This window comes from Rhinopithecus roxellana, chromosome 7 (genome assembly GCF_007565055.1).
Source record: "Rhinopithecus roxellana isolate Shanxi Qingling chromosome 7, ASM756505v1, whole genome shotgun sequence".
Lineage (NCBI taxonomy): Eukaryota > Metazoa > Chordata > Mammalia > Primates > Cercopithecidae > Rhinopithecus > Rhinopithecus roxellana.
Window position 1 is genome coordinate 97,505,288 of NC_044555.1, and position 60,948 is coordinate 97,566,235.

At 39.2% G+C, this 60,948-nt stretch overlaps 1 pseudogene across 1 annotated transcript; it reads right to left on the bottom strand.

Moving 5' to 3' along the window:
* Positions 1-42,974: 42,974 nt before the first annotated feature.
* Positions 42,975-44,530, bottom strand: LOC104664849 (annotated as a pseudogene). The gene has a single exon (XR_748326.2). The product of XR_748326.2 is annotated as an RNA-binding protein 4 pseudogene (transcript).
* Between the last annotated feature and the right edge of the window lie 16,418 nt (positions 44,531-60,948).

The following is a 60,948-nucleotide window of genomic DNA, read 5'->3' on the forward strand; positions in this document are numbered from 1 at the left end:
TACATTTAAGGTTAATATTGTTATGTGTGAACTTGATCCTGCCATTATGATATTAGCTGGTTATTTTGCTCATTAGTTGATGCAGTTTCTTCCTAGCCTTGATGGTCTTTACATTTTGGCATGTTTTTGCAATGGCTGGTACCGGTTGTTCCTTTCCATGTTTAGTGCTTCCTTCAGGGTCTCTTGTAAGGCAGGCCTGGTGGTGACAAAATCTCTAAGCATTTGCTTATCTGTAAAGGATTTTATTTCTCCTTCACTGATGAAACTTAGTTTGGCTGGATATGAAATTCTGGGTTGAAAATTCTTTCCTTTAAGAATGTTGAATATTGGCCCCCCTCTCTTCTAGCTTGGAGAGTTTCTGCTGAGAGATCTTCTGTTAGTCTGATGGGCTTCCCTTTGTGGGTAACCTGACCTTTCTCTCTGGCTGCCCTTAACATTTTTTCCTTAATTTCAACTTTGCTGAATCTGACAATTATGTGTCTTGGAGCTGCTCTTCTCGAGGGGTATCTTTGTGGCGTTCTCTGCATTTCCTGAATTTGAATGTTGGCCTGCCTTACTAAGTTGGGGAAGTTCTCCTGGATGATATTCTGCAGAGTGTTTTCCAACTTGGTTCCATTTTCCCCATCACTTTCAGGCACACCAATCAGATGTAGATTTGGTCTTTTCACATAATCCCATATTTCTTGGAGGCTTTGTTCATTTCTTTTTACTCTTTTTTCTCTACATTGCTCTTCTCACTTCATTTCTTTCATTTGATCTTCAATCACTGATAATCTTTCTTCCAGTTGATTGAGTCAATTACTGAAGGTTGTGCTTTTGTCACGCAGTTCTCATGTCATGGTTTTCATCTCTATCAGTTCTTTTAAGGTCTTCTCTGCATTGATTATTCTAGTTATCCATTCATCCATTCTTTTTTCAAGATTTTTAGTTTCTTTGCACTGTTTGTATAGTTCCTCCTTTAGCTCTGAAAGGTTTGATCAAGTGAAGCCTTCTTCTCTCAACTCATCAAAGTCATTCTCTGTCCAGCTTTGTTCCATTGCTGGCAATGAGCTGCATTCCTTTGGAGGGGGTGATCCACTCTGATTTTTTGAATTTCCAGCTTTTCTGCACTACTTTTTCCCCATCTTTGTGGTTTTGTCTGCCTTTGGTCTTTGATGCTGGTGACATACTGATGGAGTTTTGGTGTGGGTGCCCTTTCTGTTTGTTAGTTTTCCTTCCAACAGTCAGGACCCTCAGCTGTAGGTCTGTTGGAGTTTGCTTCAGGTCCACTCCAGACCCTGTTTGCCTGGGTATCAGGAGCGGAGGCTGCAGAAGATAGAATGTTGCTGAACAGCAAGTGTTGCTGTCTGATTCTTGCTCTGAAAGCTTCATCTCAGGGTGCACCTAGCCGTGTGAGGTGTGATGTGCCGGTCTGCACCTAGTGGGGGATATCTCCCAGTTAGGCTACTCAGGGGTCAGGGACCCACTTGAGTAGGCAGTCTGTCCATTCTCAGATCTCAACCTCTGTGGTGGGAGAACCACTGCTCTCTTCAAAAATATCAGACAGGGACTTTTACATCTGCAGAGGTTTCTGCTGCTTTTTGTTTAGCTATGCCCTGTCCCCAGAGGTGGAGTCTACAGAGGCAGGCAGGCCTCCTTGAGCTGCGGTGGGTTCCACCCAATTCGAGCTTCCTGGTGGCTTTGTTTATCTACTTAAGCCTCATCAATGGTGGGCGCTCCTCCCCCAGCCTTGCTGCCTCCTTGCAGTTAGATCTCTGACTGCTGTGCTAGCAATGAGGAAGGCTCCATGGGCATGGGACTCTCCAGGCCAGGTGTGGGATATAATCTCCTGGTGTGCCGTTTGCTACGACCCTTGGTAAAGCGCAGTATTAGGGTGGGAGTTACCCAATTTTCCAGGTGTTGTGTGTCTCAATTTCCCTTGGCTAGGAAAAGGAATTCCCTTCCCCCTTGTGCTTCCCAGGTGAGGTGATGCCTCGCCCTGTTTCAGCTCTCACTTATTGGGCTGCACCTGCGGACCAGTATCAACTGTCCGACCCACCCCCAGTGAGATGAACCTGGTACCTCAGTTGAAAATGCAGAAATTACCCGTCTTCTGTGTTGTTCACGTTGGGAGTTGGAGGCTGGAGCTGTTCCTATTCAGCCATCTTGGGCCCACTCGATATTCCCAAACTTCTTTGAGGTTTCATTCATTTTTAAAAATTCTTTTTTCTTCATCTGATGGATTGGGTTAATTCAAAAGCCTTGTCTTTGAGCTCTGAAGTTTTTCTTCTGCTTGTTCCATTCTATTGCTGAGACTTTCCAGTACATTTTGCATTTCTCTAAGTGTGTCCTTGATTTCCAGAAGTTGTGATTGTGTTTTATTTATGCCATCTACTTCACTGAAGAATTTTCCTTTCATATTCTGTATCATATTTTTTATTTCTATTGGTTGGACTTCACCTTTCTCTGGTGCCTCCCAGATTAGCTTAATAATCAACCTTCTGATTTCTTTTTCTGGCAATTCAGAGATTTTGTCTTGGGTCCATTGCTGGTGAGCTGATATGATCTTTTGGGTGGGTGGAGGTGGTTAAAGAATCTCATTTGATTATATTACCAGAATTGCTTTTCTGTTTCCTTTTCATTTGAGTAGACTATGTCAGAGGGAAGATCTAGGATTCAAGCAGTGCTATTCAGACTCTTTTGTCCCACGGGGTGCTCCACTGATGTAGTGCTAGCCCCCTTCCCCCAGGGATGTGGCTTCCTGAGAGCTGAACTGTAGTGATTGTTTTGCTCTTCTGGGTCTAGCCACCCAGCAGAGCTCCTGGGCTCCAGGCTGGTACTGGGAGTATCTGCAAAGAGTCCTGTGATGTGATCCATCTTCAGGTCTTGCAGCCATGGATACCAGCACCTACTCCAGTAGAGGTAGCAGGGGAGTGAAGTAGACTCTGTGAGGGTCCTTGCTTGTGTTTTTGTTTAGTGGGCTGGTTTTGTGTTGGTTGGCCTCCAGCCAGGACCTAGGTACTTTCAAGAGTACATCAGTTGTGGTCCTATAGGGAGGAGGCAAACTTGTCCTAGGGATACCTGGTTAAGCATTCAGGTTTCTCAGGTGGTGGGCAGGGTCATAGAGCTCCCAAGAGATTTACCAGGGCAGGTATAGAAAGACCACCAGGTGGGGGCAGGGATAGGCATGTCTGAGCTCAGCCTTTCTTTGGGCTGGGCTTCCTGCAGCTGCTGTGGGGAATGGGGCTGTGTTTCCTAATCCAATAGAGTTATGTTCCCAGGGGGATTATGGCTGCCTCTGCCGAGTCATATGGGTTGCCAGGGAAATGGGGGAAAGCCGGCAGTCACAGTCCTCATCCCACTCCCATGCAGCTCACAGTCCTAAAGTCCAGTTTCACTCCCACTATGCCCCCTCAACAGCATTGAGTCTATTTCCAGGCAGCTGGTGACCAGGGCTGAGAACTTGCCCCAGACCACCAGCCTCCCCGCTGAGAAAGCAAGCAGATTTACAGGTTTTTGGCATCTCAGGGAACCTGCAGCAGTGATCCTGTCCTTAAAAGGGTCTGTGGATTATCTCGGCTTTTCTGGTACGTTCCTGTGGTAGTTCTTGGAGCAAAAGTTAATGATGTAAGTCTGCACATACTGCTTTCTCTGTCCAGGTGGGGGCTGCAAGCTAGTCCTGCCTCCTATCCGCCATCTTAATCCCCTCTGATATCTTAACGATATTGAGTCTTCCAATTGTGAACATGGGATGGGATGTCTTTCCGATTTTGGGGGTTTTAAAAATTATTTTTCAGCAATATTTTGCAGTTTTCAGTGAAAAATTCTTTCACCTCTTTGGTTAAGTTTATTCCTAAGCATTTTATTCTTTTTGATGCAATTATGAATGAAATTGTTTTCTTAATTTTCTTTTCTAATCATTCATTGTTAAAGCAACTAATTTTTCTGTGTTGATTTTGTGTCCTGCAATTTTGTTGAATTAGTTTATTAGTTCTAACAGTTTCCTTGGGGAATCTTTAGTATTTTCTGCACATAAGATCATGTTATTTTTGAAAAAAAAAATTTATTTTTTTCTTTTCAATTTGGGTAGCATTTATTTCTCTTTTCTTCTTTCTTTCTTGCTTTCTCTCTCTTTCTTTCTCTCTCTCTTTCTTTCTTGCTCTTTCTTTCTTTCTTTCTTTTTCTCCTTCCTTCCTTCCTTCCTTCCTTCCTTCCTTCCTTCCTTCCTTCCTTCCTTCCTTCCTTCCTTCTTTCCTTCCTTGCCGAATTGCTCTGGCTGGGGCTTCCAATACTATGTTAAATAAAAGTGATGAGAAAGGGCACCACTGTCTTGTTGCTGATCTTAGAAGAAAAGCTTTGTCTCTCACCGTTGAGCATGATTTTAGCTGTGGGTTTTGCATATATGGCCTTTCATATGTTGAGGTAGTTTTATTTTATTCCTAGTTAGTCCAGAGTTTTCTTTTTATTATGAAAAAATATTGAATATTTGTGAAATGCTTCTACTGTATCAATTGAGATGATCATATACCTTCTTGCCCTTCATTCTGTTTATGTCATATATTGCTTTGATTTTAATATGCTGAACCATCCTTGTATTGCAGGCATAAATCCCATGTGGTCATGGTCTAAAATCCTTTTTATATGTTGTTGAATTCTGTTTGCTAGTATTTTATTGAGGATTTCTGTGTCAATATCCATGAAGTATATTGGTTCGTAGTTTCCTTTTCTTGCAGTCTTTCTCTAGCTTTGGTATCAGGGTAATAATGCTGGCCTCATAGAATGAATTAGAAAGCATCTTCTCATCTTGAAGTTTTCGGAAGAGTTTGAGAAAAATTGGTGTTAATTACTCTTTCATGTTGGTAGAATTCATCTGTGAAGCCATCTGGTCTTGAGTTTTTCTTCATTTGGAGGTTTTTGATTACTGATTCAATCTGCTTACCAGTTATAGGTCTATTCAGATTATCTATTTCTTCATGATGCAATCTTTGTTGGTTGTGCGTTTCTAAGAATTTGTCCATTATATCTTTGTTATCTACTTGGGTTGTTCTAGCAGAATTTTTCATACAATTATTCACAATACTCTTTTATAACCCTTTTTTGAAAAACAATTTTCATTTAATTATTTTTATTTATATATGTATTTTAGTTGGAACCTGTGTCCTGAGGGGGTTGTCCTGGAACTTCAGTCTGCAGGGATCTGCCTGGCACCAGAGTCTACTGAGGTGACTCTTGACCCTGTATCTGCTGTATCAAGCCTGAACTTTAAGACCATTGATTACATAGCAGTACTTTTTTCTTTTGCCCTTAGTTTTGATACTCTTTGATTTATTTCATTATAGTTATAAAGTCCATTAACTTTTTATGATTTGTCATTGTTAACTTATATGCATCATTCTTTCATGCATATAATACTGTAGATGTGGTATTGCTCTGTGGTTTTTTAGTATTTTGTTATGACACTTAAGACTAAACATCACTACACTAATTGAATAGTTATTCTGCTCATCTCTGAGATTAAACAGGCAAAGTATCACATTTAGAGAGGACACAAGAGTCTCCCCAAAGTGACCATATTGTCTTAAGTGATGAAATCCTAAACTATGATGTTGGTGTGATGAATAGAAAGTATGAGTAAGGAGTGTATATCAGAGGTATCAACAAAATTAACCCATGGGGCTAAATACGATCATATTGATGAATTTACTTACATGGGACATGGAGGTTGAAGGGGCCATTCACTAAATCATATGGTCAGTAGTAAGAACTAAGACTAGAGGACTTGAATGCTGCTTGACTATGACACAAGAAGATGAAGAAAGAGTCAAAAATGATTCACTCCAAGATTTCAAGCTTTGATGACTGGGGAGACAAAAAAAAAAGGAACAATTTTTTGAGAAAATCATGGGTTTATATTGAAATAAGCTTGATTTTGAGGTGACCAAGGACCACTGACACGGGCCATATAGAGCTGGAGAAATAGGACTGTAGTCCCAGGGAGAGATTTCTGCTAGAGCCAGAGTTGGGAGTCATGTATATGGGCGAATATGAAGAGAAGAAAAGCTGATGGCTGGGAGAACCATGATGAAGGATTAGATACTTGGGAGAAGAGCTTCTCGAAGAAGAATAATACAGATACCAAGAGTGGGCAGATTGGGGAAAAGAATATATGTAGTGAGACACCATGGTGTAGACAAGAAATCTAACACAGAATGAAAACCACATGAAAACACAAAGATTATACTATTCTCTTCAAAAGTGTTATTGCCCTCCAACTATTCCTTTGTGGATGACTGGGACTGAAGCAAGCCAAAGAAAATCAAGATTCTGCTGGAAGAATCTATGGAAGACAAATTACTACGAGTATCTCAGAAGAAGAGAAGACTCAAATGGTAGAAGGTCAATGAAATGTTCATGCTTCATGAAAGGAATGCTAAAGAACAAGGCTTTTTTCCTCATTTCCTAGAAGAATGCAGTAATTAGGATGTAGTCTGACCTTTCAGTATGTATGTACACTTAACGTTGGTGAAGAGTAGCTGAATTGGCCAAGGCCAGGATTCAATATCTAGGTCAATTTCTTTCTTTCCTCCACCAACTTTTAAAAAATCCTTTTGAAAAGCATTTAAGCAGTGTGGCAAATACATAAAAAAATTATGGAAATGCAGGACTCAAATTGCATTAATTTGGGATTATGCATTTTCTCAGTGTGAAGAATGTGTCAATATTTCTGTTCTGTACTTCTATCTTAATGGGTTTATTATTTGGCTTAAAAACTAGACGTTAGGGCCAGGCGCGGTGGCTCACGCCTGTAATCCCAGCACTTCGGGAGGCCGAGGAGGGCGGATCATGAGATCTAGGAGTTAGAGACCAGCCTGGCCAATATGGTGACACCCTGTCTCTACTAAAAATACAAAAATTAGAGTGGTGGCTCGCACCTGTATTTCCAGCTACTAGGGAGGCTGAGGCAGAAGAATCGCTTGAACTCAGGAGGCAGAGGTTGCAGTGAGCCGAGATGGTGCCACTGCACTCCAGTCTGGGTGACAGAGTGAGGATCCATCTAAAACAAAACAAAACAAACAAACAAACAAACAAACAAAAAACTAGACTTTAGGCTGTAATGTAAAATATTAGGTGTTGACTCTAAAACAAATTTGTTTTCATTGAACTTCAAAACATATTTGTTTATATGTTTGAAATTAAGCTATGTCTCTTGTTATCTCAAACACATATTTTTGATGCATTTTCCACCCACAAATAATTGTCAGCAAAACAGAAAAGTTATATTCAAGTTAAATAGGCAATGCATCTTTATTGATTCAGAATACCTCCGGCATTAAGTCATATGCTGAAATGGCACTCACTTCCAGCTTTGCTGAAGGCTTGCTCTTCTCCCTAAAGAGAATCTGTTCATATTAGTAAATAGCTATTGAAGCAACATTCTCAGTTGCAGCAGTTTGTTATTGTAATTCCCCCAGCTGCCTTATTGATTTGTTTTTCTGCAATTTTTGGCCACTGCCACATACAGTTGAACATGAAAAATAACTATTTTAAAATCCTCTTTCAACATGGAACCACATTTGAACTAATTTTCCTGGTGGAGGCTGAAAAATCAAGTGTTTAGAAGTGGATGTTAGGTGGGTCATTTCTGGTCTTTACATGAATTGTGTCAAACATCATCTTCTCAGTGAGGTTTACGTTACCCACTCTATTAAAAATTGCAACCCTCACCTTTACAAAACACCCCCTACTATGTTTCCCTCTTTATTCTTCTCCTTAGTACTCACTGCTATCTAACATACTATGACATTGACCTATTTATTTGGTTCATTGTCTCCCCAACCAGGATGTAAGCCCACCAAGGCAAGAATTGCTCACTGTGGTATCCTCAAAGCCTAAAATTATGTCTCACATATAGTATAGGCTCCTAGTAAATATTTTTTTGAGTAAATGAAGTCAGAGTTGTTCTTAACCTAGAGGCCAAGGGCAGGGCAGGACAGCTCTTTGAATAGCATTGTGAACTGGTTGGTGATGTTTTAATGCTCCTACATTTCTTAATAGATTTTCTAGGCTAAATAGTAGAGATGGAGTTGATTAATGTAAGCCTTCCTAGAGGTGTGTTTGGAAGTGTGCTTTGAAAAGGAAGAAGGCCAGAGAACAGGGGAAAATAAAAGAAAGACCTCCCAAATTGAAGAAATACCATTCTCCAGAGTGGGGATAATTAGCTTAGCTAAAGGGAAGAGTCCTTATTCAGCAGTACTCAGAAATTAGAATAAGAGGACTGTTGTTAGTCAAGGGCCCTGAAAGCCAGAGAAAGGGGTTTGAAGTTGACATCCCAGGGAGCAATGACTATAGGAACACAATCAGCAGATGTCAAGGTTACTGCTACTTTGTAGCTGTGTGACATTTTACAAGTTACTATTATCTCTGTGTGCTTCAGTTCTCTCATCTGTAAAATGGAGACAAAAATAGTATAGTGGCTACCTCCTAGCATTGTAAGAATTGAGATAATACAGGCAAAGTACTTGGCACAGTGCCTGGCATATACTGAAGACTTAATGGATTTTACCTATTATTATCATCATCATTATAATGTTGTGAGTCTTCTCATAATTTATTATATTATGAGTATTTTATATTTTCTAGTCAAAACTATTGTTGTTTTAGAGAGTCACCAAACAAAGGGCTTTGGTTGAAAATATTTTTTGGGGGAATTGGGGTGAGTGTTAGTTCATAAGCAACAATCATGAATCACTTTTATGGGGCTGCCCATATGAATGCTGACACCAGTAACTATAGGATGCAGTGGATCCTGAATAGCTTTCTGGATTCTGGACAGCCTGGACAATGGGCAAAATGGGGAGGGGAAGGCAGATTATCTGAAATTTTTAAATTTTGGCACTGAAGGTGAGCTCTGCATATAGACTACTATACTATTACCTGTTTATAGAGAGAATTACCTGAGTGTAATTCCTCACACTTAATGATTTTAGCAAGTAGCCAATGAAGGAAAAGTCATGGAGTTGGTAGACGAAGTGAAACCATCATTGTCATTTGAGGTCTTGGTCACAAGATATGAAGTTTCTTAGTACTACATGTCTTAATCCATTTGAACTGCTACAACAAAATATCTTAGACTGAGTAAATTATAAACAACAGAAATTATTTTTTACAGTTTTGAGTCTGGGGAGTCCAAGATCAAGGTGCCGGTGGTGTCTGTGGAGGGCCCACTTTCTCATAGATGACACCTTGCTGTGTCCCCACATGGTGGAAGTGGTGAGGGGTTGCCTCTCAGGTCTCTTTTACAAAAGCACTCATCCCATTTGTGAAGGTTCCACTCTGATGGGGTCCCAAAGACCCCACCACCTGCTAATAACATCATCTTGGAGGCTAAGAGTTCAACAGATGAATTTCAAGGGGACACAAACATTCAGAACGTAGTGCCACATGTGGCAGACAAGGAAGAGGGAGCCAGGACCCAGGACAAGTCTGTTCACCAGGACAGTGCAGGATACCTAGGGCAGGCGGCACTTAATTACATTACTCAACTCAATCAGTTAGGTCATCATGGAGTAGTTCTGTCCACATGCTGTAAGGTCCCCAGCTCCTGGACTAGGATTTGATTCTTGGGAGAAAGCTGGGAAAAAGCAAGCTGAGAAAATCACTGTATGGATGAGGAGGTCATATGGATGAGAAGGAGATCACATATACAGACTGTCGGTGATTATCCACTTTAAGCTACCAGATAGACTGTGAAGGACAAGTATGATTTGGACATGTGGGATTGTTTGTGGGGAGAACAGAATTCAAGTGAAAGGGAATAAGGTAGGGAAATAAATGAAGCTGAGAAGGTACAGAATAGCTGAAATGTAGGGGTAGGTCAGTGGTGTGATATAAGGCTGGGAAGGTAGTTTGGGGCCATTTTGTGAATGGCCCCAAATGCCATATTAAAGAGTTTTAGGATTAATTCAAAATAATGGGAAACTATTGAAGGTTCTGGAGCAGGAGAGTAATATACTTAAAGATGTGCTTTGGAAGAATTAATTTGTTGGCAATTAGGTGGGTGGGTTTCAGGGATGTTAACTTGGAGATTAGGAAACTAGTTAGGAGGTGATCGTTAATTGGACAGGAGGAAATTTAGGACAAAACTGGGGTTGTGGTAGTGGGAATGGAGATGAAAGGACAAAGTCAAAGCATTTGGATGCTCAATTTGGCAGGAAGTGACATCTTAATGGCATTAGAATACAAGTTCTAGTACAGCAGGGATTTTTGTCTGTCATATTCACTGCTGTATCCCAAGCACCTAGAATAGTCCTTGGTACATAGTTGTTGCTCAATAAATAGTTTTTGAATGGTGCCTAGACATTGTGCAACTTCTATATACTAACCTGTGGTATGTGTTTGCGCACCTGACTCCTGAAACCCAGCTCATCTTTCACACTAGCTCCAAGCCCTACCTCCCATGGTAATGTACCCAATTCCTGCTCCTCTATTCATATTCATGACCCACCAATACTTACAGTCTTAATGATGATAACATTTTGAGTTCAGTTTTTCTCCATTCTTCACTTTCCAGTGTTTTAGCTATATAGTTTAGATAAGAAAAATATTTGTTTAGGACCCAGAGAAGACACTGTGCAAGGGCTGCCAAAGAAAGAGTTGTGTTGTTTCCGAGGATCAAGTTGAAAAGAGAACAAGAGTATATTTGGAGGGTCTGCACTATAGGAAGGAAATGGGTAAGGTTTTCCCTGTGCAATGAGTTGGACAACAGCTAACAATTTGGTATTCAACACTAATTTAATAAAAATTCCCTCTAATAGGCAGATTCAATTTTAAAAATTCATTTTTAAAAGTCTACTTTTGCTTATTTGGATACTCTGTAAACTTGAATTAAGTTCAGTTATTTACACAGCTTTTGAAAATATTACCACATTCTGGTTTCATAACAGTAGAATAGAGGAACAGTTTTAGATCTTAGTTTTGAAAAATACCTGATTTTCCAGGCAGCCAAATGCAATCAAAGAAAGAGATACCAGTAAGTTCAATTACATTGTATGTTTGAAACCACTGAGAAACTCAGAGCAACCAAAGTGAATTAAAAGAAACCAAGAGAGCCAAACAAAATGCTTACCAGTTGGGCATCAAGAAAAGCTTTAAAATCATGCTTGTAATTCTGGCTTTTAGAGTCAGAAGGAATTACAGGCAAAATTGCAGGTAGCTTTGAGAGTTTTAGAAATAGCTTATGCTATTTTAAAGACCATACTGATACAATGTCCTTGTATAAGACCTTTCATCTTGAGGAAGCTTAAGAAATGCTGGGCTCCAATTTCCCTTAGTGCCTTTTTAGTAGTAAGTTAGATACATCAGAAAGCAAAGATGTACAGTCAGCCCGCTAGTGACAATTTATTGCATAAGTGTAGAGAAATATGATTCATCTAATTCACTAAAAATCTTCTTCCAGGTAGATAGATATTGCCAATTTGGTTGAGTACATTTTTGAACTTCTCAAGTGTCACTTTTGGTCCTATTCCTTAAACCCAAACACTCTCCTTGGGATTTTAGGGGCTGAGGGCCTGACAGAGTTATGAGAAAGGCCATTTAGCTTGGGCTTACTCAACATTAAAAGAAGATTTGCAGTTAGCTAGCTGAGATTGTGTCTAATGTGAAGACAAGTAAAGCAAATAACTCTAGCCTCTTAAAGTCCACTTGAATGCACCAATCTATGTGGGTTGATTGCCTACACTGATCAAATATACCAGAAAATTGCCAGTACCCTATTGTCACTTCTAAATTGAAGAGGCCATTTGACATAGTCTAATCTAGTTAGTAGGTTCCAATTAGGTAGGATGTCAAAGGAATATGGTAAACAGCGTTAATTGCAGTGAACTTCAAGAATGACAGGGTGATGGAAAAACTTGGGCCTGTGTCTTCACTTATGGTGGCATTTTTTTTTTTCCTCAAATATATCTGTGAGGCACAGTAAATAATCCTGCCATGTTCTTGTGATTGTTCCACCTTTTAGATGAACCAGAGTTGATAGTTTCACTGAAAGGTAATTAGATTGGTCTCAGGTATCACCATAGTAAGTGAATTCTGAATTTATTGTTACCAGTCATTTCTTGGAAGGCAAAAACCATATAGGCTGTGACTAGTAGATTACTGTCAGACAAACAAAGGTGACCAATTATCCAGGTACTCAGGACTCAGGGGTTTCCTAGGATGTAGAACTTACAGTGCTAAAACCAGGACAGTTCTGGGCATAGTTGGTCACCCTAAAAGTTCAATCTTGAGAGTTCACTAGTTAAGACCATATAGCATAGTTGTTGTAGGCACATACTTAAATCTGGTTCTACCATTTAATATCTGTATAAGGGTCACAACATCTTTGATGTTTAAATTCCTCATGTGTATAAAATTTGCATAGTATTAGAACCTACCTCAAGGAGTAGCTGTGATGATTAACTGAACTAATAATATTGCATCAAGCTCAATGCTTGGCATACAATAGGTGCTTAATACTTGTTAGAAATTATTTAAATTAGGCTGGGTGTGGTGGCTGAGGTCTGTAATCTCAGCAGTTTGGGAGGCTGAGGTGGGCCGATCATGAGGTCAGGAGTTCGAGACCAGCCTGACCAACATGGTGAAACGCTGTCTCTACTAAAAATACTAAAATTAGCCAGGCGTGGTGGCGTGCACCTGTAATCCCAGCTACTCAGGAGGCTGAGGCAGGAGAATCGCGTGAACCTGGGAGGTGGAGGTTGCAGTGAGCCCAGATTACACCACTGCACTACAGTCTGGGTGACAGAGCTAGACTCTGTCTCAAAAAAAAAAAAAAAAAAAGGAGAGAGAGAAGAAGAAGAAGGAGAAGAAATTATTTAAATTAGCTATTATTAGGCTTGCAGGCAAGATGTTGCAATTGCGAAGGCAGACGTAGGGGCCAGACAAGGTTCTGCGTATAGGCAGCTCAAGTAAAGAACTAAAACTGATGGTCTGCCACTTCTATTCTAAGCATATAGAATTACGGCAATAAATATTAAAAATACATAGTTAAGTTTAAAAACAACAAAGTGATCTTCTAAGTATCGTAAAGAAAGAGAAATCATGGAGCCATAAGGGAGGCTGTGAGGGCAAAAGGAATGAACATAGGCCTAAAGGACTGAGATTTTAAATATTCACATGGGAGTATAGGGTGTGCAGTACACGCCAGAGAGCTAAAACTGGCCTTCCTGCTTAGAACTTGGTGCTGAAAAAGCTTTGCATCATCCATGAATGGTATTTGGGCCTACGTGGGTGTGAGATCCTAATTGGCACTGCACACATGATGGGGAATCACTGAATCAAAAGTTAACCTAAAATCTAGTTTGAAACTATGAATTTCATATGTTCTTGGCAGAGGCAAACAAAATGGTCCCACTGGGAACCTAGCACAGAGGCACATGAAGGACTTCTAAAAATATAACTTCTACTAAAGATGACCTTGCAAACAAAAATTATAAAACATATGAAAATATCTGAGGCCAAACACTCCAGACACTGATCAAAGGGAAATTCATACTTGAATAAATAGATATAGTAGGATATTCTGAATGAGGATGTAAAATAAGAACGTTTATAATGTTAAAATTGGTGAAGGAATAGAGTCCATTAAATAGGAACAGGATACTATGAATGAATATTGGTAAGATTTTTTTGTTAAGGATCAAGTAGAAATATTGGAAATGAAGACAAGTCATTGAGGATTTTTGCTTCTAGGCATTGTAGAGAAACTAGTACCAGACTTGTGCATCTACTGTACACAGCTGGGAAAGTGGACAAATGTATGAGGTAATTGTTTCCAGGTATCAGCTAATAAGGAGTGTAAGAGAGTGATCTCCAAGAAAACGGAAACTTATAATAGGACGAGTCCCATGGTCACTCTGGTTACTTATCTGGGGACAATTTCCTGAACACAGCACAGGAAAGTGGATCCCAAATGGAATATAACAATACTCTTGAGCTGATGAGGCAGAGATTAAATTTTGGGGTTATTGAGGCAGATGAAAATTGCAGAGTAGAGTACCAAAGAGGAATGAGCTGCACAGAAAGAGTTCCCATAAATTTATTGAGAGGTGTTTCCATGTGTGTCTTTGGCAAAAGTTTTGTTTTTACATGTATAGAGTAAGACTCCATAAGACTAAGCTACAGCAAGTTTGAGAGTTGAATGAAGATAGTAGAGGTAGCACAGTCCTGGGGAGTGTTGAAGAATTGGACCAGTCAGAGTGGAGAGACCTCATTGATATCCTGGGCATTTAGCTGGGGCTCAAGAAAAAACACAACTTAGGAGTAAGGACCACCTTTTAGAGTAATCACCAATCTAGCTTCACCTTAATAAAGCCTAAAACCAATCCTTGACAGCGTCAAGAATAGCTGGCAATGAATTAACTGCTTGCTAGAGCAAAACCCAAGAAGAGCCAATTAAACTTGAAGTAAGTAAAATTTAAAAAATAATAAAGGTTAGAGCAGAAACCAATGATGTAAAAATTAGATAAATAATAAAAAATTAATAAAGCAAAATGTTTGCTCTTTGAAATGATTAATAAAATTATAAACCCATAGCAAGACCAGTTAGGAAAAGAGAAAATACAAATTGGAGCAATCTTTGTCACTAAATAATCTACAAACATTAAAATGATAATAAGGGAAATTGTAAACAAGTTTAGGCCAATAAATTTGACAACATAGATGAAATGGGCAAATTCCTTAAAATAAGCAACTTGCTAAAAACTAATCCAAGGATAAATAGAAAAATTCAAATAGATATCTATTAAATACATTGAATTCATAATGAAAAACCTTTCTTCAAAGAGAACGCCAAGCCCAGATAGTGAATTTTATTAAGTATTTATAGAAGAAATCATAACACTCTCATACAAATACTGTCAGAAAACAGAGACCATCATAACCCTGACATCAAAATTAGATTAATATGTGAAGAAAATTACAGACCAATATACTTCATAATCATAGGCATAAAAATCCTTAAGACAATATTAGCAAATCAAATGCAGTAATATATAAAATGGATAATACATCATCACCAAGTGGGGTTTACCCCAGAAATGCGAAATTGCTTTAACATTAAAATATCAATGTGACTCGGTACATTAAAGACCAAAGGATAAAAAACTTACAATAAACTCAATGAAGAACAATCATTTGGTAAAAACCAATGTTTGCTTATGAATATATATATTTATATATACACACACACAAATTATGAAAAGGAAGTAAATTCCTCAATTTGATAAAGGCCTTCTACACAAAAAAGACAGTTAATGTCCTACAAAATGGTGATATAGTGAATGCTTTCTCACTAAATTTATGAATAAAGTAAGATTTTATTATAGGTTATAGGCAGTGCAATGAAGCAAAATAGAAATAAAAGCAATAAATATTAAGGAGAAAGATATGAAAATATCTTTATTCCTAGGCAACATGATTATGTTCATAGGGAATCCTAAAGAATCTACAGAAAGACTACTAAAATTAATGGATACATTTTACACGGATGCAAGATACAAAGTCAATATATGAAAATCAATTGTATGCCATGAACAAAATTTGTAAATTGTAATTAAATAAAACAGTACCATTTATTATAGTATAAAAATTATGAAATACTTAAGGATAAATTTAACAAAATACATGTAAGATCTGGACAATGAAAAGTAGAAAACATAGCTGAGACAAACCAAAGAGGACTTAAATAAACAGAGGGACACATTATTTGAATGTGTCAGAAGACTCAATATTGCTAAGATGTTCATTTTCCCTAATGGAACCATAGATTCAATGTAATCTCAAGAAAAAATTCAGCAGTGTTTTGGAGAAAATGACAAAGTGATTTTGAAATTCATATGGAAATGCAAAGAACCTAGAATATCCAAAATAATTTTGAATAAGAACAAAGTTGGGTAATTGATACTGTTTCAAGACTGTATATAATGTTATAGTAGTCAAGTAAACATGCTATCAGTATAAACATAGGCACACATATTAATGAAACAGACTAGAGTCCAGAAATGGAGCCACACAATAAATGTTGCTGAGACAAATGAATATCCAATGATGAAAGAAAAAGAAAATTAACCTCAACTCATACCTCGTTCCTTTTCTTTTCTTTCTCATTTCCTTTCCCCTTTCCTCTTCTTTCTTCTTTCCTTTCCCCTTTCCTTTTCTTTCTCCTTTCCTTTCCCCTTTCTTTCCTTTGCCCTTCCCTTCCCTTCCCCTCCCTTCTCCTTCTCTTCCCTTCCCTTCCCTTCTCTTCCCTTCTCTTCCCTCCTCCTCTTCCCTTCTCTTCCCTTCCCTTCCCTTCTCTTCCCTTCTCTTCCCTCCTCCTCTTCCCTTCTCTTCCCTTCCCCCTTCCTCCTTTACTTTCTTCCCTTCCCTTCCCTTCCCTTCCCTTCCCCTTTCCCTTTCCCTTTCCCTTTCCCTTTCCCTTTCCCTTTCCCTTTCCCTTCCCTTTCCTTTCTGTACAGAGTCTTACTCCATCGCCTTCAGGATAGAGTGCAGTGGTAGGATCTTGGCTCACTGCAACCTCTGCCTCAAAGGTTCAAGCAGTTCTACTGCCTCAGCCTCCCGAGTATCTGGGATTACAGGCATGCATCACCAGTCCTGGCAAATTTTTGTATTTTTGGTAGAGATGGAGTTTCGCCATGTTGGCCAAACTGCTCTTGAACTCCTGACTTCTTGAACACCTGCTTTGGCCTCCCAAAGTGCTGGGATTATAGGCGTTAGCGACTGCACCCGGCCTCATACCTCATTTCATACAAAAAGAAAAATAAATAACTTAAAGTGAATCGTGGACCCAAATATAAAATATAAATGCTAAATATAAAAATTCTAGCAGGAAATATAAAAGAAAGTCTTTATTATCTTGGGATAGGCGAAGAAGGTAGAAGCAGAAGGAATATTTCTAACTCATTCTATAAGGCTAGCATTACCCTAGAACCAATGGCAGACAAAAACATTGCAAGAAATGAAAACTGCAGACTAATACTTTTCATGGATATAGTTTCAAACATCCTTAACAAAATATTAGCAAATAGAATACAACAATATATAAAAAGAATTATATACCATGACTAACAGGGGTTGATTCCAATTATGAAAGGCTAGTTCAACATTCAAAAAGAAATTAAAGTAATTCATCACATCAACAAGCTAAAGAAGAAAAATCCCATGATCATATCAATAGATACAGAAAATGCATTTGATAATCTAACTTCAATTCATGATAAAAACTCTCAGAAAACTAGGAAGAAAAGGAAACTTCCCCAATTTGATAAAGATCATCTATAAAAAACCTGCAGCTGACATCATACTTAGTCATGAGAAACTGGATGCTTTCCCTCTAAGATCAGGATCAAGGCAAAAATGTCCCATCTCACCACTCCTATTCAACACTGTATTGAAACTCCTAACTAATGCAATAAGAAAAGAAATGATATACAGATTGAGAAGGAAGAAATAAAACTGTCAGTATTCACAGATGACATGATTGTCTATGTAGAAAATCTCAAAGAATTGACAAAAACAAACAAATAAACCTCCCAGAAATAATAAATGATTACAGCAAGGTCGCAGGATACAAGGTTAATATAGAAAAATCAGTTGCTTTCCTATATACTAGCAATGAACAATTGAGATTTGAAATTAGAAACACTTAGACTATTTAATTAACATGAGAAAAATGAAATACTTAGGAATAAATCTAACAAAAATATGTACAAGATCTATGAAAAAATTAGAAAACTCTGATGAAAGAAATAAAAGAAGATACAAATAACTGGAAAGGTATTTCACATTCATAAAAAGGAATACTCAATATTGGTTAGATGTCAACTTTCCCAAACTTGGCTATAGAGTCAATGCAATCCCAGTCAAATCCCAGTGTTATTTTGTGCATATTGATGAACTGATTCTAATGTTTCTATGGAAAGGCAAAAAGATCTATATCGGCTAACACAATATTGAAGGAGAAGAGCAAAGTTGGAGGGCTGGCACTACCCAACTTCAAGACTTACTGTAAAGCTACAGCAATAAGACAGTGGGTTTTGGTGAGAGAATAGACAAATGGATCAATGGAACATAATAAAAAGCCCACACAGAGACTTACACAAATATAGTCAACAAATCTTTGACAAAGGAGTGAAGACAATCTAATGGGGGAAAGGATAGTCCAAAGAGACTAAATGGTTTGGGAACAACTGGATATCAAACATGCACACGAAAAAATCCAGATATAGACCTTACACCTTTCAGAAAAATTAACTCAAAATGAATCATAGGTTTTTACACAAAACTGTAAAACTCCTAGAAGATAACATAGATAACCTTGATAACCTCGATAACCTTGGATAACCTTGGATCTGGTGATGACTCTCATTGATTGTGCCTTTGATAAAATATCTTTGAAAAAAGTTGATGTTAGATTTTCATTAAAATTAAAAAGTTCTGCTCTGTGAAAGACGCTAGGAAGAGAGTGAGAAGATAAGGCACAGACTGAAAAAAAATTGCAAATACATATTTGATAGAAGATTGTTACTTTAAATGTACAAAGAACCCATAAAACTAAACAATAAGAAAATGAAAAATCCAATTAAGAAATGGTCAAAAGGTCTAAACAGACACCTCATCAAAGAAGATATACTGATGGCAAATTAAACTTATGAAAAGGTGCTCAAAATCAAATTTCACTAGGAAATTGCAAATTAAAACAAAGTGAGATACCACTACATGCATATTAGAGTGGTCAAAATCCAAAACACTGACACCACCAAATGCTTGTGAACATGTGGGGTAACAGTAATTCTCATTCACTGCTGGTGGGCGTGCAAAATGGTACCCTCATTTTGGAAGGCAGTTTGGAAATTTCATACAAAGTTAAATACAAAAGTTGAAAATGTATGTGCATGTGACAACCCGCAAACAAATATTTGTAACAGTTTTATTCATAATTACCAAAACTTCAGTAGGTGAATGGATTAAGTAAACTGTGATACTTCCAGACAATAGAATATTATTTAACACTTAAAATAAATGAGCTGCCCAGCCAAGAAAAGACATGGAAAAAACTTGAATGTATATTACTAAGTGAAAGAAGCCAATCTGAAAAGGCTACATACATATTCTATGAGTCTAACTATATGACATTCTGGAAAAGTCAGAACTATAAGGACAGTAAAAAGATTGGTGGTTGCCAGTGACTTGAGAGGATGAAGGGATAAAAAGTGGGGCACAAAGAAGTTTTAGGGCAATGAAACTATTCTGTATGATGCCATAATTATAAATATATGTCAATATACATTTGTCAAAACTCATACACTACAACACAAAGAGTGAAACAATGCAAACTATGGATTTGTGTTGATAATGATGTTCTCAGTGTAGGTTCATTGGTTGTAGCAAACGATATTGATGCTGGGGAGGTTAGAGGAGGGAGTGAGATATCTGTGTACTTTCCACACAATTTTCTTCGTTTCTATTTTATTATATTTTATTTTTGAGACAGAATCTCACTCTGTCGCCCAGGTTGGAGAGCAGTGGTGTGATCTTGGCTCACTGCAACCTCTGCCTCCCGGATTCAAATGATTCTCCTGCCTCAGCCTCCCGAGTAGCTGGGATTACAGGCACGCACCACCACGCCCAGCTAATTTTTGTATTTTTAGTAGAGACAGGGTTTTGCCATGTTGGCCAGGCTGGTCTTGAACTCCTGACCTAAGGTGATCCACCCACCTCGGCCTCCTAGTATTTCCATGTGAACCTAAAATTGCTCTAAAAAATGAAGTTAATTATTTTTTGAAAAAGGATTTGAGGCACAACTACTTTAAAGAGAGAAAGAGAACTTCAGTTCATACCTCACTTCATACACAAAATTAACTTAAAGTGGATCATGGACCTAAATGTAAAAGTCAAATGTAGAAATTATAGAATAAAATATACAAGAAAGTCTTCAAGATCTTGCAGTTGATAAAGGTTTCTTTAGATACACAAAAAGTAATAACCATAAATTTTTTGAAATGATAAGTTGCATTTGTTGAATTAGTCAGGGTTATCCAGAGAAATAGACCAATAGGATGGGTAGGATGGGTAGATTACACACACATACACACACACAGACACACACACACACATTGAATTAATTCACACAATTATGGAGGCTGACAAGTCCCAAGATCTGTAGTTGGCAAGCTGGAGATACAGTCATTCCAGTCCAAAGTCTGGCAGGCTTGGGATCCAGGAAGAACCCATGTTTCAATTTTTAGTCTGAAGGCAGGGAAAAACCTGATGTCGCAACTCAAGAAGTCAGTCAGAGGAGTTCCCTCTTGCTCAGCCTTTTTGTTCTATTCAGGCCCACAAATGATTGGATGAATTCACCCACATTAAGGAGGGCAATCTGCTTTACTGAATTCGTCTATTCTAATATTAACCTCATCTGGAAACACCTGGAACAATGTTTGGCCAAATGTTTGGGCAAGCATCAGAGCCCCAGGCACCCTGATAAGATTAATATTTTCATTTTATTTCAATTTGTGAAAGAAAGAGCTTTGGTTTTCTTGAAAGGAATTTAGGCACAGAAGTGAGGAAGAATAGCTATTTTGGGCAGGAAGATCTTTCTGGAACACCAAAACAACAGTTCATAATGGCCACTTGTTCTGTCTAAGCACAAGACTGGCTGTTGGACTGGTTCCTCTCCAGTGTACAATATCTTAAGGCCCTTTTTCATTTACATTGAAATGGTGAAAAGGCTGTGCTAGAGGAAGTGTAGCCAGTCAGCAGAGCCCCATATTCAGTGAATTCTGTCAGATAGTTTATTTTAATTTCTTCTGATCTGCGTTGTATGGTAGCAATGGTAATCTCTCCATGATGTAGGGCTTTTACTAGACTTTGAGCTCCTCTTCCTTCTATCATAGATCTACAACCCTTTCACTGCTAATTAATATCTCTTAAGGAAAGACCAGGAAAAGCAGCTGCAATTTGCAGGAGCTGGTCTTGCTTCTTGTGAGCAACTCTTGGGTGGTACATGGGGAGGCTGAAAGTTTGGCAGGCTAATTTTAAATTTAAAGTAACTGCAAACTTCAATTATCCAAGCTCTGAATGGAGCCTCCATAGATTTTGTGCCATGTCCTCAGTGGCAGCCCGCAGTAGCTGCTGGTTTATTTATTTTAAAACTTACTATGGCCTTTTATTGATCTAAAGAAGAAAAACAAGCATCACATATTCACATCATTAGAAGTGTAATATTTCCTCCAACAAAACATGAGACTGGCATGCCAGGAATGCAGATGTTTGTCTGTATCTGTGGATTCCAGTCTTTCTCACAGTCTCCTTACTAATTGTTCTGCCAGGCAGCTTTTGACTTTTACAAACCAAACCTGATCTGTGTGTCACTGCTCTTTTTCACAAAATTCAAGCTCCAAGAATAAAATAACTAAGGTGCCCTTAGAGGATCTATGGAAGGAAAAAAGAAAAACCCTAAATCAATAAAAATTGAATTAGAGGTTGAAAACTTGGGGGTAAAATTACATTTAAATGATTGGAATTCTTTTCTTTTTATGAGATAATAAAATTAGGCTCCTTAGTAACTATTTCTTGGGATTAAATGAATGGCCTTAAAATACTAAGGGGGCTAATCTGTAGTGATTATGGGACCCAACTCTGTTGCTACAGCTACAGACAAAATGCTTGACTATATTTTCTGAGTAAACAAATAAGTTACTGGTAGCTTAACAAAACTGATGGATCAATGTTAATCAGAAAGAGAATTATTTGAGTTTGTGTAGAAAGCCTGCAAACACCTAAATGAAAAAAAAAAAAAACAATTAGTTGAATCAACCATTCGTATGTTTATATTTCCATGGTACCCAAGCATCAGGAACTGGAAAACAACTGAATAACTGATTCAATTTTAGATATTTTACCTGCAAACATTGTAAATCTTTTAATGATAGTTACTACGCTTGGACACTTCCTTTCTCTTCCACACAATGTCTACCATTATAGCGTCCTGCAATAACTGCTTGATTAAATGGTTGGTAGGATGTTGTTAGTCTGTATAAATAATTTACATTTATATCAGTCTGAAAAGCTACCTGTGACAAAGATGCCTTACTGACCCCCAAAGATTCCTGCTGCCATTTCACATTGGAGGGTTGCTGTTGAATAGCAGCTATCTAGCCAGGAACTGCATATCCCAGCCCCCTTCACATTTAGATGGGGCCATATCACTAATTTTTTTTTTTTTTTATTATACTTTAAGTTCTAGGGTACATGTGCATAACGTGCAGGTTTGTTACATATGTATACTTATGCCATGTTGCTGTGCTGCACCCATCAACTCGTCAGCACCCATCAATTCATCATTTATATCATGTATAACTCCCCAATGCAATCCCTCCCTCCTCCCCCCTCCCCCCTCCCCATGATAGGCCCCAGTGCGTGATGTTCCCCTTCCCGAGTCCCAGTGATCTCATTGTTCAGTTCCCACCTATGAGTGAGAACATGCGGTGTTTGGTTTTCTCTTCTTGTGATAGTTTGCTAAGAATGATGGTTTCCAGCTGCATCCATGTCCCTACAAAGGACGCAAACTCATCCTTTTTTATGGCTGCATAGTATTCCATGGTGTATATGTGCCACATTTTCTTAATCCAGTCTGTCACAGATGGACATTTGGGTTGATTCCAAGTCTTTGCTATTGTGAATAGTGCCGCAATAAACATACGTGTGCATGTGTCTTTGTAGTAGAATAATTTATAATCCTTTGGGTATATACCCAGTAGTGGGATGGCTGGGTCATATGGTACATCTAGTTCTAGATCCTTGAGGAATTGCCATACTGTTTTCCATAATGGTTGAACTAGTTTACAATCCCACCAACAGTGTAAAAGTGTTCCTATTTCTCCACATCCTCTCCAACACCTGTTGTTTCCTGACTTCTTAATGATTGCCATTCTAACTGGTGTGAGATGGTATCTCATTGTGGTTTTGATTTGCATTTCTCTGATGGCGAGTGACGATGAGCATTTTTTCATGTGTCTGCTGGCTGTATGAATATCTTCTTTTGAGAAATCTCTGTTCATATCCTTTCCCCACTTTTTGATGGGGTTGTTTGTTTTTTTCTCGTATATTTGTTTGAGTTCTTTGTAGATTCTGGATATTAGCCCTTTGTCAGATGAGTAGGTTGCAAAAAATTCTCAATAAAATACTGGCAAACCGGATTCAGCAGCACATCAAAAAGCTTATCCACCATGATCAAGTGGGCTTCATCCCTGGGATGCAAGGCTGGTTCAACATTCGCAAATCAATAAACGTAATCCAGGATATAAACAGAACCAAAGACAAGAACCACATGATTGTCTCAATAGATGCAGAAAAGGCTTTTGACAAAATTCAACAGCCCTTCATGCTAAAAACGCTCAATAAATTCGGTATTGATGAAACGTATCTCAAAATAATAAGAGCCATTTATGACAAACCCACAGCTAATATCATACTGAATGGGCAAAAACTGGAAAAATTCCCTTTGAAAACTGGCACAAGACAGGGATGCCCTCTCTCACCACTCCTATTCAACATAGTGTTGGAAGTTCTGGCTAGGGCAATCAGGCAAGAGAAAGAAATCAAGGGTATCCAGTTAGGAAAAGAAGAAGTCAAATTGTCCCTGTTTGCAGATGACATGATTGTATATTTAGAAAACCCCATCGTCTCAGCCCAAAATCTCCTTAAGCTGATAAGCAACTTCAGCAAAGTCTCAGGATACAAAATTAATGTGCAAAAATCACAAGCATTCTTATACACCAGTAACAGACAAGCAGAGAGCCAAATCAGGAATGAACTTCCATTCACAATTGCTTCAAAGAGAATAAAATACCTAGGAATCCAGCTTACAAGGGATGTAAAGGACCTCTTCAAGGAGAACTACAAACCACTGCTCAGTGAAATCAAAGAGGACACAAACAAATGGAAGAACATACCATGCTCATGGATAGGAAGAATCAATATCGTGAAAATGGCCATACTCCCCAAGGTTATTTATAGATTCAATGCCATCCCCATCAAGCTACCAATGAGTTTCTTCACAGAATTGGAAAAAACTGCTTTGAAGTTCATATGGAACCAAAAAAGAGCCCGCATTGCCAAGACAATCCTAAGTCAAAAGGACAAAGCTGGAGGCGTCACGCTACCTGACTTCAAACTATACTACAAGGCTACAGTAACCAAAACAGCATGGTACTGGTACCAAAACAGAGATATAGACCAATGGAACAGAACAGAGTCCTCAGAAATAATACCGCACATCTACAGCCATCTGATCTTTGACAAACCTGAGAGAAACAAGAAATGGGGAAAGGATTCCCTATTTAATAAATGGTGCTGGGAAAATTGGCTAGCCATAAGTAGAAAGCTGAAACTGGATCCTTTCCTTACCCCTTATACGAAGATTAATTCAAGATGGATTAGAGACTTAAATGTTAGACCTAATACCATAAAAACCCTAGAAGAAAATCTAGGTAGTACCATTCAGGACATAGGCATGGGCAAGGACTTCATGTCTAAAACACCATATCACTAATTCTAATTGAACTTTAGAGGAATTGCTTTGTGTTATTTTACACCAAAGTAGTTAAGAAGCAGTGACTTTAGTCTATTTCTTCATCTGCTGGCTGAATAGAGAAAATTCCAAGCTCTCCCAGGAGGGCAGAGGCATGAGATGGAAGGATTTGGGTTCTTGATGTCGATGTGGAAGCCCTTCGTATCCAGAAACATTCACATTGAACTGTGAAATACTTTTACTGTGTTATGACACTGAGAGTTTTGAGCTTATTAGAGCAACTAGTGATATCTTAACACACTGTGAATTTTAGTGTTTGTGAGCTGGAATGATGACCTGGAGGTCACTTATGTTGAGTCTCCATTGTATTAACAGACTGAGAATGTGGTAACTACATTTTGGTAGGTCTCACAGCCTCACAAGCAAACTGTGCTGGTTATCTTCTATTTGCCATTTCCAAATCCAGTCTTTTCCTCTTTCTTTCCTGCTCTCTGGCCTCCATAATCTGAACTACACCATTACATCAACCAGCTCCCTTGCCCTCTGGCATCTGGCTGAGTTTGGCTAACGGGATGCTGCTGCAGGAGGTCAGAGGGAAGGATGAGAATGAGTTCAGGGTATTGATTCCTTTGGTTCTCTTGCTATGAGTGTTCCTTGGGATGCCTGTGTCCCTCAACCAAAGGTCACCACTTCTCTCAAGGCAGCCTTCTCTGCACCACTTTCTTCTAACTTTAGTAACTGTTCTTCCCTGTTGTCTCTTCAGATCTAGGTCTGATAACAGCTTTGCTAATAGCTCTGAGTTATTGCACTATCCATTGTGTGTCCCCTATGTTTCATTTACTTTCATATAATCTCTTATTGCAACTCCCCTGAAATTCTCCTAACCTGAATGTGTCGTCAGTTTCTTTTTGGGACCCTAACTAACACAGGGAACCAGAATTTGATGCTCACAAGACAGTATTTTTGCTCTATATTTGGGATCTGAGGTTATTGCCTGAACAAGTTGGTTACAAGTTGGACATTTCTTCCAACTGTTATGTATGTGCATTTTGTTTTCTACTATCTATCTATGCTTTAAAGATATGGAGCATAGTAGTTAAGAATATTTGGCATCAGTTGTCAGGCTTCAAGTTAGGATTCAAGTTAGGCTACCTCTATTGCTTATTAACTATGTTACCTTGGACAAGTTACTTAGTCTCTGTAAGTCTCAGTTTCTCATCATTAAAGTGGACATAATCATATTACCAACTACATGGGGTTGTATTGAAGCCTAAATGACTGATTTATATTAAATACTCGGTAAATTTTAGCTCCATTATATGCTTCGCTAAAATCGATGTTCCATGAAGATGAGCCTTGTTTAGTCTCTGACTTTATATTCTGTCATCATACAATCACACAAGTCACAGTTTGAGAAGCATGAATACATTTCCATGATGTCTAAAGTTGTTTAAGAAAAGCAGCTGTAAGGGCCAAATTGCTGATATTTGATTTCTCAAAAGACAGGAAGGAAGGGAAGGAAGACAGGCAGGCAAGCAGGAAGGAAGGAAGGGAGGGAGGGAGGGAGGGAGAGAGGAGGGTGAGAGAGGAGAGAGACAGAGAGAGAGAGAGAGAGCTCAAAGTGGCTCAATAACATGGCAATTAAGAACATAAACTTGGTTCAAATCCTGTCTCTGATGCTTATCAAAAATGTGACCTTGGGAAAGTTAATTGATCTCTATGTAACCCATTTTTTCATCTGTAAAATGGGGGACAGTAATGATATCTGTCTCATAGAATTGTTATAAAGATAAGACAAGTTAGCAAATGTAAAATGCCTACCACAATGCCTGGAATGCTGTAAGCATTATATAATTGCTTATTATTTCCTTGGATAAATTCAGAACCTAGTTGTAGTACCTTATACATAATTTCGATTTTGAATTACTTATGGAGTAGGGGCATTATGGGCACTGTATGATTTTCAAGTGCTTCGTGTCATTGAAGATTTTATTTAGACCTTGCCCTGCTTCACAGTGTGTTGCTTGTTTGGAATACTCTCCCTAGACAACCACCACCCTCTTAAGAGTAGCCCACTGCACGCCTCTTCCTATTTAGAGGCAAAATTATCAAAGTCAACCTCAAACTTCCCCACACATTAGTTCCTCTTTCTTCCTGGGCTTTCACGGCACTCTACCATATCGTGTATGTGGATATTTCATTCACTACCCCAAGAGCTCTTGTCTACATCTTTGTAACTCCCAGTGTCTGGCACATGGTAGCCTTTCAATAAACACTGTTTAAATTGAAGCATGCTTTCAGTTACAGTCAATGCAATGGTCTCATTTCCCTTCAATCTTTGCCACAACCATGCAAAATAGGTATCAGTATTCCACTTTACAGGTGAGGAACTGCAGATCAGAGGGCTAAGTGACATGCCTAGGTTTACATAAGAAAACAAGTAGTAGATCTAGGGTAGAACTCAAGTGTGCCCATCCACTTTCAAGTCAATGGCTAACTTATTTTAATGAGTAAACACTATGGCATTGTATTAGTCCATTCTCACACTGCTCTAAAGACGTTACCTGAGACTGGGTAGATAATAAACAAAAGAGGTTTAATTGACTCACAGTTCCATATGGCTGGGGAGGCCTCAGGAAACTTACAATCACAGTGGAAGGTGAAGTGGAAGCAGGTACCTCTTCATAAGGTGTCAGGAGAGAGAAGCAAGCAAAGGAGGAACTTGCCAAACACTTATAAAAGCATCAGATCTCATGAGAACTCACTCACTATCATGAGAACAGCATGGGGGAAACTGCCTCCATGATCTAATCACCTCCCTCCCTTGAGAAGTGGGGATTACAGGTCCCTACTTCCATACATGGGGATTACAATTCAAGATGAGGTTTGGGTGGGGCCAAAACACAGAGCCAAACCCTATCAGAAGGACTTTTTGTTGTCAAGACCACATCTCTGTTGCCACAAATTAGGCTCATTTTCTCTCACAGAATAATGAGGTATTTAATGTATAATAAATCATATAGTCTTTATAGTAATTTCCAAGCATTCCACTAGTTAATACCTGGCTAGCAAGTAGAATAAATCTTAAATTGTTTCTGGTTTATTCAGTCAATATACTTGACTATTTTTTTGTGAACATGGTCTTGGTATAAGGAGAGCCATATTTGAAGCACTGTTCATAACATATATGAGCATGCCTTTGATTGTGCAAACGAGTTTGCAATAGATGGAGTCTCTTTATATTAAGGCCTAATCTACAGGCACATGATTAAATTGAGTGTATTTGAAATGTCTTAGTGTTTCTAAGTTGTCCCAGCTTATGCAGATGGCTCCATAAACCAAGAGAGTTGAATTTCTAGTTCTCTGCCATTGAGAGGTCATGGGCTTGGGTTAATGAATTATAGTCACCAATTTTCCATCATGTCTGATTCATGAGCTCTGTCTAGATTCTGTTTCAAGCCTTCCTTATTTACCAAGAAGACTGTCTTCTGCTCACACAACAAAAGAGAGAAAACCTAATGAAAACTATGTGGAAAATGAGGAGTTGTTTCTTCTTCAGATTCATTTTGGCTGTAGAGTACATGCACATGCTTGAGGGTGTGTTTTTGTAAACTTCCCTTCCCCTCCATCCCTAAGTTACTTAGCTGGCTTACCCCATGATTGTGACTAAGTTGGAACGGTCCTCTTGGGTGTGCCTTTCTCTTTCTGGAGAGAGTTAAGTAGTAACAGGGTCAGATCATTTTGACTTGAGGGAGACTAAAGTTTGGGTTGTTCTCCCATTGTAACTCTTTCTCCATGGGATAGCAAATCCTTTGTCTCCTAAGAGCCCTCACCTTTGAGTGTTTGCTAGGATATCAGAAGACAGTGAGAAACAGAAGTTTTTGTTTTCACGGGAACTAGAGTTGGATTCTACAAACTTTGGCTGCATGTCTAGGATCCAGTTGTTATTTGTAGGGCACAGTTGAAAATATGTCTCAATAGAAAAATCTCTAAGCATATGTACATATTTCTTCACCCATATACATCTATTTTGTATTTTAAGTGTGGTTTAGGGTTGTCTGCATACTTATTAGTCCCTAAGAACCCTGAAGAACAAAACGTAACATTTGTACAACCACAGAAGTTTAAGAAAAACTCAACAGTTTAATTCACACCTCAAAAGGAGTTCTTTTAATGACTGCTAATTACTGCTTTGGCTGTTATAACTATAATCTGCATTTTCAAATCTCCCTGTAGGCCTCAGAGCCACAGGGCTGTGCCAGGGTCCCAGATACTCTCAGATATCTTCTTGCCCAAGTTCTTTCAATAAAGGGAAGTCAGACTTTGTTTCCAAGCTTCCTTGAGCTAATTTTCCTTCTTTACTTTTCTTTCACCTAAATTTTTTCCTTCCAGAATTGGCCCTATGGATAAGTAAAGGAAGTAATTTTCTGCTATAATTTCAGAAGTACCATGTGAGGCACTGACCAGAAAGTCCCACACAAGGTTTTCCAACTGATCAACCTCAAACTCATTGTAAGAGCCAGACCTACTTTCTGAGATCCTTTCTTTCTTTGCAGTAGCAGGGCCCAAAGTTTCTGACTGCTTCTGTTTCTTCCATAGCTGACTTACTCAGACTCTTTCCGCCCAAACTTGATTGCAGAGTGGCTTGCAATCTTCCTGGTGCCTCACCCTGCTGCGTTTCTAATGATAAGTCTATAGTCCATTTGGGAGTCCAGAGCAGAGGTCAGTGAATTACACCTCACTGTCCAAATTTGAGGCCACTACTTATTTTGCAAATAAAGTTTTATTAGAATGCAGCCACACTCATTGGTTTATTTTCTGTCTATGATTGCTTTTGCATTATAATGGCAGAGGTGAGCAGTTGTAATAAAGACTTTGATGGTCTACAATGTCTGAAATATTTACTTTTTGCCACTTAACAGAAAGTTTGCTGATCCTCGCTCTAGAGGTTTGAAGGCTAATCACTACAGGAGAATAAGCAGGGGCATAGGAAGGCAAATCACTGCAGGAGAACAGACATGGGCCAGCACAAATAGCAAACATGGAGCCAAGTTGTAAAATTTAGAATTTTTTTGTGTCACGGTTTCTGATAAACAGTTTCTGACTCCTAAAATAGCAAATCCAAATCCAGATGGGTTTCAGGTGGCTGTTTTCAATGCTGCAGGTGAGCCTCACCCACTGCTCCATATCTTTGTTTTCTCTCAGAGGTTAGGATGAGCAGGCAGTTTCAATTCTGTAGAAATCCATATTCCCAGAATATAGTCTCAAATTGCAATCTAGGCAAAACATTCACATTACACAAAGTAGGTAGTTTGTATCTCTGGACTCCTAGACTTGGTAACACTCAGGCTTTTTCTTACTTTCTGCACCTTCCCCTCAAATCTATCCAGAAATACATTTACATATATTTACATAGCTATTTCTTTTGTTAGATTAAAATGTAAGAGTGCTCTGGAAAAGGTTGACAGAGTTAGCCAATAATACCTTGGCTTGATTCTTTTTATTAGCTTCCTGTTAGAGGGCAGGACTCTGAGTATCACATGCTGTTTGCTTTCAAGCTTGTGTTGTCTCCCCTTCCCAGAACTGAAGCTGCTTGACTCCTTCTGGCAGGCTTTGGCTCGACCCATTCTCTAGGACCAATCCTGACTATGGTCAGAAAGGACTAACAGTCACCTTGTCTAATATTCTGGAAAAGGGTATTAGGTTAATCTTGTTTTAGGTGAGACCTGACTTTGTGTTCCAGCTCTGTTATCTTCCCTTCAGTCTTGTTTCCTGATTGTTCATTTTGTCTTAACTATCTAGTGCCCAGTTACACTTTGTCTGTGTCCTCTTGGCATAGGAATCCTGTCATATACACATTGCCCAGTGGTTGGGGCCCTGCTATTTGCCAACATATTGCCTGGATATTGACTTTCTACCTAGATTTTCAAATGTCTCTCACCTGTGGATAACCAGTTGCTCTGTTCTGTTCAGCCATGGGGATACCCGTTATTTCATTTTCTATCCCTCAATGCCAACTACTGGAACATTAAACAAATGGTTGTTGAGGCCCTGAAGAATGAGGTTTTTGCTCTCATTTTTGCTCTCTCATTCTTAGAAGCCAACAATGAGTCAATATTTGGGACTTTTATGTCCCTAATGGATATCTCTGGGTCTCCCCACAGTGGATGAGAACCTTGGAGATCCAAGAACACCAGCCTTGGCTGAGGAAAGAAGTATCATATAGTCCATGAAAGCTCAGAGAAACTTTGACTCATCTGACCTTTTTGTGGCTGACTAACATGATTTTCATGGCTATTTAAAAATTTCTTCTGTTTACATTCTTAGTACAATTTTTGCTTTCTTTTCTCCCTTTCTTTTAACTTGTCTTTTTTTGATATTTGTGCACTTTGACTCTGATAACTGAGAAATAGGGTGAAGACTTCTGCATGAGGTTTACCCTCTCAGATGGGTTAACCCTTGCATGAGTAGTAGGGTTTTAACTTGGAAGCCCAAAGAGGTCAACCTACAGCCCTAATATCCCCAGAATCTTCACCGTGGTATCCAGAAAAGGCAGTAGGAACAGGAGACAGAACCCTGGATGGAGAACAAGAATCATATTTTGTCTTTTAATAAAGCAGTAGTTAGCACAATTCCTGATGTAGATTATGTACTCAGGAAAGCATCTGTTAAATGAAGGAATAATTGTATAAAATTTTTAAATACTGGTTTAGCCCATTCTTCCAGTTAACATCTGTAGGTTTTTGTTAGCAGTGTTTTTTTTATTTTTCAGGGTGGGGGGAGGTACAATACTCATCTGACCAACGTAATTAATCTTTATCCCTCTATTTCCCCAACACACAGTGATAAAACACAGCCTGTGCAATTAAACATTTGAATTTCTTCCTAAAAGAGAATTGTTTTAAGCCGTACCAAAGCTGAAAACTTTGACATGAGGTGACAGCTCATATTTACGGCATTCAATAAAATTCCCTGCTCTAGAGGACATCCCTTCCCATAAAGACTCAGATGACATGAGGGTGAACTAAGACAGTAATAAGTTAAAACTAGCTTGTGTTTTCAACATAGCTCGAGTTCATAAGGCACAATGTGCCAGTCTGCCAGATGGATGAACCTCACGGTAGTGCACTGTTTCTCATGCCTATCAGCTATACCTAGTATGTTGTAGCTGTGGTACAGCCCAGAGCTGGTGGAAAAAAATTTCCTTCTGTCTGTTCAGACATCATCTCAGCCAGATTTAAGGTGCAGTGACTCTTTATCATCTTGGCTTTTTTGAGCTGTTGATCCTCTCTTTACAGATAAGTAAACAGACACAGAGAGGTGAAGTGATTAATTAATTAATCACCTAGCTATATCAGGGACTAAACTTGAACTTGACTTTCCTGATTCTCCAGTTCAGAATTATTTTATTACCTATGCTGCCATCCCGACTGTGGTGACACCGCTTATATCACTGGGCTAGCTTGGCTCTTATGGCAGGCACTTTCACCACACAGATTTTATATATGTCTGACATTATAACCACTGGTTGAAAAGAAGGAAATAGTGGCCCGTAAATCACAGTCACTTAACTGATTGACTATCCAACCAAAATGACTACATGTACATGCGAACAAAGAAAACAGAAATTATCACCCTTCCTCAAAGTAGACACATCTGTACAAATTTTCCATGTAGGATGAATCAATTTAACTAATTGTGCTGGGATATGATTTATCAGTTTGGAAAGCAATATGATATATTTTATGTTTCCTTAAATTTGTTTCAAAATAATTCTGAGATTTTCACTCTCGTTAAAATCCTATCTACCTACAGAAGAGCCTTCAATGATCCCTTACTGACACATTAGATAATTAACATTTATTTTCACCTATGTGAAGACACTCGTGTGTGTGTGTGTGTGTGTGTGTGTATGTGTGTGTAGAAGGAAAAGTATTTAATGAACAACATAACATATATCGTTCCTGCCATTGAGGACGTTGGAATCAAATTAGGGGGGCAAAGCTAAGACTTAAGAAACCAGCATAGAGCAATACAAGATGTATACAGCTAAATGCTAGTGTGGGTATTATTGATTACGGAGAGAGATGGCCTTAGTCTGAGGCAGTCAAGGAAGGTTTTTCAGGAGACAGATAACTTGATCTAGGTTTTGAAATATATTAGGATGTTCATAGGCAAAGGAAACAGGAAAATAATTCCAAGTAGAGAAACAACACAGGAAACATAGGAATTAGAAGCATAAAAGTTAGAAGGGCAACAAGACAATCAGTATAAGTGAATCAGAAAGTATGTCTGTGGAGGGGTAAGCTCAGCCCAAACTCCTTTGGCTAGCGTTCAAACCCTACTTTACCTGTCTCATATAGTCATGATACAATCCAATGACTTTTCTTCTTCCCAAAGAATAGGCCAAAGACCATTATCCTGATTAAGTCCAACATCCTAGTGGGATACCTTCCTTCACACATGTGGGAAATGATCAAAATTAATTGTGTTTCAAAAATTTAGTGGTAACTCTACCAACGCCTATTAAATCAGTGTGAGAACTCAAATAGCAGATGGAAAACATTGGTCCTTAAATGACTTTTTTTTTTTTTCTAGAATGAGCAATGTTGTTAGGGCTCATAGGGAAGGTCATGGAAACAGTTTTGGAAACTTTGCTTGCAGGAATTAATTGCCTTCAGTTTCGAAAGGGCCTCTTTCTTTCTCATTTACAGTCAAAATTTGGTGAAAGGGAAAAGTTGCTACTACACAATGGCAGGAAAATACCCACTATTTTAGAGAATGTGCTGGCTCTTGCTGGAATTGATCCATCTCTGGCAAGCTGTATGTGCTGTAATGTCTGGGGTAACTTTTTCCCTGGTGCCCCCATTACCACTTCAGATCCTTTGTTAAGCAAACAATATAGGAGTTTTCTTAAAACTGGGCTCCAAGAGCTTATTCTCAAATAAGCCCTGCCTCAGTTGCAAGGTCTTTCATCTGAAGATGACCTATCTTATGTGTGTGGGAATACATTTTTCCATGATTACTTCAACAGCTGCATTCTGATAATCTGCCTGGGGAATAACTGTTGATGGATAAAATACAGTCAGCTCATCTCGTCAGTGAATAATGTGCTTTCTGGTCCTACCACATGAAAATGAACTGCTCAGATCCTCTTCATCTGGAATGATTTCCAGGGAAGAATGAGGGACTGAAACTGCTGACACTTTCAGAATAAACCCTTGATGTCTTTGACAATTGCTCCAAGTGATTTGTTTTGGGATAAGCTTTCACACCATATAAGGTAAAGTGACTGATTCTATAGCGATCCAATTGTTCCTTTGTCTCCCCATTTACATATAACAGTGTTGTCAATGTTTGATTGAAAACACCTAGCAGGCAAGGAAAATGCTCTTCAGAGTTCCAAAGAAGGGATAAAACATCTTTTATCACCATCAAAATAGCCACAGAGTTGCTTGGAGACACATTTGGGGCAATGTGGTTCACTGTATCTGGTTCCAAATTCCAGATAGATATGGGAGTTAAATAGGAGATTAAGAGTTAAATAGGAGTTAACTAAATAGGAGATGAGGTTAGAAGGAGGAGAAAATATTTAGGTATTTCTTTTATTGGTTTATATGTCAAATTCTATCTGGAACCAATTAAGAAAAACGTAACTTCCCTTTTTTTATGCAACTGGATGCAGATTTGGAGAGTGGTTGAGTTTCAGACAGAAGTAGTGCTTACATCCAATGGCGAAATGGTATTTATATATTTAGGGGTAAGAGTTAAGGTTGCTTTTCCTCTAAAACAAGGATTCTCAACCTAGTGGAGAGGAGGAATTGCAATAGGTAGAATCCCTAAGCCCTTCTGTGATGTATCCCCTGTGGGAGTGTTGGAGATATCCTTCTCAGGGTTCTGGCCAGGGAGTGATTTAGGGAACAATTCACACATGAGACAGGTTCTTTGAAATTCTACGTGTGAACCTCTGAGGGATATATATGCAACATCAATCCAACTTCATTTCTTCAGTGAGGAAGTTCCTTCTTGTGTGGCTGATGCAGTCTGGAGAAAATCCTTCTCTGGTCCTCTGTTGATTAAAATTTAGTTACTTATTTGGTTGATGCATTCACCAGAGCCATTCTCTTCTATTTCTGTAATTCACCTTTGGGCCTTGTAGTAGATTGGTATAGCAATGACTACAAATGTGTTCATATTTCTCTGCTCCATATCCTTGTATAATCCCTGTCTCTACTGAATCTGGGTTTGACTGTGTGACTTTCCTTGACCATGGGACTATATAGAACATGTAAACAGACATTTGAAAATTATTTGCACATTGGGACTTGTTCTCTTTCATTGTTTATAGAAATCCTGTGAAGGACACAAGTGAAGAAACTTGTTGTAACCTGCTGAATAAAGACAGATCTGTGGTCCAGTCACCCTTATTGCTTCTGCCAATAGCCTAAGAAATGCTGGATAAGTGAGTGAGACTATTTTTGATCATTTAGCCACTAGCTGACTGGCAAGCTGGTTACAAGAGCATAAAAGAACCCAGTGGAATTGGAGAGCCAATGACCCATAAAACTCAGAGTTGATATTTTAAAATGCTTTATAGTTTTCTTTTTATATATGCACCATTATAGTGTCCATTTTCAAATTATTCATCTGTTGGTTCCCAGGGAAAATTAATAGTCTATAATATTAAGTTGATTTAAAACTTGGATATGAAAAGTCTTTGTAGTGTTGTTACCTTTTTTAGCAGTGGAGTGAATAACATTAATATGTCTACTTAATACCAATAGAGATTTTCCCCCATTTGACCAATTATAAAAAATATCATTAACATTTTTCAGGATACATTGTGTTTGCATAAGACTTTATTATAAAATCATTACTTTTTCCAGGAGGAGATGTGAATATGAAAGAACTGTCAAGTAGTTCCAATGTTCCCCCAGACATGGGGTAGATTACATTGTAGTTTAATTAAACTGTACCAATTCTTTTAACCAATAAATCAAATAGGCACTCTAAAGTACTGCCTAATTTCTATCATTTCAACTGGGTTTATAACTCACTTCAGTTATTATAGAAAGAAAATGAAGAAATTGGTAAAAATCAGAATACAGTCGACCACTGGATAACATGAGTTTGAACTGAGTAGGTTTACTTATACACAAGTTTTCTTCTGCCTCTGCCACTCCAGAGATATTAAGACCAACTCCTCCTTTTCCTCAGCCTACTCAGCATGAACATGATAAAGATGAAGACCTTTATGATGAGCCACTTCCGCTTAATGAATAGTAAATATGTTTTATCTTCCTTATGATTTTCTTAATAGCAAACTCTTTTCCATCTTACTTTATTATAAGGATACAGTATATACTAGGTATAACATACAAAATATATGTTAATTGACTGTTTATATTATTGGTAAGGCTTCCAGTCAACAGTAGGCTATTAGAAGTTAAGCTTTTGGGGAGTCAAAAGTTATACACAAGTCTTTCACTGCTTGTGGGTGGAGGTCAGCACTCTTAATCCGGTGTTGTTCAAGGGTCAACTGTATTACAAATAAGCCATAGGCAAATAGAGTCTTTGTATGGCCTGCAAAACACATAGAGTGAGTAGGGCTAAAATTACTTGGCAAAAACAAACAAAAAAAGATTTTTCAGGGTGAAAAAATAAGTTTCTCTCAAGAGAAAAGGGAAAAAGAGACTCCAGCAGTGATTACCCTACCTGGTTTAGACAAGAACCATCAGGGCTGGGACTGTGGTGAGACAAGTGAGGCACTCAAAGCAAAAAATGAGAAGAGGCACTCACTTTGAGGGTCATGCAAGTACAGGGTTGCCAGCATGACCATAAGAGTGAATGTTTCCTTCAGTTTTGTGCCCTAGGAAGCTCACTTCAGCTCCCTGTAATCCTGGCCCTGGGGGACAACAGAACATGAGCCAAATAACTGGTGGTTGTTTTAAATCACTAAATTTGGCGGTGGTTTGTGATACAGCAACAGATAACTGGTACGTGTTGGCTATTTCCTCCATTCTTGTTTCAGAATGGCAAAATGAGCCCTGAGGGAATGGAGCTGTAAATCCAATTAAGTTAGTGAGTTCCCCAAGAGTAGATCCCTTGATGCATTCGATAAACAAAAAGTTTTCCACATCAACTGTGGATTCCAAGTCATTGTTCGTTTTTGATTTGCTTTATTTTAGGGGTGGATGGTGTCTCATTCTTCACAGATAAAGCTGGTGCCAACTGACTTACTGCTGGCAGAATATAGCTGGTTCCCTTTTTACCTTTCAGCACCCGTGAAAAATTTTAATTGCTGATCTCTTAGGTGGTAATTTTCAGAGGGAGGTGATCATAATCTTGAAAGACATAATCCCAAACACCATAATCCCAAATGTTGAAATCCCAAAAGTTAAAAATTCTTGAATTCTAGAATTCCAAAAATCAAAATCCTGCAAATATAATTCTAGAAAAAATAAGTTGAAATACTTTAAAAGATATTTACTTACATCTTAAAAAGAGAGATTTATTTGAGAAACATACAAACAGGATAGAATACTTCATAGGCCACTTTATGCAACAAAATAGGCAATAACAACATACATATTTTTGCAAGCATGAACACTCAGGTATACAATGACAGTCCACAGGTATAACAGTTATGAGCAGATGAACCATTTTAATAAAGAAATAGCTCAAAGAGGAAAATGTATAAATACATATCACTATGGTTGGTGATTGTGTGCACCCAGCTTTAGAACTATAGCTGAAATACCATGAAATACATCTGAAATACCATGATCTTGCCAAAAGATCTTGGATAGAGAATATTTCTCACACACATCAGATGTTAAAAAGCTGACCCACCATTCCATCTGCATATGTCAAGCAACTCAAGCAACTTCCATTCTCTTATGGCCTTGGCCTAGTTGGAATATCAAGTGCTTTGCTTTTATTTCTAATTGCATTAGTGAAATTATCTAACAAGTAACCATGACATAGTAATTTTAGGAACTTAAAAATTTTTCACCTTTTTTTTTTTTTTAGAAAAAATGAAAAAGGAAGGTTGTGTTTTTTTTTCATGTGGCTCTTTTCACCCTCTTTTTTTAAAATAAAGGGGCCTTCTTATATCTCATACTTTCTACATTCTAACAAAAATAACAAAGCAAAGTCAGGATCAGTGATTTGACCTTTAGACACCTTGAGATGGTCTCTTTTTGACAAAGCTATCCCTGAATCTGAAACAGCTGTCTTCTTCTTGCTGCCAGGCAGGTCTGGCTGTTCCTCATATAGTATCCCAAACATCGCTAGAAAACCTAGAGGAGACGGATAAATTCCTGGAAAGATACAACCCTCCTAGCTTAAATCAGGAAGAAATAGAAACCCTGAACAGACCAATAACAAGCAGCAAGATTGAAATTGCAATAAAAATATTACCAATGAAAAAGTCCAGGACCAGACAGATTCAGAGCTGAACTCTACCAGACATTCAAATTAGAATTGGTACTAATCCTTTTGGCACTATTGCACAAGATGGAGAAAGATGGAATCCTCCTTAAATCATTTTATGAAGCCATTATCATGCTAATACCAAAAGCAGGATAGAACATAACAACAAAAGGAAATGTCTCTGTTGAACCAATATCTCTGATGAACATAGATGTAAAATTTCTTAACAAAATACTAGTTAACTGAAACCAACAGCATGTCAAAAAGATAATACACCTTGATCAGGTGGGTTTTATACCAGGAATGCAAGGATGGTTCAACATATGCAATCAATTATGTGATACATTATATAAACAGAATCAAGGGCAAAAATCATATGATCAATTCAATAAATGCAAAAAATCATTTGATAAAATTCAATATAGCTTCATAATAAAAACTCTCAACAAACTAGGTGCAGAATGAACATACCTCAAAATAATAAAGACCATATACAAGAAATGCAGAGCTAACATTATACTGAATGGGGAAATGTTGAAAGCCTTTTCTCTAATAACTGGAACAGGACAAGGATGCCCACTTTCATCACTTCTATTCAACATATTACTGGAAGTCCTAGCCAGAATAATTAGGTAAGAGAAAGAAATAAAAGGCATTCAAATTGGAAAAGAGGAAGTCAAATTATCCTTGTCAATGATACAATTTTATATCTAGAAAAACCTAAAGATTCCACCCAAAAAATATTAGATTTAATAAAAAAATTCATTAAAGTTGCAGGATGCAAAATCAAAGTACAAAATTTAGTAGTGTTATACACCAATAATGATCTAGCTGAGAAAGAAATGTAGGAGGCAATCTCATTTATAACAGCTACCCAAAAAAATATCTAGGAATAAATTTAACCAAGGATTTGAGAGATGTCTACAAGGAAAACTACACAATACTGATTAAAGAAATCAGAGATGACACAAACAAATGGAAAAAAATCCCGTGCTTATAGATTGGATTAATATCTAACTAGTGTCGGGGGCAGAGCAAGATGGCCAAATAGGAACAGCTCCAGTCTCCAACTCCCAGCGCGAGCGACACAGAAGACCAGTGATTTCTGCATTTTCAACTGAGGTACTGGGGACATCTCACTAGGGAGTGCCGGACAATCGGTGCTGGTCAGCTGCTGCAGCCTGACCAGCGAGAGCTGAAGCAGGGCGAGGCATTGCCTCACCTGGGAAGTGCAAGCGGGAAGGGAATCCCTTTTCCTAGCCAGGGGAACTGAGACACACAACACCTGGAAAATCGGGTAACTCCCACCCCAATACCACGCTTTAAGCAACGGGCACACCAGAAGAATATATCCCTCACCTGGCCGGGAGGGTCCCACGCCCACGGAGCCTCCCTCATTGTTAACACAGCAGTCTGCAGCGATCTAACCGCAAGGCAGCAGCGAGGCTGGGGGAGGGGCACCCGCCATTGCTGAGGCTTAAGTAGGTAAACAAAGCCGCTGGGAAGCTCGAACAGGGTGGAGCTCACAGCAGCTCAAGGAAACCTGCCTGTCTCTATAGACTCCACCTCTGGGGGCAGGGCTCAGCTAAAAAACAACAGGGGAAACAGCAGAGGCCTGAGCAGACACGAACGACTCTGTCTGACAGCTTTGAAGAGAGCAGTGGATCTCCCAACACGGAGGTTGAGATCTGAGAACAGACAGACTGCCTGCTCAAGTGGGTCACTGACCACTGAGTAGCCTAACTGGGAGACATCCCCCACTAGGGGCAGTCTGACACCTCTGAGAGGAAGCTTCCAAAGTAAGAATCAGACAGGTACACTCGCTGTTCAGCAATATTCTATCTTCTGCAACCTCTGCTGCTGATACCCAGGCAAACAGGGTCTGGAGTGGACCTCAAGCAATCTCCAACAGACCTATAGCTGAGGGTCCTGACTGTAAGAAGGAAAACTATCAAACAGGAAGGACACCTATACCAAATCCCCATCAGTACGTCACCATCATCAAAGACCAGAGACAGATAAAACCACAAAGATGGGGAAAAAGCAGGGCAGAAAAGCTGGAAATTCAAAACATAAGAGCGCATCTCCCCCTACAAAGGAGCGCAGCCCATCTCCAGCAATGGATCGAAGCTGGTCAGAGAATGACTTTGACGAGATGAGAGAAGAAGGCTGCAGTCCATCAAACTTCTCAGAGCTAAAGGAGGAATTACGTACCCAGTGCAAAGAAACTAAAAATCTTGAAAAAAGAGTGGAAGAATTGACAGCTAGACTAATTAATGCAGAGAAGGTCATAAACGAAATGACAGAGATGAAAACCATGACATGAGAAATACGTGACAAATGCACAAGTTTCAGTAACCGACTCGATCAACTGGAAGAAAGAGTATCAGCGATTGAGGATCAAATGAATGAAATGAAGCGAGAAGAGAAACCAAAAGAAAAAAGAAGAAAAAGAAATGAACAAAGCCTACAAGAAGTATGGGATTATGTAAAAAGACCAAATCTACGTCTGATTGGGGTGCCTGAAAGTGAGGGGGAAAATGGAACCAAGTTGGAAAACACTCTTCAGGATATCATCCAGGAGAACTTCCCCAACCTAGTAGGGCAGGCCAACATTCAAATTCAGGAAATACAGAGAACACCACAAAGATACTCCTCCAGAAGAGCAACTCCAAGACACATAATTGCCAGATTCACCAAAGTTGAAATGAAGGAAAAAATCTTAAGGGCAGCCAGAGAGAAAGGTCGGGTTACCCACAAAGGGAAGCCCATCAGACTAACAGCAGATCTCTTGGCAGAAACTCTACAAGCCAGAAGAGAGTGGGGGCCAATATTCAATGTTCTTAAAGAAAAGAATTTTCAACCCAGAATTTCATATCCAGCCAAATTAAGTTTCATAAGTGAGGGAGAAATAAAATCCTTTACAGATAAGCAAATGCTTAGAGATTTTGTCACCACCAGGCCTGCCTTACAAGAGACCCTGAAGGAAGCACTAAACATGGAAAGGAACAACCGGTACCAGCCATTGCAAAAACATGCCAAAATGTAAAGACCATCGAGGCTAGGAAGAAACTGCATCAACTAATGAGCAAAATAACCAGTTAATATCATAATGGCAGGATCAAGTTCACACATAACAATATTAACCTTAAATGTCAATGGACTAAATGCTCCAATTAAAAGACACAGACTGGCAAACTGGATAAAGAGTCAAGACCCATCAGTCTGCTGTATTCAGGAGACCCATCTCACATGCAGAGACACACATAGGCTCAAAATAAAGGGATGGAGGAAGATCTACCAAGCAAATGGAGAACAAAAAAAAGCAGGGGTTGCAATCCTAGTCTCTGATAAAACAGACTTTAAACCATCAAAGATCAAAAGAGACAAAGAAGGCCATTACATAATGGTAAAGGGATCAATTCAAGAGGAAGAGCTAACTCTCCTAAATATATATGCACCCAATACAGGAGCACCCAGATTCATAAAGCAAGTCCTTAGAGACTTACAAAGAGACTTAGACTCCCATACAATAATAATGGGAGACTTCAACACTCCAGTGTCAACATTAGACAGATCAACGAGACAGAAAGTTAACAAGGATATCCAGGAATTGAACTCATCTCTGCACCAAGTGGACCTAATAGACATCTATAGAACTCTCCACCCCAAATCAACAGAATATACATTCTTCTCAGCACCACATCGCACTTATTCCAAAATTGACCACATAATTGGAAGTAAAGCACTCCTCAGCAAATGTAAAAGAACAGAAATTATAACAAACTGTCTCTCAGACCACAGTGCAATCAAACTAGAACTCAGGACTAAGAAATTCACTCAAAACTGCTCAACTACATGGAAACTGAACAACCTGCTCCTGAATGACTACTGGGTACATAATGAAATGAAGGCAGAAATAAATATGTTCTTTGAAACCAATGAGAACAAAGATACAACATACCAGAATCTCTGGGACACATTTAAAGCAGTGTGTAGAGGGAAATTTATAGCACTAAATGCCCACAAGAGAAAGCAGGAAAGTTCTAAAATGGACACTCTAACATCACAAAAGAACTAGAAAGGCAAGAGCAAACACATTCAAAAGCTAGCAGAAGGCAAGAAATAACTAAGATCAGAGCAGAACTGAAGGAGATAGAGACACAAAAAACCCTCCAAAAAATCAATGAATCCAGGAGTTGGGTTTTTGAAAAGATCAACAAAATTGACAGACCGCTAGCAAGACTAATAAAGAAGAAAAGAGAGAGGAATCAAATAGATGCAATAAAAAATGATAAAGGGGATATCACCACCGACCCCACAGAAATGCAAACTACCATCAGAGAATACTATAAACACCTCTACGCAAATCAACTAGAAAATCTAGAAGAAATGGATAATTTCCTGGACACTTACACTCTCCCAAGGCTAAACCAGGAAGAAGTTGAATCCCTGAATAGACCAATAGCAGGCTCTGAAATTGAGGCAACAATTAATAGCCTACCCACCAAAAAAAGTCCAGGACCAGATGGATTCACAGCTGAATTCTACCAGAGGTACAAAGAGGAGCTGGTACCATTCCTTCTGAAACTATTCCAATCAATAGAAAAAGAGGGAATCCTCCCTAACTCATTTTATGAGACCAACATCATCCTGATACCAAAGCCTGGCAGAGACACAACAAAAAAAGAGAATTTTAGACCAATATCCCTGATGTACCATGTGACACAGCCATCCCACTACTGGGTATATACCCAAAGGATTATAAATCATGCTGCTATAAAGACATGCACACGTATGTTTATTGCGGCACTATTCACAATAGCAAAGACTTGGAATCAACCCAAATGTCCATCTGTGACAGACCGGATTAAGAAAAGGTGGCACATATACACCATGGAATACTATGCAGCCATAAAAAAGGAATAGTTTGTGCCCTTTGTAGGGACATGGATGCAGCTGGAAACCATCATTCTTTTTTTTTTTTTAAGTTGAAAAACCATTTATTTCACTGGAAAGAAAAAAAGTGATCCAACTCTATAGGTCTAGCCTTTGGACCAAAGAGAGACCCTGGAGCAGTGAGACTCTCACCAAGGTCATTCCCAAATCCAACAGCCGCAGGAGGCAGGAGGCAGGGAGGAGACAGCACAGCCCCCACCACAGTTTCTGCACACAATGAGGCCTGCTGGGAGTACAGAACATGAATGGGAAGCTACAGAAGTTTTGAAGGACAGAAGAACAGGAAAATGGGCAGGAGAGGAAAGGAAAGGAAAGGAAAGGAAGAGAAGGTCTGAACTTAGCAAGGTAAATTAAGGTCCATGGTTCCTGAGGGACTGAACGCACAGAGCCGAGAACGTCCCGGAGATGGGGTACCACGAAGGGTGTATTCTCATGCACAACCGCAGCTCGGAATTTCAGCCCACACACATCCCACCTCAAGCTTTAAAAGGCTGAGTACCGCGCCCGATCGGCATACTGCTCCCGCTCATACCGGGCCATGTCGTACAGAGAATTCCGCGCAGCTGCTGAAGCTTGGGACAACTCACTCTCATGCCCGTAACCGTAGCCCTCTCCAACAGTGGGGACTGGGGCTGTAGCGCGACGCAGGGGGCTCCGATCCCGCCCGTAATATGAAGTGGAAGCTGCAGTAACAGCAGCAGCGGCTGCTGCTGCAGCAGCAGCTGTGGCAGCAGCTCCTGAGGTCGGCAACAGGTGTCTATCGTAGGGATCAAGAGAGGTGGAGGTGAGGTGACTGGCCATGGCTGTATTCTGGACTTGTGGCAGCTGGGACAGGGTCTGCTCTGCATAATTATACACGGAGGCAGCTGCAGCCGCCACTGCCTCATAGGACCGGGCAGCACGGCAGCGCTTGTAGTAGGCATCGAGCGCTCCGTACGCGTTGTTGTAATACAATGAATCCCCATAGCTCATGGTGTAAGGCGTACGCACTGCTCCGTATTGCTCATTATATTGCTCGGTCAAGTCTGCCACGCGGCCTGAACGATCTATCGGACACTCTTTGGACCAGTGCCCCTCTTTCCCGCACCGATAGCAGCCGCTCTGGTCTCCCATCCCGGGCGCAGTCCTAAGCCGGCTGGTGGACAACTGCACGTGCATTCGTTTGCCTTGAAACTCTGTGTTATCAAGGCCCCTGATGGCCTCCACTGCATCCTCTGCCCGCTCCATGTGTACGAAGGCATAATCTTTCACGATGTCACATTCGATGACCGGACCATACTCCTCAAACTTGGCTCGAAGCTCCTTATTGGTGCAAGTGGGACTGATGTTGCCCACATGCAACTTTGTTGAGGTTTTGCTCTTATTCTTGCTGGCTTCCACGTTGATGTTCACCCCATGAAGCTTGTAATGGTGCAGGTTGCGTATGGCATCTTCAGCTGCAGTTTTATCTTCTATGTGCACAAAGCCGTAATTCTTAATGATGTCACATTCCAGCACCTTCCCATACTGCTCGAAGAGTGAGCGAATCTCCTGCTCTGTAGCCTCCCGGGGCAGGGAAACCATCATTCTTAGCAAACTATCACAAGAACAGAAAACCAAACACCGCATGTTCTCACTCATAGGTGGGAACTGAACAATGACATCACTTGGACTCGGGAAGGGGAACATCACACATCGGGGCCTATCATGGGGAGGGGGGAGGAGGGAGGGATTGCATTGGGGAGTTATACATGATATAAATGATGAATTGATGGGTGCTGACGAGTTGATGGGTGCAGCACACCAACATGGCACAAATATACATATGTAACAAACCTGCACGTTATGCACATGTACCCTAGAACTTAAAGTATAATAAAAAAAATGAAAAAAAAAGAAAAAAAAAAGAAAAAATGGCACCAAAGCTTTGCTTAATGCAAGACTGCCACAAACTTTCAATTTGCTAAAACACACACACACACACACAATATTACTATGAAGTACAATAAAGTAATGCATGATAAAATGGCAAAAAAAAAAAAATCTAACTAGTGTCAATTAATATTAGGTTAATATCTGATTGATATGAGAATCAGCTAGACTTGTCTGGCAGCAAGAAGACAGCTTTTTCAGGATCCCAGTTGGCTTTGTTAGAAAGAGAGCATCTCAGGCCGGGCACGGTGGCTCACACCTGTAATCCCAGCACTTTGGGAGGCCAAGGTGGGCAGATCAAGAGGCCAGGAGATCAAGAACATCCTGGCCAACACGGTGAAACCTCATCTCTACTAAAAAAACAAAAAATTAGCCGGGCGTGGTGGTGGGTGCCTGTAGTCCCAGCTACTTGGGAGGCTGAGGCAGGAGAATGGCATGAACCCAGGAGGTGGAGCTTTCAGTGAGCAGAGATTAAAAAAAAAAAAGAAAAAGAAAAAGAAAAAAAAAATCATCTCAACATGCCTAAAAGTCTAAAAGTCAAGACACTGATCCTAACTTTGCTTTATTATTTTTGTGAAAATGACCACACTGTCCAAAGCAATCTACACATGTAATGTAATCCCTATAAAAATACCCATGTTAACTTTTCACCGAATTAGAAAAAGTAATTCTAAAATTCATATGCAACAACAAAAAAAAAGTCCAAATAACCAAAGCAATCCTGAGCAAAAAGAATAAAGCTGGAGGCATCACATTATCTGACTTCAAATTATATTACAAGGCTATAGTAACCAAAACAGCATGGTACTGGTATAAAAAGACACATAGATCAATGGAATAGAATAGATAACCCAGAAATAAAGCAATATATTTACAGCCCATTGATCTTTGACAAAGCCGTCAAAAGCATATACTGGGAAAAGAACATTCTCTTCAATAAATTGTGCTGGGAAAATTATGTTGCCATATGCAGAAGAATGAAACTGGAACCCTATCTCTTACCATGTACAAAAATGAACACAAGATGGATTAAAGACTTAAACATAAGACTCAAAACCATAAAAAATAGAAGAAAACCTAGGGAAAACTCTTCTGGACATTGGTCTTGGCAAAGAACCTCAAAAGCACAGGCAACAGAAACAAAAAGATAGACAAATGGGACTTTGTTAAACTCAGAAGCTTCTGCACAGCAAAAGAAATTATCAACAGAGTGAACAGACAGCCTGCAGAATTTGAGAAAATATTTGCAAACTATTCATTCAACAGGAGATTGATATCCAGAATGTACAAGGAACTCAAACAGCTCAACAAGAACAGCAAAAACCACACAGATAATCCCATTTAAAAGTGGGCAAAGGACATGAACAGACATTTTTCAGAAGAAGACAAATTACCAACCCGTATATGAAAAAATGCTGAACATCACTAATCACTAGAGAAATGCAAATCAAAACCACAATGAGATATCATCTTACTCCAGTTAGAATAGCTATGATTAAAAAGACAAAAGAAAAAAAAAAAAACCAGAAAAACAAAAACCCAACAGATGTTGGTGAGGATGCAGAGTAAAGTAAATTTTCCATACACTGTTGGTGGAAATGTAAATTAGTACAACCTTTATGAAAAACAGTATGGAAATTTCTCAAATAACTAAAAATAGAACTACCAATGAATTCAGCAGTCCCACTACTGGGTATCAACCCAAAAGGAAAGAAATCAATATATGAAAAAGACACCTGCACTCATATGTTTATTGCAATACTATTAACAACAGATAAAATATGGAATCAACATAAGTGCCCATCAATTGTTGATTAAAGAAAATGTGGTATATATATGCAATAGAATACTATTTCAGCCATAAAAAGAATAAAATTATGCCTTTTGCAGCAAAATGGATGGAATTGAAGGTTAAAGAAGTATAGCTCGTTCTCACTCACAAGTGTGTCAAAAAACTTTTTCTTACATTTAACCTAAATATTTTGTGTTGCAATTCACCTTTTCCCCTCTGAGTTCTGTCTCATTATCTCTCTCCATATGTCTAAGGACAACTGAACTGTGTCTTTTGGAGCTTTTCTGATGACTGAGTGAGTGGGCTGAATTGACAGATCAGTTTAGTCAGGCATTTCCTTTGACTTACTACTTTTTTTCTCTCCACTATATTGACTAGTTGTTTGACTGAATCCACCTCACCAGCCAGTCTTCTTGGCCCTGTGAATTTCTGTGTGTGTGTGTGAGTGTGTGTGTGTGTGTTTGTGTGTATGTGTGTGTGTGCCCACGCCCAGTGGTGGGATCATTATACAGTGGTTTCAATCACTACTTTTGATTGAACCAAGCAACCTTGGTCAATTTACCTGGCATTGCAACCAGCAGCAGACATCACAGTGGATATATATCACCCCAGTTACTGTGATGAGTAGAGAGAAGATGGGCTTGATAGATTCAACTGGAAATTCTGTTCTGTTTTGGCCTCAGAACATACAGAACAAACAAAACTGTGAAACAGGCATGTTTGATTGGTGATGCCCTTCTGTCTCATCTATCAAGGCCTTACTCTTTGGCTACTTTCCTGGCACAGTGCTCATGCTCTCCGTACCTTTTGTTTCCCCCAGTAGCCAAATATCTGTCTTATGCTCCAGCCTGTGGGTTCACTGATCAGTGGTTGAAAGTAACATCATTTTTGGGTGACTCTGGGTGTTGAAAGATGAGGCAGTAGGAACAAGTCAAGGTTATAGGTAAGAAGTTGGTGAAAGTGGGACTGTATTTCTCAAAATTGCCTTTGCAAGAGGCTAATTCTGAGGGATGTAAACAGAGTTTATGGGTAGAAAGTTTCTGTGGGTAAACATTATAATAGTCTGCTGGTTTTGGGAACCCTTCTCGTCTTGTTCTCACTGTGCTAACTTGGGAAAATCACCTTATCTCTCAGAGCCTCAGTTTCATTATTGGTAAAATGGGGATAAACACAGTATGAAGACCATAAGATTGTGTGAAGAACAGAATAAGATAATGCAAGTAAAATTCTTAGCACAGGGCCTGGCACAGTAACTGCCTGATTAATGTGAGCTGTTTTTATTCATAAGTAACTTTTGAACAATCTAGATTATACAGGTTAACTTCTCGGATCCTTTGATATGCTGATATGCCTAGTGTATCAACACAAAGAGGTTAGAAAAATAAGCAAATGCTTATTAGATCATGGAATCTCTCTTTCTGCCAATATAATTCTCCATAAACTTGTGCTCTGTGAAGAACACTTTGGGAAGTTCTGGTGTAGAGAAAGAAGGTGTGATTTGGAGACAGAAAGAACACTTAGGTTCCAGGTTGACTTGAAAATGACTTCTATTTATTTTTTGACTTTGTTCAAGTCACAAAATCTCTCTGAGCCATGGGTTTCCTATTTGTAAAATTGTGAGCATGAGACTACCTGTGTTATCTGCCTTGTAAGATACAGGGAGAGAGAGTTTTATAAGCTATCACACACTATACTAACATCAGGGATCAGAAGTAGGAATGATCATGGTGAATCCAGGTGCAAGAAGGGGTGAAAAAAGGACTTCTTGTGTGGTGAATTCAAGGGTGTGGTCAGCGAGACCTCAGGATGACTTTGAACACAACTGAAATGGGCGCAAAGCAGAGCTCCCTGGGACTTGCAGTGTGAGGCTGTCTGGATTTCTATGCCCCATCCATTTCTCTAGGCCTTTTCTCACTGCTGTTAGTCTCCAAAGCAGGCACTTTCTCTAGATGGACAGGAGAGTTCTAAGGAAATCCAAGCACTCCATGATCTATTGGTCAGATTCCTGGCTTACATCATTTGCTACTTTCCTCGGTGTGGATTTATAGAATCCCTGAAAATCAAATAGTGATCTAATTCACAAGATTTTAGTCACTGGAAACAGCATTCAGTGTTTTCTTTCCAAGGCTCTTTTAAAGGCAGCCTATAGGAGAATTAATACATACCTGAAATAGTAGGTTGATGGGGAAGACCATCTGGGCCAGGAGAGGCTCATCAGCACCCCTCAAGTTATATCAGAGAGATGACTGTTTTCTTCCTCTACAAACTAGACCAGGCACAGGCTTGAATTAAATTAATTTTTCCTCTGCCTGTTGTTCTCAGACACACACAGCCCAGTGGAAAGACTATAAACAGAAAGCATGTGACTGACTCTTGTCTGTAACATTTTGGCTGGATATTAAACTTTCCTGCCTTGGAACCACCCACTATTCCCTTCATCAGTAGCTTTCAGCATGCTTCTTCCAACTGGTCTAGATGCTTGATTAGTATAGTGGAAAGAGCACTGGGCTGGGAATTGAGACCTGGAGGCCCAGTCTGTGCTACTGACTCACTCTGACATAAGACAAGCTATGACCCCTTCCTGAACCTCAGTTTTCTCATCTTTTACACAAGGCATTTCAACTGGGGTGATCTCAAAGCTCCCTTCCAGTTCAGCCTATGGTTTTACTTATTTATTTTCATCCCTGAGATTGAAGTCACCTTCATTCCATCTTCCTGTATGGAGCATATCGATTTAGGTTAATTGCAGGATGTTGGAGAGCTGTCCAGGAACATCTGAAACATTAGAATATTTGTTTGAAATTAATCAGACACAACAAGACATGCAGGTGGCTGCTCTTTTCTTTCGACTTTTTGCCTCCTAGGATTCTGCCTCCTGGAAGGTGTTCACAGGCCACAGCTGCAGAACACAGCCTGTGGATTGTTGCCTAGAAGAACATTCTCTGTAAATGGGAGGGGTTAGGGCAAGACCACTAATTGAACTCCTTTCCCAGTAAAAATAGGGGTGAAAGTGTTGAAGGAAAGGGTACAGTGTAGGGGTCAGAAAATCCAGACTTACCAAGAGCAAGAACCAAGGTCACAGCCTTTATTTCTTGGCCCGTGGTCTTCTTGTCTGGGGATTCACTTGGATTGACGTCATGAAAGAGACTGTCTCATGCTGGCCTCCACCCAGCCTCCAGATGTTTCTAAATACACTGATGCCTGGGGTCACTTAGGCATATATCCCCACAGTGGACTGGCAGTTTTTCATTTCTCATCAGTGCTTGAACCCTGATGGGCCTCATTCAACCCCACCACCTTCTGCTCTTCAGCCATAGTCTCATTGAGCTCTCTAATCTTGGAGCCTTTGCATATGCTGCCCTCAGCCTGACTTACTATCTCTTATGGGGAATATTTTTCTCCTTTAAGACTTATCTCAAATGTTACAGTCTATGAGAAGTCTTCTGCTATTGCCCCATGCCAAGCTGATTGCTTCCTCCTTTATGTTTCCACAGGACTCTAGAAACTCTTCTACTTTATACCCACTATATGGCAAGCTCCATGAGAGCAAGGACCACTGATTTTGGAGTTAAGATATTGTTAGCAATAACGTGTCATATAGTTTCAAGTAGCTAGAAGGAGGATATTGGATGTTCCTAACAAAGAAATGATAAATATTTGAGATGATGGATACACTAATGACCCTGATCTGGTTATGATACATTATATGTGTTAAAACACCACTATGTACCCCATAAATATTTACAATTATTATTTGTCAATTAAAAAACTTTTAAGGCCGGGCGCGGTGGCTCAAGCCTGTAATCCCAGCACTTTGGGAGGCCGAGACGGGCGGATCACGAGGTCAGGAGATCGAGACCATCCTGGCTAACATGGTGAAACCCCGCCTCTACTAAAAAATACAAAAAAACTAGCCGGGCGAGGTGGCAGGCGCCTGTAGTCCCAGCTACTCGGGAGGCTGAGGCAGGAGAATGGCATAAACCCGGGAGGCGTAGCTTGCAGTGAGCTGAGATCCAGTCACTGCACTCCAGCCCGGGCGACAGAGCAAGACTCTGTCTCAAAACAAACAAACAAACAAACAAACAAACAAACAAACAAAAAAAAAACTTTTAAAAACTTACACTTAAAAAGATAATGCTAGCTCCAGGAAGAGAAAAATCCCCAAATCTCAATCTCAATGGTTTAACAAAGTAAAGTTTATTTTTCACTCACACATAGTTGGTGATAGCAAGGGTAGGTGGCAGTGTTGTGTTCTGCTCCGTGAAGTCATTTAGGACAGAGGTGATGGGGAGCTAACTTCTTTCACATGTGGCTTTCAAAGTCCCCGTCCATTAGCCCACTAATGGGAGAAAGTAGACAAGATCATGCACCTTAGGTGTTTTTATGGGCAAGGTCTATAAGTGGCACACATCACCTCTGTTCTCTTCTGTTCGTTGGAACGCAATCACATAACCACATCTAACTTCAAAAAAAGGCTGGGGAATGTAGTCTAATCATGTGCTTGGGAAAAAGAAGAAAAATATTTTGGCAAACAAGTCTGTCTCTAGAGGCCACACTGCTTTGTTCACTGCTGAATCCCCAAGACGGAGCCCAGCAATCAGGAGGTGGTGAGCACCTTGGATTGTGATGGAAATTCCACCACTGGGCTGTGAACTCATGGTCTAGTGTCTTAAACCCTGATCAAGCACAGGTACATACCTTGGGCTCAATAAATGTTGATTGGTCATTATTGCAATTGGTGTATCCAGGAGGTGTTCCTATTCCAGAAAAAAATTTGGTATAACACCTCCTAAGGGCAACTCATTCCCTAGTAAGTAGCCCCTGGTTGGACTGGCTTTTCTAACCACCAGAACACCCCTGATCCCTTGGTCTTTGACCTAACTTTATCCAATCACCAGAATTATCTGCTCCTCAGACTTCTTGAAACCTAACTGTCAATTCCTGCCTAGCCAGAGAGTTCTGAGCTTCTTTCTATGTAAAGGCTTATCTGATTCCATCTCCGTTCTCTCCCCTTCTCCACAAGAATGACCTCAATTTTGCAACTTCAGTTTTCACACTGTCTTTAGCTACCTTCTGTCCCATTATTTTTATAATTGGAGGGATGGGGGTGATGAGGCAGGGAAGATGCTTATATCCCAGCCAATGTCAATATTATGAATATCTCACAATGCTTGCCTCTGCTCTAACCTGGTCCAGTCCAGCCCAGGCCAAACTAACTTCTGTGGTTTAGCCAATCAGCATATATTTTTTTGGAGATGCATTGCTGGAGCCACAAACACATTCATTAATGGTGGCCAAGAAATGTGTTCTTATCCTGCAGCTGTCAGAATCCAGAATATCTTACCAGCTAAAGATTCACTCAGCCACACATTACTATTCCTTATGGAATTCTTCTCTGTGAGAGAAAAAGACTTTGGAGGCCAGGCATCGTGGCTCTTACCTGTAATCCAAACACTTTGGGAAGCCAGGGTGGGAGGATCACATAAGCCCAGGAGTTCAAGACCAGCCTGGGCAACATAGTGAGACTCTGTCTCTACAAAGCATTTTTAAAAATGAGCCAGGCATGGTAGCATACATATGTAGTCTCACTTTCTTGGGAGTCTGAGGTAGGAGGATGTCTTGAGCTCAGAAGTTAAAGGTTACAGTCAAGTTAAAGGTTGATATGATTACAGCCAGAAGTTAAAGGTTACAGAATGTAAAGGTTATGATTGTGCCACTGCACTCCAGCCTGGGTGACAGAGTGAGACTCTGTCTCAAAAAAAAAAAAAAAAAAAAAAAATGCAGCAGGTCGGATGGCCAGGACACACAAATACTTCTGAAGAGGCCTTGGGGAATCACCTGGACATGACAGGGAACATTATTTAGCCAAGGAAAACACAAGATTTGGGGTTAGACCTTGGCTAGAGTGAGCCAAGAGCAAGTTTGCAATATTGCTACTGTTAGCTTAGAGAAACCTCAGCTCACTCTTCCTGAGGCCTTCGTCGTGCTGCAGTGTGATTTTTCATCCACTGCCTACAAGGGCCTGCGACACTGTACCCCTCAGCTCTCAATCCTACTTCCTATGGCTGCACCTGCTCAGGTAATTTCCCTCTCTAGGAAGATGACAGCCAATGTGCCTCTACCCTTCCTTATATCTGCCCTGTCAGGCCCTCTGTGACTGGGACAGAAAGAGATCTAAAGGTCTGACTCTAAGTAAGTAGGGAAGTTGGTTATTAGTCCTCAGGAGGCAGCTGTCCACTTTGCCAGTACTAAATGGCAGCTCTTGGCTGGCCCAATTATTTTTCTAGAAAGGGGTTCTTTCACCTCCACAGAATCTGGATCACAAACAACTGGATGCAGTGTTTCATTTTGCTTTTCTTTTTCTTTACTTCTGCTTTAGATGAGCGTATGAGAGCTTGTTCAATTGACTAAGGTTCTCAGACAGAGATGGAAAATGAGGAGATAGTATAAATGAGCCCAGGAAACCAAATAAAAGAAATCCCTCAGGCTTTGGACTCACTGGAGGGAAGTCAAGAAGTGAGCCCCTTTTCTGATACCTTGAGGGCGAAATGGCTCCCGGCTGCCCATGGACTGGTGGGGGTCATAACTTTTTTTTCTCTTCTTTTGAGACAGAGTCTTGCTCTGTCACCCAGGCTGGAGTGCAGTGGCACTGCAAGCTCCGCCCCCCAGGTTCACACCATTCTCCTGCCTCAGCCTCCTAAGTAGCTGGGACCACAGACGCCTGCCACCACACCCAGTTGATTTTTTGTATTTTAGTAGAGACCGGGTTTCACCGTGTTAGCCAGGATGGTCTCGATCTCCTGACTTTGTGATCCGCAGTGGGCGTCATAGCTTTTAAGGGGTAGGGAGGTAAGTGCAAAACTCAAGTCCACTGAGCAAAATACTATGAGACATAGTCATTGAAGCCATTTTTGGAGGAATAAAAACTAAAGAAGCTGGGACACAGGTCTTTCTTTGAAATTTCTATCTGAAAGTAAAAGAAAAAAAACTGAGTTAGGGAGGAGAGCTTGTGAAGAAAGAGATACATGTGAGATACAGAGGGTGGGGTCATGGGTTACAAAGAAACAAAGAGAGTGAGAGAGAACAAGAGCAAGAGTGAGAGCAAGGGCAAGAGCGAGAGGGAGAGAAAAATGATCTCAAAGAGTTGGCCCCAAATACTTTTTTCCTTTAAAAGAGGAGGGAAATGTTTATTTGGATTAATCAAGAAAACAAAGGGAAATCTAATAAACACTGTAAATTCTGCTACCAAAATGTTTATGTCAAACATCTCTTTTGTCTGTAAGTATAGTATTCAGCAAACTAGAGGGAAAAAAATTCCTGCGGTTGTTTATTTGAAAAAATGAAGAAAATTCCATCAGCAGAGAAATAAGCTTAATTTAATCATTTGGGGAAAATAATTACATGAAGTAGCTTTTCCTACTCTGCTTTGAAAGTCCCCTTCTGAGTCATCAGAGGGTCCATAATTCCAGTATGTTGCTAAAGGAGAATGGCGGATTTTGCACACATATGAATCCTTTTTAAGGGCAGCTTGATAAGACAGTATTATCTCTAGGATGGGAGGCTCAGTCAGCCACTCAAGCTAATCCTGAAATTGGAATAATTGAGCTTAATCATCACTGCCTCTGTGACCCCCACCCATCCACAGTTCTCAAGAAGATATTTTCAAGAGCTGTGGCTCTGACTCAGCAACAGTTTTAATGATTTCCAGGAAACGGATTGTTGTTCAAGTTCAAGAACAAGAAAGGAGAGGTTCCTAATCTTTGTGAAGAGCCAAAATTAGTATAGTCAAGTTCCTTGTTTATTTACGCAATAGTAGAAGCTCCCATACTAAAGAACTTCTGATAAGCACTTGAAAGAAGGCTAACAGAGTGGGAAGGCAAAGTAAATGATGTAAACCAGTCCAGGGTTCGCTTCCAAAATTTGCCCTTTATTGACTGTTTGATGTTACACAAGTTCCCTAACCTGAGTTTATTTTTTTCCTTTGTACAATTAGGCTGACAATAATAGTACCCATCTCACATGACTATTGCTAGGTATAAATGGGATAAGACTATCAGCGTTCGGTAGTTACTACTTATAATAATTATAAAAATTACATTAAAAATTCAGTCAATGTAATCCAACATGTCAACAAGTTCAAGAAGGAGAATCATATGATCATATCAATTGATGTGCAAAAAGCATTTGGCAAAAATCTAGCACCAATTCATGATAAAAACTCTCGGCAACTTAGGACAAAGAACAAAGAATAACTACCTACACCTGATAAAGAGCATCTACAAAAAAAGTACAGCTAATGTCATATTTAATAGTGAAATTTTGAATCCTCTTTTTCCTAAGATTGAGGAAAAGGCCAGGATTTTCATCTCATTACTCTTATTTTACATCATACTGGAAGTTCTAGCCACTGCAATAAGGCAAGAACAAGAAATAAAAGGCATACCTGTTGGAAAAGAAGAAATAAAATGTTCTCATTTACAGATGGCAGAACTGTCTATGTAGAACACCCCAAATAATCTACAAAAAATTTCCTAAGAACTAACAAATGAATTTAGCAAGGTCACAGGATATAAGATCAAAACTCAAAAATAAATTGCATTTCTGTATACTAAAAAAAGAACATACAGGAAATAAAATTGAAAACACAAACTATTTACAGTTACTTTGAAATAAATGGAATATGTAAGTATGAACATAACAAAACACATAGGATCGGAATGCTTAAATTATAAAACACTGATTAAAGAAATCAGGGAAGACCTAATTAAATGGAAAGACATAGTGTCTTCATGGATCAGAAGACTCAGCATAGTAAAAATGTCAATTATCATCAAATTAATATTTAGGTTTAATACAATTCTTATCACAATCCTAGCAAGGTATTTATTTTGTAGACATTGACAGGTTTATTTTAAAATTTACATAGAAAGGCACAGGTCCTAAAATAGCTAAAACAATCTTGTAAAATAGAATAAAGTGGGATAAATTACTGTAATATTAACTCCTTCTCTATGGTTAAAATAATCAAGATAGTGTGGTATTGATACATAGGTAGGTGGCATATAGATAATGGAATAGAATAGCAACACACACAATTATATTGTTGATGAAGTTGCAAAAGCAGTTCAATAGAAGTAAGACGGCCTTTTCCATAAAAAGAGTCAGAGCAACTAGAAATCCATAAGCGAAAAATAAAAACCTCATCCTCAAAAAGTTACAAAAATTGATATAATTATTTTTAAAATTGTTTATTTTAAATTCATTTTTAGTTTTATTTTTTAATTTAGATTCAGGGTATGCATGTGCAGTTTTGTTTCATGAGTATATTACATGATGCTGAGGTTTGGGCTTCTATTTATCTCATCACCCAAGTAGTGTACACAGTACCCAATAGGTAGTTATTCAACCCGTAGCACCCTCGATCCTCCCTTTTGGAATCTCCAGTGCCTGTTGGTCCCATCTTTATATCTGTGGGTACCCAATATAAAAAAATGGTTAATATATTAAAAATTCACTCAAAATGGATCATAGACTATAAATGTAAAACATAAACCTATAAAACTTCTATTTTTTAAACTTTTAAGTTCAGGGGTACAAGTTCAGGATTGTTACGCAGGCGTCATGGGGGTTTGATGCACAGATTATTTCATCACCCAGGTAGTAAGCCTAGTATCCATTAGTTATTTTTCCTGATCCTCTCCCTCCTCCCACTCCCAATGCTCTGATAAGCCCCAGTATGTGTTGTTCCCCTCTATGTGTCCATGTGTTTTCATTATTTAGCTTCCACTTATAAGGGAGAACATTAAGGTTTTCTGTTCCTGCATTAGTTCGCTAAAGATAATGGCCTCCAGCTCCATCCATATCCCTGCAAAAGATATTTTTTAATGGCTGCCTAGTATTCCATGGTGTATATGTACTACATTTTCTTTATCCAGTCTATCACTGATGGGCCTTTACGTTGATTCCATGTCTTTGCTATTGTGAATAGTGCTGCAATGAACATGTGCATGCATGTGTCTTTACAATAGATTGATTTATATTCCTTTGGGTATATACCCAGTAACAGCATTGCTGGGTCAAATAGTAGCTCTGTCTTTGAGGAATCAGCACACTCTCTTCCACAATGGTTGAACTAATTTACACTCCCACCAACAGTGTATAAGAGTTCCTTTTTCTCCACAACCTCACTAGCATGTGTTATTTTTTGACTTCTTAATAATAGTCATTTATTATACAATAAAATTATATATAATAAGTATTAAATAATAATATTATATATAATAAGTATTATATAATAATAGTCATTCTGACTGGTGTGAGATGGTGTCTCATTGTGGTTTTGAATTACCTTTCTCTAATCAGTGATATTGAGCTTTTTTTTTTCATATAATTGCTGGCTGCACGTATGTCTTCTTTTGAAAAGTGTCTGCTCATGTCATTTACCCATTTTTAATGGGGTTGTTTTCTTATAAATTTGTTAAAATTCCTTATAGATAATGGATGTTAGGCCTTTGTCAGATGTATAGATTGTACATGTTTTCTCCCATTCTGTAGGCTGCCTCTTTACTCTGTTGATAGTTTCTTTTGCTGCACAGAAGCTCTTTAGTTTAATTAGACTCTATTTGTCAATTTTTGCTTTTGCTGCAATTGCTTTTGGTGTCTTCGTCATGAAATCTTAGCCCATGCCTATCTCCTGAATGGGATTGCCCAGTTGTCTTTCAGGGTTTAAAACTATAAAACTTTTAGAAAAAAACAGAGAAGAAATTTTTGGGATCTAGGACTGGGCAGAGAGTTTTTAGATTTCACACCAAAACATATTCCATAAAGGAAAAACTGATGAATTGGACCTCATCAAAATTAAAAGCATTTGTTATGTAAAGTCTACATGAAGAGGATGAAAAGGCAAACTACAGACTGGTAGAAGATATTTCTAAACTATGTGTGCCGAAAAGAACTAGTATCTAGAATATATAAAGAACTCTTAAAACTCAATGGTAAAAAATCAAACAATGTAATTAGAAATGGTTGGTTCCAAGTCTTTGCTATTGTGAACAGTGCTGCAATAAACATATATGTGCATGTGTCTTTATAATAGAGTGATTATAATCCTTTGGGTATATACCCAGTAATGGGATTGCTTGGTTAAATGGTATTTCTAGTTCTAGATCCTTGAGGGATCGCCACACTGTCTTCCACTAATTTACACTCCCACCAACAGTGTAAAAGCGCTTGTAATTCTCCACATCCTCTCCAGCATCTGTTGTTTCCTGACTTTTTAGTGATCACCATTCTAACTGGCATAAGTTGGTATTTAATTGTTGTTTTCATTTGCATTTCTCTAATGACCAGTGATGTTGAGCTTTTTTCATGTACTTGTTGGCTGCATAAATGTCTTCTATTTTTTTTTATTATACTTTAAGTTCTAGAGTATATGTGCACAATATGCAGGTTTGTTATATATGTATACATGTGCCATGTTGGTGTGCTGCACCCATTAACTCATCAATTACATGAGGTATATCTCCTAATGCTATCCCTCCCCCCTCCCCCCACCCCATGACAGGCCCCAGTGTGTGATGTTCCCCTTCCTGTGTCTAAGTGTTCTCATTGATCAATTCCCACCTATGAGTGAGAACATGCAGTGTTTGGTTTTTTGTCCTTGCAATAGTTGGCTGAGAATGATGGTTTCCAGCTTCATCCATGTTCCTACAAAGGACATGAACTCATCCTTTTTAATGGATGCATAGTATTCCATGGTGTATATGTGCCACATTTTCTTAATCCAGTTTGTCATTGATGGACATTTGGGTTGGTTCCAAGTCTTTGCTATTGTGAATAGTGCCGCAACAAACATACGTGTGCCTGTGTCTTTATAGCAGCATGATTTATAATCCTTTGGGTATATACCCAGTAATAGGATGGCTGAGTCAAATGGTATTTCTAGTTCTAGATCCTTGGGAAATCGCCACACATTCTTCCACAATGGTTGAACTAGTTTACAATCCCACCAATAGTGTAAAGTGTTCCTATTTCTCCACATCCTCTCTAGCACCTGTTGTTTCCTGACTTTTTAATGATTGTCATTCTAACTGGTGTGAGATGGTATCTCATTGTGGTTTTAATTTGCATTTCTCTGATGGCCAGTGATGATGAGCATTTTTTCATGTATCTGTTGCCTGTATGCATGTATTCTTTTGAGAAATGTCTGTTCATATCCTTTGCCCACTTTTTGATGGGGTTGTTTGCTTTTTTCTTGTAAATTTGTTTGAGTTCTTTGTAGATTCTGGATATTAGCCCTTTGCCAGATGAGTAGATTGCAAAAATTTTCTCCCATTCTGTAGGTTGCCTGTTCACTCTCATGGTAGTTTCTTTTGCTGTGCAGAAGCTCTTTAGTTTAATTAGATCCCATTTGTCAATTTTGGCTTTTGTTGCTGTTGCTTTTGGTGTTTTAGACATGAAGTCCTTGCCCATGCCTATGTCCTGAATGGTATTCCCTAGGTTTTCTTCTAGGGTTTTTATGGTTTTAGGTCTAACATTTATGTCTTCAGTCCATCTTGAATTAATTTTCATAAAAGGTTTAAGGAAGGTATCCAATTTCAGCTTTCTACATATGGCTAGCCAGTTTTCCCAGCACCATTTATTAAATAGGGAATCCTTTCCGCATTTCTTGTTTTTCTCAGGTTTGTCAAAGATCAGATGGTTGTAGATGTGTGGTATTATTTCTGAGGGCTCTGTTCTGTTCCATTGGTTTGTATCTCTGTTTTGGTACCAGTACCATGCTGTTTTGGTTACTGTAGCCTTGTAGTATAGTTTGAAGTCAGGTAGTGTGATGCCTCCAGCTTTGTTCTTTTGGCTTAGGTTTGTGTTGGCAATGGAGGCTCTTTTTTGATGCCATATGAACTGTAAAGTAGTTTTTTTTTTCCACTTCTGTGAAGAAAGTCATTGGTAGCTTGATGAAGATGGCATTGAATATAAATTACCTTGGGCAGTATGGCCATTTTCATGATATTGATTGTTCCTATCGATGAGCATGGAATGTTATTCCATTTGTTTGAGTCCTCTTGTATTTCGTTGAGCAGTATTTTGTAATTGTCCTTGAAGAGGTCCTTCACATGCCTTGCATGTTGGATTCCTAGGTATTTTATTCTCTTTGACTTCCTCTTTTCCTAACTGAAAACGCTTTATTTCTTTATCCTGCCTAATTGCTCTGGCCAGAACTTCCAACGCTATGTTGAATAGGAGTGGTGAGAAAGGGCATCCCTGTCTTGTGCCAGTTTTCAAAGGGAATGCTTCCAGTTTTTGCCCATTCAGTATGATATTGGCTGTGGGTTTGTCATAAATAGCTCTTATTGTTTTGAGATATGTCCCTTCAATACCTAATTTATTGAGAGTTTTTAGCATGAAGGGCTGTTGAATTTTGTCAAAGGCCTTTTCTGCATCTATTGAGATAATCATGTGGTTTTTGTCTTTGGTTCTGTTTATATGCTGGATTAAGTTTATTGATTTGCATATGTTGAACCAGCCTTGCATCCCAGGGATGAAGCCCACTTGATCATGGTGGATAAGCTTTTTCATGTGCTGCTGGATTCGGTTTGCCAGTATTTTATTGAGGATTTTTGCATCGATGTTAATCAGGGATATTGGTCTAAGATTCCCCTTTTTTGTTGTGTCTCTGCCAGGCTTTGGTATCAGGATGACGCTGGCCTCATAAAATGAGTTAGGGAGGATTCCCTCTTTTTCTATTAATTGGGATAGTTTCAGAAGAAATGGTACCAGCTTCTCCTTGTACCTCTGGTAGAATTTGGCTGTGAATCCATCTGGTCCTGGACTTTTTTTGGTTGGTAGGCTACTAATTATTGCCTCAGTTTCAGAGCCTGCTATTGGTCTATTCAGGGATTCAGCTTCTTCCTGGTTTAGTCTTGGGAGAGTGTATGTGTCTAGGAATTTATCCATTTCTTCTAGATTTTCTAGTTTATTTACATAGAGGTGTTTATAGTATTCTCTGATGGTAGTTTGTATTTCTGTGTGATCGGTACTGATATCCCCTTTATCATTGTTTATTGCATCTATTTGATTCTTTTTTCTTCTTTGTTAGTCTTGCTAGTGGTCTATCAATTTTGTTGATCTTTTCAAAAAAACAGCTCCTGGACTCATTGATTTTTTGAAGGGTTTTTTGTATCTCTATCTCCTTCAGTTCTGCTCTGATCTTCATCATTTCTTGCCTTCTGCTAGCTTTTGAATGTGTTTGCTCTTGCTTCTCTAGTTCTTTTAATTGTGATGTTAAGGT